Source organism: Nylanderia fulva, unplaced genomic scaffold (assembly GCF_048542155.1).
Source record: "Nylanderia fulva isolate GAGA-0341 unplaced genomic scaffold, ASM4854215v1 Scaffold144, whole genome shotgun sequence".
Classification (NCBI taxonomy): Eukaryota; Metazoa; Arthropoda; class Insecta; order Hymenoptera; family Formicidae; genus Nylanderia; species Nylanderia fulva.
This window is the reverse complement of record NW_028189666.1, coordinates 111,007-183,095: the sequence shown is the minus strand read 5'-3', so window position 1 is coordinate 183,095 and position 72,089 is coordinate 111,007. Positions and strand designations below refer to the sequence as shown.

Below are 72,089 nucleotides of genomic sequence, written 5' to 3'. Positions count from 1 at the left end.
TAATACACCGGCAAATATTGAATGCTTAGAAGATGTGTACGAAGAAGAGTCAGATGAAGAATCTTCAGAAGACGAAGAGTGGACAGCATCAGAACAATAAACATAATAATATTAAGAATAATATATGATATTTTAAATCGGCCAATAGACCCAAGCGCGAAAAATTAATTCTTCGGAACTGTATCTCTTGGTTTAAGATTACTAAGTTCCATATATAAATTAATCTCATCGTTATCATTAATATCATTCGAAATAATAATTCATATTATGTTGGATAAAAACAAAGATATTTTTGTTTATTACAGAAAATGCATTACTTTAGATTTAGATATAACATACATTTCAAAGCTTATGAGACTTTTTTACGTAAAAATAATTAGATAGAATTAAATGTAATAAAGATTTCAAAGTCACTGAATATAAGAACATGCAATTATCATGTTTCAGGCGATGGCAGATATCTTATTTCAGTATTTAATATTTAAAAACTATGTATTTTGCATAACTTATATAACTGTACTGTATTCTGTATTAGTTGGGAGATAATAAATACTTTTATAATATAATTTTATGTATAAAGGACTAACAATTTATTATAAGTTTATGCATTATTTAATGTTCGGAAAAATTAATTAATTAATTAAATTACTTATTAGTTCATTGAAATATTTGATTAAATTTTTATCATTTTTCATTATAGTAATTGAAATATAAAATATTTAATGATTTAATAACAGTTACATTATTTCATTAAACTAATTTGCTAATTTTGTATTCTATAATAAAATGTTCCAAAATGCTATAAGAAAAGATTTTAGAAGAACTTATGTATGTTTTGTGTATATGTGTGTGTGTGTGTGCAACCAACAGAGTTATTTATAAACTCAACTAAAGTATTTTATGCCCATTTATTTGAGAAAGTAAATAATTAATAAATTAAAAATACTTTTTTCAAATAAACAGATAAAATATACTTTATTTGTGTTTATAAATAAATCTGAGTCAAAACATATATAAAATTGTATAAAATCTTCTTGCATAGCAATTTGTAGAGTAAAATAGTTTTTACAAAATGATGTACCTAAATTAAGTATAGACTATTTTATATTGAAATCATATGGTAATATATGTACTATATAATAAAAAATTTTAAACCACAACCTACACTCCATTTCTCTCGACCAATAGAGCCAAACGCGATGTTATTGCTGTACTGTATCGATTACAGGGGATGTTAAGAGAAGGAACAAGGGGAATTTTTGAGATCCTAACCATAGGATTCAAATTCCTTAGTTTCCAAATTTTCTTTCTTTCTTAATTGTCGCAATAACATCACGTTTGGCTCTATTGGTCGAGAGAAATAAAGTGTAGGTTGTGGTCGTAAAATTAAGAAGCTGACTTAAAAATATTTTTATTATTAATAAAAAATTTGTTAATAGTTACAAAATTATTTTGTTAAGGGGATGCCGGAGGTCTACTATTATCGGCCGAACCGATTATATTTTCCAATACCAAGAAGTTTTTATTGCGTCAATAGAATAACAAATGCTTTTCCACGATTAAAGTTAATACAATAATAAACTGCGAAGCTGTCTCAATTTGTGATAAAAAGACAAAAAATTTTTAAATACGAGTTTTTTTTCTGGCTTCTCGCGTCACGTCATAACAATATTTGCTTGTATAAAAGTTTCACAATTTATACGTACAAAATAAGACCACTTCGCGGAAAAGATTGCATAAAGGAATATTAGTGAGCTTGCAGAAATAAGTTTAGAAGTCTAATAAAAAAGATCTTGGTTATTGGAATATTTCATTCACATGTGTATGTGCGAAATGGAATATTTCATTCACATGTGTATGTGCGAAATGACATTTGGGAATAATACAGAGCAGAAAATTAGTTGCGCGATGTCACGATAGATGGAGCTGCAATCGTGCAGTTAGACAAGGACAGACAGTCATATTATCTTCGTCTCTCTCATGCTGTCTTGTCTTCTGACCACGGTGTGTATACGACCGTGCTTCTGACACACTCTCTCTCTCTCTCTCTCTCTCTCTCTCTCTCTCTCTCTTTCAAATTGCTCGTTCATAATTGTATGCGAGTGATTTGAGAGAGAGAAAATATGCTTTCTAAAAATTAATGTAGATATAATATGCCAATATTATATATATGTGTATATATATATATATACATACATACATATATATATATATATATTTTCATCATATATTTTATATATATATTTTTTTATCAAATATTCCGATTTATTATGTACGTAAAAATGCGCGTCAGATCTTTCGTATTCGCGCGGTATCAGTAGTATGTATGTACCACAGTAATCCGCGCGTATTATACGTTGATATGATCTACTGTGTGACGCCTCACTCACGTCGCGCGGTGCTATACACGTTCATACGCGTAAAAAGCAGCGTATACTTGAGTTTGTGTGTTGTCCACACCATGGGACGAAAATATGACGCCAAACATTTGCCCCTTTCGAAACGTAGAGTTTCCTTCAAGAAGGGATGGTTGTACAGGTTAGTTTATTTATATACATTTTCTATATATGCATACATACACATACATACATATATATATATATATATATATATATATATATACACATATATATAATATATACACATACCTATTGATTTATTTAGCAATCTGTCTATCTATCGAACTATCTATCATCTATCGATCAACCTATCTATCTATCTATCTATCGATCTATCTGTCTCTTTTCTCTTTTCTACATTGCATTCTTTTATATATGCACACGTATATAATAATTTTTTTAAAATATTGTACATTACAAAAGTAAAAATAATTAAATTTATAATCTAAAAATATATAAAAATCTTTTATGAATATAATAATTACAAAGTTTTAGTAGATAATTTTTTGTAATAAATAAATGATTTATATAATTTATTCTTATCTAACTACTGCTCTGTTTTGATAATAATAGTATTATTATGTATTCAACCTCTAAAATACTTTTATATAAATCATTTATTACAAAGAATTATTTACTTTATAATCAATTATAATTATTATACATAGATAGGCCTGTTTATACACATACACATACGTATATATTGTGTGTAAGTGTGTGTATGTGTATAAACAGGCCTATCTATAATAATTATAATTGATTATAAAGTTTTAACTACCTGACGTGCCAATTGATCAGTGCAGGATGTGATATGCACATATATAAGAAAGAGAGTGTGTGTGTGAAAAGAATCGAGGCCTTTTAATGTTCGTATCCATTTAATTTTACGACTTTCAATCGGTACAGACTTTTCCTTCGGTCGCACGTCCGCACGCGATAACTGACGGGGGCCGAATCTCCCGAACCCGCGCTATCTATTCTCTTCCTGCCCGTTCCTACGACCTTCGAGAATCTTCTCGACTCATCCTTTTTAATTTCGCTTGTGTTATTGTTTTCGAGTCTCGATTATCGTCTTTGTCTCCCCGTCTTGTCCGTTGTGTCTTTTCACTTGTTTATTTTGTCTCGCGTCTCGCTTTTCCTTTCGTCCCGCGTAAGTTTCGCATATATGTAAACTGGGGAATATGTGACGATATAATCGCCACAAAGTAAATAATTCTTTGTAATAAATGATTTATATAAAAGTATTTTAGAGATTGAATACATAATAATGCTATTATTATCAAAACAGAGCAGTAGTTAGATAAGACTAAATCATATAAATAATTTATTTATTACAAAAAATTATCTACTAAATCTTTGTAATCATTATATTCATAAAAGATTTTTATATATTTTTAGATTATAAATTTAATTATTTGTACTTTTGTAATGTACAATATTTTAAAAAAATTATTATATACGTGTGCATATATAAAAGAATGCAATGTAGAAAAGAGAGAAGAGACAGATAGATCGATAGATAGATAGATAGATAGGTTAATCGATAGATGATAGATAGTTCGATAGATAGACAGATTGCTAAATAAATCAATAGGTATGTGTATATATATTATATATATATATATATATATCAGGAGACGCGGTAGTGTCTCCGGCCATGTTCAAACCCTAAAAGACCTTAAAAGACACTACAAGTCTCCTTATCCTGCACCATCAAAGTCCATTTTTTGGGGGTGTAGAACTACTAAAATATAAAAAATTTTGAATTGCACGTAATATAACCTGAAAGGCGGCATCGCCACGAGTAATTTGAGCCAAGAAAAAATAAAATCGGTCAAGCTGTTCTGGAGATACAAGCGGTCAAAAAGTGACGTTTTTCATGAAAAATGAAGTAACGTCGTCTTCTTCTTCTTCTTCTTCTTCTTCTTCTTCTTCTTCTTCTTCTTCTCTGTCCGCGTATAAATCTCTTCTCACCTTTCACTCACACCTCCCTCAACTTCCACCCACCCCTTTCCCTCCCACATCCCGCCCCCACCCCCACCCACCCCACCCCCACTCCCACCCCCACTCCCACCCCTCTTTTGCCTCTTTCACCCTCTTTCGTCCTCTCTCACCCTTTTTCGTCCTCTCTCACCCTCTTTCACCCTCTTTCGCCCTCTCTCACCCTCTTTCGTCCTCTTTCACTCTCTTTCATTCTCTCTTACCCTCTTTCACCCTCTTTCATTCCCTCTCACCCCCTTTCGTCCTCTTTCACCCTCTTTCGTCCTCTTTCACCCTCTTTCGTCCTACCTCACCCTCTTTCGTCCTCTCTCACCCTCTTTCACCCTCTTTCGTCCTCTTTCACCCTCTTTCATTCCCTCTCACCCTCTTTCGTCCTCTTTCACCCTCTTTCGTCCTCTTTCACCCTCTTTCATTCTCTCTCACCCTCTTTCGTCCTCTCCTCACCCTCTTTCATTCTCTCTCACCCTCTTTCACCCTGTTTTCGTCTTCTTTCACCCTCTTTCATTTCCTCTCACCCTCTTTCGTCCTCTTTCACCCTCTTTCGTCCTCTTTCACTCTCTTTCGTCCTCTCTCACCCTCTTTCATTCTTTCTCACCCTCTTTTACCCTCTTTCGTCCTCTTTCACCTTCTTTCACTCTCTTTCGTCCTCTCTCACCCTCTTTCATTCTTTCTCACCCTCTTTTGCCCTCTCTCATCCTCTTTCGTCCTCTTTCACCCTCTTTCGTTCTCTCTCACCCTCTTTCGACCTCTTTCGTCCTCTTTCACCCTCTTTCGTCCTCTCTCACCCTCTCTCACCTCTTTCACTCTCGTACGTCCTTTCTCACCCTCTTTCGTTCTCTTTCACTCTCTTTCGCCTATCTCGTCTTCTCTTACCCTCATTCGTCCTCTCTCACCCTATTTCCAAAAAATCATAAAAATGAAAAAGTCAAGCCATGTTCAAAAGAAGGTCCTCAAAAATTTAAACCTAGTCTGTACAATGAAAAATAATTACTCGTAATTCCAGAGTTCCAATTTGTTAATATCGAATAATGTATTTGTTTCAAGTAATGGCAGTAGAGTCAAATACATACGTACGTATATGCAGTTTTTGCTGTTAATTGTACTTGAACGAAAAAAATAATTAAATGATTTAAATAAAGCACATTTTAAATCAAGAAACTTATATAATCGAACTCTGTTTAGGAAAAGGTAGAACATTTTATTTGCCTCTGCCTTTACAAGAAACATTGGATAAGGTATGTCCTCCGGAAGATCCTATAAATTTGAATCACGAGTTGCACATTCTCGTTCGAGGTATACCCAAGAAATCTAAAGTGGTTTGGGAAAATTTGGTAGATATTAATAAAATGTATAAGGCTTTACAATAGTTGAAAGAAAATAATCCTCATTACTCAAAAATTTGTCTTCCAGCGTCATCTGATGATCTATTAAAGGATAAGTTGCAGGAAACAGAATATAGGATTGTCGATGAGGAAAGCGACAATGACGAAATAAATGAGGTGGTTGAGGAATTACCAGCATTGAATTTGTACAATGTACAGCAAAACAAAAATAATAATGATCAAACCGTTTTAAAACGTACGGCTTTTCTCACACAAATCACTGAACATTCGGATATTAACGATCAGTATACAATATACCCAATACACGCGAAAAGAATCGATAACGAATCTGCATTGAAGCTTTATCAAATGGTGAAAATTGAAGATTTTCCAATGGATAATCGTTATAAATATCTGGATGTCATGTGTTTCCCTGATTTATATCCTGATGGTGTCAATGGACAACGAGAAGATAGAAACTTTGCATTGCCGGAATATTTATTTATTAGAACACGATTGATGTCGAAACATAGTAGATTCAGGTTGAATCTGCAGTATCTGTTCTTCCTTCTCAATGATGCTAACTACCGACAGTTGAAAAGTGGTATCTATTATACGATGATGGTTACTAACCCACGAGAGAGATACACTGCTGGTAGATACTTGAACGAATTGAAAGGTTACCAATTAGAATCGAATTTAATGAGTATTTTCGCAAAATTGAGAAATACGGATCAATTTTGGCGACAACCGTCCAATAATGTAAAATGCATGACTTTGCATTACGGTCCAGCGACGTGGTTTTTGACTTTGAGTCCTAGTGAATGGAAATGGTCCGATTTGGGTGAATATTTACGAGATATGAATCCCGATAAAGAGAAGTTAGGCATCAGCGAACTAATCGCATACGATCCTGTAAGTACTTCTAGATTCATGTGCATAAAATTCAAAGCCATGATTGATTTTATTTGTTCGTCCGATAATCCAATAGGAAAGGTTATTCATTACTTCTGGCGACTGGAATATCAACGTAGAAGTATCCAGCACATGCATTGTATGATTTGGATAAAAGATGCTCCAGTATTAGGAAAATCGCCGGATGAAGAAGTTGCTACGTTTATTCAAAAATACGTAACGTGTGAAATTCCAGATGAAAATGTTTCGCCAACGTTGTACGATACGGTAATAAGTGATCAGAATCATAAACATAACTCGTATTGCATGCGTACGAAAAAAACGGAAACTAATATATACAGAAAGTGTCGGTTCGATTTTCCTCGGCCAGTTACTGAGAATTTCGTTTTAAGAGACGTTATCACTTCGATAGTCGGTAGAAAAAATTTACGCAGTAAGAGCAGATTGTACGATCTTCCTCGCAAGGAGTCGGAAAGGTTTATAAATGATTATAATCCGTCTATCAAATTAGCCTGGGAGGGAAATATGGACATACAATTTATTAGAGAAAAATCAGAGTTTTTAAACTCATATTTAACAAAATACACGACAAAGTCGGAAAAATGCAATACAGACTTTGAAGTGATATATTCGAATAAGTCCTTGGCATCGAAACTGTGGAATTTTGCAATGCGTTCATTAAATAACAGAGAATGCGGTGCTTTAGAAGCTGCGGATACACTATTAGGGAATCCCTTGTACGGTACGGATAATGATACCATGGTCAAATGGATCGATGTTAATGAGATGAGAAATAGAAAAGTTAAAACATTTAATGAAATTTAAGCTCTTGATGAAAATTCTACGAATATTTACTGTTCGTCACTCATCGATGATTACTATCCAAATAGACCTCAGGAATTAGAATCATTGAATTTGTACGATTTTGCCAGATTCTGGGAAATTACGAAACAGATGTCAAATAATGACGAAGTCAAGTGTTACAAACTGGCATCGGGTTTATTTTTAAAAAAACGAAAGAAGGTTATTTAATTAACCATTATCGATTTAATATAAAAACTGAGCCCGAAAAATACTTATACTCGCTGCTTCTTCTGTTCAAACCATGGAGAGATTTGAGTGAACTCAAAGGTACATTCGAGACTTACACGGATGCCTTTAAGAATTCAGAGTCTGTTTTAACGAAGGCAATGAAATATCACGAAAGGCTCGAAGAAATACAGAAAGCTTTTGAGAACGTCGCTGAATTAATCGAGAAGCGCGAAAATGATCTGAAAACAGCAGACAGAGACAAATCCGATGACGATGAACTGGATTGTAATCCGATAGAAGCTGACGACGCGATGAAAAATCTGGAAGATTTTGGTAAGATTGACGACCCGATTGATTTATCGCAAATGATGTCGCAATTGAACAAAGACCAGAAAAAAGTCTTTGATGGAGTATGCCAAGTTTTACAAGATAAGAATCAGATTCTGCGACTGTACGTAAGTGGCGAGGGTGGTACAGGGAAAAGTTTTCTAATTGAAACGATTAAACATTAGATCAGAATAAATTTGGAAAAAACGACTGCCATATCTGCTCCCACGGGTATCGCAGCATTCAATATCGATGGCTTGACAATCCATAAATGTTTCAACTACCGGTTAGTCATGAATCTACACCAAAATATACGCAATTGACAGACATGGTCTTGAAAACTTTGAGAGACAAATTAAAGAATGTCGAATTATTTATAATCGAAGGAATTACATGTAACAATGCAATGATGGATTTAGGAACGACTGTATTCAGTGATGGTCAAGCCTATGTAGGTTTGTCACGAGTAAGTAAATTGGAAGGCCTACATTTGATAAATTTCAATCCAGCATCAGTTAAAGCAAACTCGAGAGCCATTGTAGAATATAATCGACTGAGATCTATATTCAAATCTGAACTGCCACAAATCAATCCGTCCGAGAAAAAGGTTGTGAAAATGTACGATCGTCGATGGGATATCCCTAATATCATTGATGATATGCAGAATTATGATTGTGAGGAACCAGAAAGTATAGTTACGTGGAAAATATATGGCCTTTGCAATAACGATGCTGTTTCGTGTTACGCTAATGTAATATTACAATGTGCGTTTCATTGCGTACGTATTAGGCAACAAATACTGAAAAATAAAGCATCGAATGCATTGATTGATGCTATCTGCGCGTATGGTGAACGTAAATATTGCAACATTCAAGCGGTTAGAAGATCTGTCGGAAAACGCTTCGAAGAACGAACACAACAAGATGTTTCGGAATTTTTTACGGCTCTAATGTCGACGTATTCCGACATCAATGATGTATTAAAACTCGAATTAAAGCACGTAACATGTTGCTCGAATGTCAAATGTAATTACAATGTAACTAAGCTGGAAAGCAGTAGTTTGTTAATATTACCTATACATTCGACATTAAAAAGGAAAAAAGGTGTCACTCTACAAAGTTTGATTAATGTAGAATTTTCTAAATGGGAAACGATAAACGGCAATTGTAACAAATGTAAAGGCACCGTGTTGAAAAAGAAAACCGTAATCGAATCAACTTTATCCGTCGTAGTAATACAGCTCAATTTATATACTTTTGTAAACGGTGCTTCTAAAAAAATTATCAACAATCGGATTACCGCCGTGCCGACGAGTAATATCACGATTAATAAAAAAAAGTACAAGCTAATAAGCGCTATATTTCACGAAGGTGAAGAAATAAATCGTGGTCACTACACGTGTATGTTGAAAGCTGACACAAAATCGGAATGGTATTACTCTAATGATATGGAAGTGTTCAAGAAAAAATGGCCCAAAGGAACACAAGGGGCATACATATTGTTCTTAGAGCAGATTAAATAATGGCGCTGTATAAAGGCTGCCGTAAACGCTACATTAAAACATCAACTGTTCTAGCGCTGTATAAAAGTTGCCGTAAGCGCCAAAATAAAATATCGGCTGCTCTGGCGCTTTATAAAAGCTGCTGTAAGCGCTGCATTAAGACGAGTGCAATAAGTTTCTAATTTGACCTAGGCTTCATGACATTTCAAAAAGTATCATCAAGAAAAAAATTATCAGACAGAAATATGTATGTCGTGTTAAAATCGGAGAGACGAAGAAAAATATATGGTTGCGTTCTCACGAAAATGGGCAATGGAGGGGCCCATTCTTTATTTTCAATATTCATACAAGAATATAAATTCATTCTGTTGCAATTGAAATAAATGTGCAATGTATCGTTAAAAGTTATTACAATTATACAAACATTTACATATATGATTAAATAAAATATATATGTATACTATAATATAATTATATATTTTATATATGTACATATATACCATATATTTCAATTATTTTGAACTGTATTGCATAAATTGTTACTTATACAAAGTTATGTAATAAGAATCGAAAATACATATATTTGTGATACTTGAATTACTAGAAAGCTGCTCTATATATCTGTACTTTAAAAAGTAAGTAATATCCTAAAAAAATCATAAAAATGAAAAGGTCAGGCCATGTTCAAAAGAAGGTACTCAAAAATTTAAACGATCTAATAATAAATTATCACGAAAAGTAACTGATATGTTATTCAAGGTGCCAGTTCAAAGTGAACATACGTAAAGTGTATATTATCTAAATTTAGTAATAATATATTACCATGAAAGGTAACTGTGATATTTTATTCAAGGTGCAAGTTCACATTGAATATACATACATATAAGTAAAACTGATTACAATTTGATTCTAGAAAATAAGTGCGATATGTTATTCTTAGTGCACAAAATATAATAGTCGTTTATAGAGATTTGATTTGAAATTCATACTAGCCCGTACAATGAAAAATAATTACTCTTAATTCCAGAGTACCAATTTGTTAATGACTCAGAAAAATAACATGGCGGCCTGCTCTCAAAAAACTTTCGATGGGTAGAATAAATAATTGAAATAAGAGTTGTGAAAATTGTATAAATTAAGAACCTCCAATCTTTCTTTAGTAAAATTTCGAATTTTCGTATCAACTTCCGATTTGTGTTATACCGTATTTTCAGGGAGTAAGTTATTGATTAGAAAACTTTGCCTTGTTGCTCGAAACGGGTGTATATTAAGTAAAATTTATAAATGTACAGTTCTCAGGTCAACTACAATAAAGCTATACGCTTAAAAAGTTTACTGATTATTTGTCGTAATATACAATAAAAAATTACATATTAATTATTCAAGATACAAGTGAGAAATAAATATTAAAATATACAAAAAAAATTTATCAATTTTACTCTGAAAAGTAAGTGACATGGTTCTCAACGTGCAAGGTTTCATTTGACTTACAATTTTCTTCAGAAACACAGAAGAAAAAGGTATTTGTATATAGTTTTGTATATTTACTTCGTTGTGTGTGTAGAGCTTTTAAAAATACGTTGAATCCTTATTCTAATCTAATCTTCTTCTAATGTAATACTTTTCGTATTTCAAATGTTGTAGTAATTATTCTGTAAGAGCTTTGACATTATTTCTAAATGGACATCGAGAAACATCATAGTTTTTTGAGAGCAGGCCGCCATGTTATTTTTCTGAGTCATTAACAAATTGGTACTCTGGAATTACGAGCAATTATTTTTCATTGTACGGGCTAGTATGAATTTCAAATCAAATCTCTATAAACGACTATTATATTTTGTGCACTAAGAATAACATATCGCACTTATTTTCTAGAATCAAATTGTAATCAGTTTTACTTATATGTATGTATATTCAATGTGAACTTGCACCTTGAATAAAATATCACAGTTACTTTTCATGGTAATATATTATTACTAAATTTAGATAATATACACTTTACGTATGTTCACTTTGAACTGGCACCTTGAATAACATATCAGTTACTTTTCGTGATAATTTATTATTAGATCGTTTAAATTTTTGAGTACCTTCTTTTGAACATGGCCTGACCTTTTCATTTTTATGATTTTTTTAGGGTATATATATACTCGTATATACACAGAGTGTCCCAAAAAGAATCGGAACACTGAAAAATCTCGAAAAGTATACGTTTTACAGAAAAAAGTTTCAGACAAAAGTTATAAAAAATGTATTTATTGATCTTATCAGTTTGACCTTGGACGGCGTTACCAAGGTCAGAATAAGGACACTTTGAATTTTTTAGATGGAATCCTATAATTTTTATTACATATTCTTGTAGCTTATCTGGAGAGTTTTCCAAAACACTAATAAAATTATTTTTTATGAAGTACTCTTTGATTTATAAAGGCTAACAATTTTTTGACATAAAATGTAAAATATCTTTGTAAAATATTTCATTTTCGGTAATCATATCTTTTTTGCACGGAATAATGAGACCAATGAATTGGTGTAAAAAAACACATAGTTGCTTATAAAAAAAAGTATGCTGCTGCATATTGAATATTACATATTCAATTATCTGTTTTCTTTAATAAATTGATTTTTTATTATACTGTGCAAAAAAGTAGGTATGATTATCAAAAATGGAATATTTTATAAAGATATATTTTATGTCAAAAAATTGTTAGCTTCTAACCTTTATAACTGTTTAATAATAATTTGAGAACTGATGCGCCGGTTGTAAGCCGGCGCGTTCTCTACCCAACGTTTTTTATATTGCGAGATGATGTCCCAGCCGTGAGGCCGCTCCTCTGATTGCAGGATGCAACGAAGGATAGATAGACCCGTGTGGAATATCCACACGGAATAATTATTATGTTCCGTTCCTTGTAGTAAAGGATTTATTATAGCGGCGTCCAGGTATGCCGCTCGTCTGAGTACAAAAAGGTTGTTGTCGATACACGCGCAGGTTTATGTATATTTTCGCCGAGAAGTAAGTACAGATAAGTGTTGAGAAGTGAGTCGGAGAAGCGTTTGCTTCTCTATTTATATTTTGGGGCTATCCCCACGTATTTTTATCAGCGAATCGCGTAAGACCATATTTTCAACTAATACTTATATTTTACGATTGACTATCTTCTGATCGTCGTTGTAAGTACGAAACATCCTGCCCCCCTTGAAGGTCCTGTCTTCAAATTAAACGCCGTAACTAGTCGATTTATGAAATTCATGTCGTAATGATTTCGTTATGGAGCCTCGTTCAACAATTAATAATGGGAACGTGTCAAGCGGCGTGATATAAATTCAGATACGCAACAAGCACATGCAATGAAAGAAATGCTTGATTAAAAGAAAACGAAACGGCTTTACAATGACAAAAAACGCAACGCTAAACGATATAAAATAATAATAAAATAAATATAGCGCGCATTTTACAATAATAATAAAAAATAAAAAAAGTAAAGGAAAAGAAACGGAACGCAACGTTAAACGACATATAAATATATAAAAAAAAATAAATAAAAGGGCGCGCATCGTGTCACATGCATGACAAACACAATATAGAAGAACGCGCGTACAAAATAATTTAATTGATCGTAGGCTTGTCCGTGTCATTTATTGGCAATATCGCCAGTTTTGTCAGGGGCCTTGTAACCTGTCCTCGTGCCGTCTTTAGCGTGGCCGTTCGGACAACCCCATCAGCGCCCGGATGTACTCGTTCAACTCGGCCTAATAACCACTGCAATGGCCCCAGTCCTGGCTGCTGAATTAATACCAGCTGACCAATTTTTAGTTGCTGTCCTTGGCTGGCCTTCCATTTCCTCCGCTCGATGAGAGTGTGCAGATATTCGGTACTCCAGCGTTTCCAAAAATGCTGGCGCATTTGCTCCACGCGCTGCCAGCGCAACAGTCGTCCCGGATTCTCCTCTGCTAAATCTGTAACTAGGAAGCTATTAAGCGCTGCACCAATTAAAAAGTGACCCGGAGTTATACAATTGAGATCGTTTGGATCTTCGCTTAGCGCTGTTAATGGTCGCGAATTTAGTACGGCCTCTATCTCGCACAGGACCGTCTGCATTTCCTCGAAAGTGAGGTTCGCGTTTCCGACCACGCGATTTAGATGTATTTTCGCGGATTTCACCGCTGCTTCCCATAGCCCCCCGAAATGTGGGGCATGGGGCGGTATAAACTTCCAAACGAACTCATTCCGCCGCGCGAACTGACGCACGTTTTCCTGCCCTTCAGAGCTACTGATTACCTCGTATATTTCTCTAATTTGCCTATTGGCTCCGACAAATATCGTGCCATTGTCGGAGTACACGCACGCCGGCCTGCCTCTCCGCGACATAAATCTTTTAAACGCCCCCAAGAAGGCGTCCGCCGTGAGATCGCTTACGACCTCCAAATGTACAGCCTTGGTCGCGAAGCACACGAGAACGGCGATGTAAGCCTTTAGCATCCTGGCGTTGCGCCGCTTGGATTCTTTTATAAATATCGGGCCGGCATAGTCCACGCCCGTATGCGTGAATGGCCTTGATACGTTTACCCGTGGCCCAGACAAATCCGCCATCACCGCCTGAGATGCTGCCGGCCCACACCTAAAGCACGTTACGCATTCGCGTAACACCCTGCGAACCGCTGAACGCGCCGCCAAGGGCCAATAGCGCTGACGCACCGCGCATATCGTGGCCTGCAGTCCCGCGTGCAAGCTCCTAACGTGCTCTCCTCGAATAATTAGCGTTGTAAGAGCGTGGCTTTTCGGCAGCAGCATGGGGTGCACCGCATCCGGCGGCAACGCCGCCCTGCTTATTCTACCTCCAACGCGAATGACGCCACACTCGTCCATAAACGGTGACAATGATAATATGCGACTCCCGCCGCTGATGCTCCGGCCCTCGCCCAAACTGCGATATTCTCCCGGGAACGACCCGCGCTGCACACAACGCACCACGACTTGCATGGCCGCGGTCATCTCCCGATGAGATATCGATGACCCGATCTCCTCAGCCCGTCGCGCACGACCGAATCTCAAACAATATGATATTATTCGCAGTATTTTCTCCAGGCTCGAAAATCTCTCCAATAAACCCGAGACTATCGGTCGATCTCCGACCGCCACGGCAGCGATCACTCTTTTCTGCTCGGGCAGTTCTCCCGATATCTCGATGTTTCTAATCGGCCAATGTCCCTCGTTAAGTCGAAGGTATGCCGGTCCTTCCCACCATAGACCAGACACAGCCAGAGCCGCCAAGTCCGCGCCACGCGATAATATATCGGCCGGGTTGTCCGTGGACGGCACGTGCCGCCAATCTGCGCCCTCGGTCAAGCGCTGTATCTCCCCGACTCGATTCGCGACGAACGCGCTCCATTTTCGCGACGAAGACTGAATCCATTGCAATGTAATGGTGGAGTCCGACCACAGAACCACCCCCGCGGCGTGAAGTCCGACCGACTCTCGAACCTTTTCTATCAATTTTGCCAACAGTAGCGCCGCGCTCAGCTCTAAGCGCGGTAATGATATTGCCCTCATAGGCGCGACTCGCGATTTTGAGACCAACAACCGCACTCGGCATTCTCCGGAATTGTACGCTCTCACGTACACGCACGCACCATAGGCGCGCTTGCTCGCGTCGCAAAAACCGTGCAGCTGCACACCCCCGTCATCGATCACGCGGCCCACGAAACGCGGCACGCGTAACTCACCGAGATTCGTCAATTGCTGTTTTATTCCCAGCCAACGCGTATGTATGTCCTGCGGCAGCGACTCATCCCATCCGACCTGCGTCTGCCATGTGTCTTGCAGAATTAATTTTGCTACTACCGTCAATGGCCCCAATAGCCCCAACGGATCGAAAAGGCTCGCGATCTCTGATAAAATCGTTCGCTTGGTTATGCAATTGGCAGGCGATCCGGTCTCATAATCGAATTTAAAACTATCGTTAACGGGATCCCACGCAATTCCCAGGATCTTAGAGCTCGAGTCCCCGCCCAGAGACACGCTCGCATCCGTCGCGCCCTCCACGTCCTTCAATAATTCTCGGCAGTTTGATGCCCACCTGCCGAACTCGAACTTTCCGCGCTTCAGTAGCGCAACCGTTTCCCCGCGTACGCGCCTCACCTCCGACAGGGTGTTAGCGCCGGTGAGCAGGTCGTCGACGTAAAAATCCCGGAGCACGCATCTCGACCCGATCGCGAATTCGTCCGCATGTTTTTGTGCCAGGTGCTGAAGGCACCTGGTGGCCAGGAACGACGCCGAACTCGTACCGTACGTGACCGTCAGCAATTCGTATTCGCCGATCGGCGCTCCCGAGTCCTCTCGCCACACTATCCTGTGCAAATGCGTCTGCGATTCGTGCAGCCGTATCTGACGATACATTTTGATTATGTCCGCCACGAAGACATATACGAACGTTCGAAACCGCATTAATATTGTTATCAATTCTTGTTGAATCACCGGACCTATTCGTAAAGCCTCATTGAGCGAAACTCCCGTGCTGGTTTTGCACGAGGCATCGAAAACCACGCGCAACTTCGCGCATGGACCGGTCCCCTTTATTACTCCGTGATGCGGCAGATATACAGGTTTACCCCCGATCGACCTTGCAGGTGCGATTCTCATGTGCCCCAACGATTGATATTCGCGTAAGAAATTCGCGTAGGAGCGCTTCAAACCCGGGTCGCGGTTGAGCCGCTTCTCGAGCGCAAGAAAACGCTTTATCGCTGTTTCGCGCGATTCGCCGAGCCGTTGAAATATGTCCTCTTTTAGCGGCAATTTCACGATATATCGGCCTTCATCGTTCGTCGACACGTTCGTCATAAAGTGACTTTCGCAAGCCTGCTCGTCGCGGGTATAACCGTTAGAATCCGCTAATTCCTCGATCCTCCAAAATTGGTCAACTCGTTCGTGGAGCTGCGCGTTATTAATCGTCGCGTGTAACGCACGCAATTTGGCGCTCGATCGTGAGGTGCCCCCACCCGTACGCCCGGCCAAAACCCAGCCAAGACGTGTTTTTTGTAAAAGAGGGTGCTCGGATGTCGCATGAATTTGGCCCACGCACGCCAGCCGCCAAAATAAGTCGATCCCGATCAATAAATCGATGTCGGAAGATATGTTAAATTTCGGATCCGCTAGATCGATGCCGGGCGGCAGCCTGAAGGCCTGACGCCTCAGTGTGCTCGCCGGAACTCTATCCGCGATTCGGTCGGTGACAACGCAGTCCAGCTCGGCCTCGAACGAACTCAGTCGCGACCGGAGTCTGACTCGCGTCATCCGATTTAAGACGGACGTCGATCCGAATATGCCCGATATTGACAATTCCGTAGGCAATGTTTTTAATCTCAACTTCGCCACGAATTTATTTGAAATAAAATTCGCCTGTGCTCCTGCATCCAGCAAGTCACGGCATGACATCCGCGAACCGTCCGCGCCGTAAACGTAAACACCGCTGTTGACAGTAAGGGCTCCGCGCCGTCACCCCCGACCGCGCCGTGCGCGACCACGACGGTAGGGTCGCCCGCAATCAGAGTCGAACCGTCCGCCGCTGAGCCGGCGGCCCGCGAATTCTCAATTCCCCTTCCCTGGTTTGAGAGATGTAGCAGAGTGTTATGCTTCAACTTGCATGTCCTGCAGCCGCTCGACGAGCACTCGGCCGCCACGTGATCACGGCTACGCAAGCAATTTAGACAGAGTTTTCGACCGCGCACCTCACCTATGCGCCGATTTACCGGAAGCGCTAGGAATCCCTTGCAAAAGTATATTAAATACGCACCCCCGCAATAAGTGCATCTTCCCCCCTCGACCGTCGCATGCAGCGCGCGCCGTCCCGAAGTCGATCGCGCCCGCGAACGAATGTCGGAGCGCTCGAAAGCGCTTGATCCCCTCCCAGCCGACTCCTCTAAAATCTGACTGCGATGGGCGAGAAAATCAATTAATTCTTTAAATGCGGGCAACTCCGAGCCCCCCAGGGAGGAATGCCACTCCCTAGATGTTACGTGATCTAATTTGGACGTAATTATATGTATTAACAACGCGTCTCATTTGTCGGCGTTGCAGTCCAATGCAGTTAACGCGCGCACGTGTGCCGCCGCACCGTCCGCCAGCTGCCGAATGCCACTCGCGCTTTCTTTCGTAATCGCCATTAAATCGAATATCGCTTTTATGTGTGTCTGCACGATTACACGCTTATTATTATAACGCTCTTTTAAAATATTCCACGCAAGGTCGTAATTGTTATTTGATATCTCTAATGTTTTGACGATGTCGAGAGCTGTACCCGTCAACGACGCCCGTAAATATTGAAATTTTTGTATGTCAGATAATGTTTTGTTATTATGTATGACCGAAATAAAAGTGTCATGGAACGGGAACCATTCCTCGTACTTTCCGGAAAAAGACGGTAAATTTAATTTTGGTAAACGGACGTATGTTGCGGCTTCGCTCTCGGATCGCGCTGATACTGGCGTGGAGGCCCGCGGACTATTTTGACCGCTGTCATTTCGCAATAATCGCCGCATTCTCGCGCACAACGAATATACGTTGTCTTCAAACGCGACTCTGTCCTCTATTTCGGCCTCGTCTATTGCCTCTAATTGCGACTGCACCTTGCAGTAATCTTCCCATATTGGGTCTAAGCGCGCGCGCCTTACTTCCAATTGCGCTCGTGCATCGTCATCTACCGCGTTCACGCTATTCACGAACGTTTCTATCCGCGTGCACGAACCCTTTATTATTCTGCGCTTTCTTTTCAGCGCCGCTATCTCTGATGCCGTCACATTTGACGTCGACGCACTCGCGCTACTTGTACCCGGGCTACGGTCAATCGGCATTTTTCTTTTTTCGATTTACAAACAGTTTATAATGACCGACGCGAATCAAGTATTTGCAAATAAATAAATAAATAGGTCACTTACGCAGCGCAAAAAATAGAATTGGTGCAGGCTTAAGTACCGCTTACCCAGTTACGTGTCCTCTTCTCTGCCTGGCGCCACGCCGCCCCTCGAGGTGCCGCTCCGACGAATATCGTCTCTCCCTGCGTGCAGCTCGGCAGGCCCGGTCACCGTCCTCCAAACTGGCTGTCGTCCTGGTACGTAGCCGACACCCTCGCCGTGGATCCGCACTCAGACTTGAGTCGGTTTCGTCTCCTTCGAGACGTCCGACGCCTCCGGAAATTAATCCGGCTCGAAGGACCAAAATGTTTAATAATAATTTGAGAACTGATGCGCCGGTTGTAAGCCGGCGCGTTCTCTACCCAACGTTTTTTATATTGCGAGATGATGTCCCAGCCGTGAGGCCGCTCCTCTGATTGCAGGATGCAACGAAGGATAGATAGACCCGTGTGGAATATCCACACAGAATAATTATTATGTTCCGTTCCTTATAGTAAAGGATTTATTATAGCGGCGTCCAGGTATGCCGCTCGTCTGAGTACAAAAAGGTTGTTGTCGATACACGCGCAGGTTTATGTATATTTTCGCCGAAAAGTAAGTACAGATAAGTGTTGAGAAGTAAGTCGGAGAAGCGTTTGCTTCTCTATTTATATTTTGGGGCTATCCCCACGTATTTTTATCAGCGAATCGCGTAAGACCATATTTTCAACTAATACTTATATTTTACGATTGGCTATCTTCTGATCGTCGTTGTAAGTACGAAACAATAACTCAAAGAGCACTTTATGAAAAATAATTTTATTATAGTGTTTTGGAAAGCCCTCGAGATAAGCTACAAGAATATGTAATAAAAAATATAGGATTCCATCTAAGAAATTTAAGGTAACCTTATTTTGACCTTGGTAACACTGTCCAAGGTCAAACTGATCAGATCAATGAATAGATTTTTTATCATTTTTGTCTAAAACTTTTTTCTGTGTAAAACGTATACTTTTCGAGATTTTTCAGTGTTCCGATCTTTTTAGGATACCCTGTATATATATATATATATTTGTGTGTGTGTGTGTGTGTGCGCGCGCGCGTGTGTGTGTATATATATATATATATATATATATATATATATATATAAGAATAAAGGGGGTATCATTAGAATATCGCAAACAATTTATAGATAAAGAAAATCTTGCAAATTAAAATCATCTTTATTTTTTGAATGATCTCAAGAATACAAAGTTTCACTGTGGATATCACGTTGCAGGACATCCTGCGTATATATACACATACATACATACATACATACATACATTCATATACAGGGTGTCCCATAATTCGCGAACCACCGGGAATGGGCAGATAGAGCGTGTTAAACTGAATAGAAAAATCCTGTATCATTTTGCGATATTCGCAATAATTATTGAGTTATTAACTAAAATATCTAAACGAATGAGCGGGTAGAAAGCGGTAGGCCGGACTCGGTGTGCATGTCGGATGACTTATATGTTATATGCCGCTTAGTATCAAAAGTATCATCTTACTTTTCGGCGCCACTACATTGGTCGCCGCTTGCTGCATGACGCCGCCTCTCGATCAAATAATGCTTTCTACCTGCTTATTCGTTTAGATATTTTAATAAATAACTTAATAATTATTGCGAATATCGCAAAATGATACAGGACTTTTCTATTCAGTTCAACACGCTCTATCTGCCCATTCGCGGTGGTTCGCGAATTATATATATATGTATATATGAATGTATGTATGTATGTGTATATATACGCAGGATGTCCTGCAACGTGATATCCACAGTGAAACTTTGTATTCTTGAGATCATTCGAAAAATAAAGATGATTCTAAAATTTGCAAAATTTTCTCCATCTATAAAATTTTTGCGATATTTTAATGACACCTCCTTCATTCTTATTCAATATTTATGGGGTTCAATTGTTATAAATTTTTTTTACATAATATATATATACATATTTTCTAAAAGTAACAATTTCTGAAAAATAAAGCAGTCTCTTGCTTATTTTAAATAGTTGTTAGTAGTAGACATATTATAGTAATAATAAATAGTAGTTACAATAGTACAATAGTAATAATAATAGTTATAAAGTTGCAGTAGTAACAAAAAAAGATATTTCATGCCAAAGATGATCCATTCGTTTGCTAGTTGCTTTAAAAATTTCTTCCAGAACGATTTGCATGTGCGTTCTGGTTATTAAAAAAAGATATTTTATATCAGAGACGATTTATTCGTCTGTTAGTTGCTTCTAAAATATCTTCTCCCAGAACGATTTGCATGTGCGTTCTGGTTATTAAAAAAAGATATTTTATATCAGAGACGATTTATTCGTCTGTTAGTTGTTTCTAAAATATCTTCTTCCAGAACGATTTGCATGTGCGTTCTAGTTATTAAAAAAAGATATTTTATATCCTCATATAATTGAAGCAAGTTGTAACGACAAAAGCTTACAAATTATTGGAGAAAATTGCAGTAATCACTGGCGATGTATTTCTTTTGACGGCACCAAGCTTCGAGTGTACGACAATCTATCTGGCTGTACATACGAAACATTGAAGACTAAAGAAAAAAATTACATTCATCGCCGTTATCCACAAATAAATAAAAATAATATAATATTTAAAAACGTTCAAACACAACCTGATGGTATATGTTGTGGAATCTTTGCTGCCGCATTTGCTACAACTATAGCTTTAGGAGAAAATCCTTGTAATGAGACATATTCTGCTGATGTTAAACGTATGAGACAACATTTCTTAAAAATAATAGCAGAAAATAAACTGTCACCTTTTCCTAACTAATAAAATTTTATCATTATACTAGAAATGTGTAATTCTAATAAATATTGTTGCAAAAAAGTGTCTAATACAAATGTCTCATTTGCAAAAATCGGAGAGACGAAAAAAATACATATATTATGGTTGCGTTCTCACGGGAATGGGCGATGGAGGGGCTCATTTCATTTTATATATGCATAAAAATGTTTTGTATATTATATAATATTCTGTTATATTATATAAAAATATACAGCTAGTTATTTGAATATATTTGCTATTTTCTCAATTATTGATAAGTGAAGAAAAGCGAATTGTGCGTACTGCATACATTGTAATTTATAGAAAATTACAGGTAATATCAATATACGTACCATACACGTATGCTTATACCATACACGTATGTGTATACATGTTGTGTATATGTATTTGTATATGTATATGTATGCATTTATGCATGCATTTATATATGTAAGAAATATATACATATATATACATGTATATAGATGCATATATCCATGCATAAACATATATATAATATGTACATGGTGATTAAAAAATCTGGCAATGGCCAATTATCTCCGAAAATAGTGGTCTTATGAAAAAAATACTAAAGGTGTTGACTTCTACCTAGGTGTCAAATTTTGAGATCATTTATAGGTCAACTTTTTAAAATCCTTTATTTTTTATTAGATATTCTTGTAGCTTATCTCGACAGCTTTCCAAAGCATTATAATAAAACATTTTTTCATGAAGTACTTTTTGAATTATAAAGATTCGAAGCAATTGTTTGACATAAAATTATATCTTTGTAAAATATTCAGTTTTACGTTATCATACTTTTTATTTTTATGCACATAATAATGAGACCAATTTGGTGTAAAGAAAATGCACCCAGCAAACACAAAATATAACTGCTATGTTACATGTATATAATATTATATAACGTGCATGTTACATGTAACATATACGGTAATTTCTCACTCATAGATGTAACATTTGTAATATGACATATGTTATTTATATATTGTAATTACATCCCAGATAGCATCGATATTGTAGGATGCCGAAAGATAATCTTTCGCTAAGTCACTATCCTATCTAGGATATAATTACAATAAATAATAGAATCCATAAGTGGGAAATTACAACTAACGTGTATGTTACATGTTACATGCACGTTAATTACGTGTTATATAGCAATTATAATGTTGTTTGCTGGGCAGTTGCTTTTTGAAAATTACATACGTCTTTTGCAACTGTGTTTTCTTTGCACCTATTGATTGGTCTTATTATTCCGTGCATAAAAAGTATAAATGTATAATGAAAATTGAATGTTTTACAAGATATTGTCAATTTTATAAAAGAATTGTTCACTTCAAATCTTTATAACTCAATAAGTACATAAAAAAATATTTTATTAGTGTTTTGGAAAATTCTCGAGATAAGCTACAAGAATATGTAATAAAAATAGAGGGTTTTGTTTAATAAAAGTTGATCTTGAAATGACCTCTAAATTTGACCTCTACGTCAAAGTCAAGGTCACCATAAAATATCTTATTTTTCCTAGAAACAATTTTTATATATAACAATATAAAATTATATAGAAATATATAAAATTATACATATAATTGCAAAATTAAATATGAAATATGTCTATATATAATTAGATAAAAGAGCTTTTTATATACATATACTTATATAAATATAAATATATATATATATATATATATATATTGTATATATAATAAATAAGTATTCACATATATAAATATATATAATGTTTCATATATAACTTGACATGAGATTATACATGAACTTCATAATTTATATATAAATAAATTTAATTATATATAAAATGAACATATTTCACATATAATTATGTATAATTATATAATTATTTAGATATAATTATATATAAAAAATTTTTCCCGGGTTGAACCCTGCAATTTTTATATTTTATTCATAAGACCACTATTTCTTGGACATAATTGACCGTTGCCGGACTTTTGAACCACCTTGTATATATATATATATATATATGGTAGATTGTATATTTCCTTTGAAAAATACATGAAAATATGCATATATCATCAAAATATATAAAAGAGCAATATTGAAATTGTGTTCAACTATGTCATAAAGAGACACATTTATATATGTATGTTTTACTGTCATTGACGCTTAGATGCGTGTGCGAGATGATTCGACAGTAAAAATATATTATATTGTCTGATTTCAATATGTTGAACACACTAAAATAGCTTTTTGACATATATGGATTATTATCGATAATAGCGGAATTAAAATTATCGATAATTATCGACAATTTTAGTTCCACTCAAATGAGGGCGCTAACCCGTCGGAGTTCGGCCAACGCTCCGGCATCCCCTTAAGGTTATCTCTGATTTTATAATAAGCTTAAAAGCTTATAAGCTAAAAAGCTTATACAACGATTATCCTCTTTTTCCAATGTAAATTGTAGTCTATCGTTATAATTGTTGAATTCGTTCAAAACATATGTAATATTGTCAGCGGAAGTGCATAAAATAATGTCGTCTACATAACGGAAATAAGAAGTCAGTTCGTAATTTAAATTACTTACTAGACATAATGATCAAAGTAATAGATAATAAAATTTATTTAGATTGGTATCACAAAAAGACATTCTCAGGTAGATTACTTTCATTTTTTTCAAATCATCCGACTTGTCATAAAATAGGAACAATTTATAACTTGGTAGATAGAGCTATATTACTATCACATCCTCAATTTCACAAAAAAAACATAGAGAAAGCTATTAACATTTTGCTATCCAACGGTTATCCTCTTGATCTAATTTTCACAGAAATAAAACGCAGATTGAAAAATCTCTCAACTAAGAAATTCAACAAGTCTAATAACAACAATATAACAGATACTAATAATACTAATACTAATTATATGATTATACTTATCATACAATTTAATAATATTTATTAAATAATTTAATATTATTAATAAACAATATCTTTATATTTACTACGTTATTTTGTTAAAATTATCACACGTAGTTTGATAATATTTTCCAAACAATTTGATAATTATTAATAAACTATCAGTTTATACTTATCGAATTGTTTAATTTCATTTATCGTTATTTAATAACAATCATCAAACTTTGTTAATATTAACCAAGCCGTATCAAATTTTGCTAGAATTATTTATTAACGTGACACATATTATTTCGTCATAATTTATCTATACGTTAAAACTATTTCACCAAAGTAATTCGTAACTTTTATTAAGATTGGATTCTTACAACCAAGCCTATTTTTAATGTATATTTAATAAATAATATCGCGTACCAGATAATCATGATATATTAATTGAAGCAGTGCTGGGATTTATTTGCAACTTTCGGCCAAATTTCTTGACATACGCCTACTGTTTCCCTCTTACACCTCGCGCTTTAGTAACGCGTCGCCAGCCTCTCGTAATCAAGAAGCAACATATTTAGTTTCAGAAATGTGCATATAAAAAATATAATAATGCAATATTTAAATAGCAAAAATTTTCAAGTATCAACAAAGTATCGCGCTTCTTTTGTTAGTTACGAGAGTTGGCGACGCGTTGTTAAGATGTGAGAAGTATAAGAGGGGAACAGTAAGCGTATATCAAGAAATCTGGCCAAAAGTTGCAAATAAATTCCAATACTGAATTGAAGCAATCTTACGATTAAAACTCGTGAAACGATGAATTATCTTTTTACATCTTTACAGTTATGGATACTTTCTACTGTTCTAAGCTCAATAATGGCATATACAATATTTTATGCGTGCATGCGTGCGTAATCTCACTATTCTGTTGCGACGTGCATAATTGCAGGAAGATTTCGACAAGGTTTCTTTCCTTGATAATACCAACCTTGTCAAGAAAGCGAGGTTTCCACTCACTGTTCGAGCATTTTTTCGAGCCACTAGCACCGGTTATATTACACCCGATTTTCTTTCGTATTCACTTAGAAATGAAAGCACAATCGCGTTCTAGTTCGATGCACTATGCACTCGATACAGCAACCGACTGACACTGTTGATGATCAGTAAAACTCGCGGCGTCCTCCAGCCGCGCGACGCGCATCGTACGCTAGCGATCGCGTGACTGACCGAGTCGAGAAGGAAAGATTTCGTCTCTATCCTGATGGCCCGAACTTTTGGCTGACTTGCGCCCTTCGCACCTCGAAGCGCAACAAATGGTAAACTGATAAACCATAGGTAGGTAACCGACACACACGCGTTCCATGGTAAGTGAAAACATGAGCTAATCAATAAGTATGCACCCCACTCTCGAGACGCTGTACATCACTCCGACTAGTATTAGGGATTGCGAGCGAGCACAGGTACATCATCCCCTTTTTTATATATACCCGCTTGTACATATATCTAAAAAATCTGGTACAATTATTACGTGCTTGTATATCTAAAAAATCTGGTACAATTATTACTCGAACCGGAAATTTTTTATTTTTAGTTTTTTTGCCTCAAATAATTTTTTTAGGTTCGATCGTTACGCGTTTCTTCCTTTTATCCACGGATGGATGGATGGAGTAAACACGTGCGCGTATTATTGTGTAATACAGTGTATGTCTAATAACATTTACATATGCAAAATACTATCACTTTTAAACAAATAGAGATCATTTAGTTTGTACAATTGTATACGAGTTATTATTTTAATTATTTATTATAATGTTGTATATTTACTAATAATTACTAATCTCATAAATATTTCAGTTGCTGAGTTGATTTTTATAAATTGATTCATAAATATTTAATTTTAAATATTAAATATTAAATGTTAAATGTTAATTTATCTTTAAATACATGTTTTTTAAATATTGTTAATGAGAACAGACAAGATGAAAATTAATCTAATAATTGACAGGACCGAATTTAGGGGAGGCAACAGGGGCTGAAGCCGAGGGACCTCTACAAAAGAGAGGCCTCCACAAAGAGTGACCCTAAAAACAGCGGTTTTTAAGCCTGTTTTGCGGATCTCGAAATTCAAATCGAATTGTATGCCAAGCAATGTTATATGATGGGACATTAATCCCTGAAAAATTTGAAGTTGAGCATAGGGCTAGTTTTGGAGGTACGGGAGGTCAAAGTGGCCAAATTCTAATATTGTGTAAAAACAATTGTCGCAATAATTTTTTCATAGGGCTAACCGTTTAGCCGGAATAATCCGCATCTAAAGATAGTATAATAGAGAAAAGATGGGATGGGATCTCACAATTGATGAATTTTACTCTTCCACAATTTTTATACGCGATTAACACGTTGATGGAGTCGACTTGTTTTGTTTTTAATAAAAAGTTTTATGAACAAGTTTTTGGCCCTCCGATGGGTTCTCCTTTGTCTCCAATTCTTGCCGACAATATTATGGAGGATTTAGAGTCATTTTATTTAGGTCAGTTGGATTTTGAACCTCTATATTATTTCAGATATGTGGATGATATTTTTACTATTATTCTGAAAGACAAAGTCGAACATATGCTTAATATATAATAGTTTTTATTCACGTCTAAAATTTACGTATTTACTTGAGAAAAATAATTTATTGTGTTTTTTGGACACTAGCGTTTGCAGACTTAAGGGCAGATTGACCACTAATTGGTTCCGAAAACCTACTTTCTCAGGCCGTTACATCAATGTTTTATCTAGCCATCCAACTCGATACAAACTTAACGTGATTACAGGTCTTGTCGATAGGGCTATCTTATTGTCTGATCCTAAGTTCCACGATGAAAATATTGATTATTGTTAAAAAGATCTTATTAAATAATTGTTACCCTCCTTCTTTTGTTAATAGAAATGTCAAGAAAAGGATGAATTCTCTTATTTTTGACAGTAATCTTAACTCACAAGACCATAATTTGTTTGATCCTCGTTCTTGATCCTCGTTGTCTTACCGTACATAAAAGGTTTTAGTGAGAATATTGCACGGTGCATTAATAAAAACGGGTGTGATGTAATATACACGATCCCTAAAAAATTAGACACACTTATTAAAAGAGGCAAAGATGGGCTTGACATTCTAAAACGAACGGAAGTGGTCTATAAAATTGAATGTGCTGATTGTAATTCTATATACATTGGACAGAAGCGTTATTTAGAGACACGACTAAAAGAACATCGTAATAACATCAAAAAAGATAGTTCATCTTATTCTGTGGTCAGTCTGCATCATACTTCTAATGACCATGATTTTCGTTGGGATTCTCCGAAAATACTACATTATGAAAAACATACAAGAAAAAGAGAAATTGCAGAGATGTTTTACATCAAAAAGCATTTAAACATTATTAATTTACAAAAAGATACGGAGAATTTCAGTGGGATTTATGATCGTGTTCTTGACTCTATTTGATTGTATTTATTTATTTGACTTTGTTACTGTAATTTAACTTTGGTGTTTTTACTGTCAGTACTTAATTCGGTTTCGAGCAGTTAACATCGTTTTGATGCTCTATCTGTAGATTGGTGCTTTCTGCAATGTTCTATGAAACGATTGTTGAAATAAAGCCAGTCTGCAATAGTTTTAAATTATTCACGCCCGTCTTATGAATGTGATTCAAATTTCGTATCTCTTTTTGGTAACGCAATTTACTTTTATTAATTTATTCTTTGTTCTTATATGCGTTGTAATTATATTTTTTAATTTTAATTTTTATTGTGATTAATATTCGTAGATTTACTTGAGAAGGACCGCATTGATGGTCGAAACATCGTATGTAGATTAAACATTAAATAAATCATTGCCAGTCTGGTCGACTTCTTCAGTTATTATTTATAATTTATATTACATTATTTTAAAACAAACAATAAAATTTAAAATACAAGACTTCGGAACTGAGTCATTAGGCTAAAAAATGCAAACCGAAAGATATAAAATTTCTTGTTTTTTCGTGTCATCGTGTTATCTTACATAAATTATTGCAAATTTTCTGTCACAACTGTTAAAACTGTGTGAGTCCTGAATTAAAGGGATCATCTTTAATCCAATATTTTCTATATTTTAAGAATTCTTTAGTTTTGTCTTTACAAAAAAATATATTTTTAATAAATTTTATATGTTCCAACATATTAAAAAAGAAAAAATGTTGATATCGATAGATTTGAACCCGAGTTTTCACGATGACAGACTGAACACTTTTGCACTCAGCCATTATATATTTTTCTTTCATACTTATTTATAAAACAGATATTAATATCAATATAATTGAAAAGTAATTAATACATATATTTATTAGTCTATAAATTTACGACATGTTGTACAACAGACTAGAATTACTGACGAGGTGCTGTTACCTCGTCAGTGCTAGAATTGATAGTCGTTTTCTCCTTATTGTCTCTATCGCGCTGACAATATGTAAAGTTGCGATGAAAAAATATAAAGTAAAAAAAGCAATCAATTGCCAAGCCTAATAAGTGCCCGTGTCTTACATTCTGTACATTACTTTACTCTTCAAATTATTATTTTATTATTATTATGTATCACTGTACAATTTGGAAACATATATGTAATTTTTGATAATATTTGCTTATATATACACACATATGTGCATAAGCATATATACAATTTACAAAAAGTGGGTGCTTATTACCCTTGCTACGTTACTGCCTTCTGCTACGGAAAGCCAGAAAACATTTTCAGGCCGTATGACCGTTCTACAATACATCGTATGTCGCAGTCAGATGTCGGAACGTAAGCGATTGTCCTATGCGGAAATTTTGTTTTCGAAAAAGAAATTTCCTCATTGGACAATCGCTTACGTCCGACATCCGACTGCGATATACGACATATTGTAGAACTGGCTGTATCTCGCGTTAACCGGCACAATAGAGGAACAAGGATAACATGTGATTATCGGTCCTTGTTTCTCTACGGTGCGTCCGTGTGAGCAATGCAATGGTGTATGTACGTCTACAGACATGCGCCACTACATAAAACCCGAGAATTGGTTTCTCAGCGTTGGCAACACAGAAACCGGAGTTTCGCGTTGTCACCGCGTGAGGCCTCCGTCAATTCGGAGTTTGCCTGGGTCGCCTGCCGACCCTTAAATTCATCTCCAATTAATTGAAGATAATACAGAAAACATTCCAACAGGTATGGTGGCCCTCATTAATTCATTCCCTAAGATAATAGGGGTATAGATGAAACTTTCATATGTACCCCTCTACATATGTACTCTGCAAGAAAAGATACAATCCCAAAATGGTCTCATTACGAATCAATAAGTTTCCTCAATGACCATTGTCTTTCAAAAAGATAAATGAATCTAGAATATAAAACTGAATAATTTATTATATACTATATTTAGTATTTGTGTAAAATAAATCATAATTTATTAAATTTTATAGCAATGTGTTTGATATAAACATTGAAGACACTCGAGTTTTAAATGCATCTCCAATTAAGAGGATTAAGGGGAGCGTTGGCCGAACTCCGACGGGTTAGCGCCCTCATCTAAGCGGAACTAAAATTGTCGATAATTACTGATAATTTTAATTTTGCTATTATCGGCAGTTTCCATATATTAAAAATTTACATGCATGTCAAAAAAAAAAACAATTTTACTGTGTTCAACATATTATATTTTTTTAGACAACATAATATATACAATAAAATATTAAATTTCGTTCGCCAGGAATGAAATACTAAGGTAGTAGATATTAAACTGACTACACTGGCTGTCTATTAGATTTGTTAAACTATATTTATTGACGTTTCGACCATACGGGCTGTGGTCCTTTTCAAAATTACAATAGAAGCATTAATGAGTTACTGCATATCGTTATTAACATTTAAAAGTACGCTCCGGTGAGACTTAACTTAAGATCGGATGGTAAATTAACTGCGTTTCACTTGTGTCATCTTGCCACGACTGAGCACACTGTACTCTCGCAGTACAGTGTGCTCAGTCGTGGCAAGATGACACAAGTGAAACGCAGTTAATTTACCATCCGATCTTAAGTTAAGTCTCACCGGAGCGTACTTTTAAATGTCAATAACGATATGCAGTAACTCATTAATGCTTCTATTGTAATTTTGAAAAGGACCACAGCCCGTATGGTCGAAACGTCAATAAATATAGTTTAACAAATCTAATAGACAGCCAGTGTAGTCAGTTTAATATCTACTACCTTAACATAATATATTTTTAGTGTTGAATCATCTTGCACACGCGTTTTTATCTAAGCGTGTCAATGACAGTAAAACATACATAATTGTGTCTATCTTTATCACATAGTTTGAACACAATAATATTATATATATATATATATATATTTGTTTTTTTTGCTTATATATTTACATGCAATTCTTATATATATAATATATATATATATATATATATCATTTACATGTGTATGTATGAATATAATTACTTATCATTTACATATTATTTACTGAGCATTCACATGTGTGTGTATAAATATATTTACTGAGTGTTCTAAATAAAACGTTACAATTTTTTATTTCTAAAAGTATAATTTTTAGAAAATAATGCTGCAAATAAAAGTTCCAGTATTTCAACAGAGATATACATACTTTGATGTTACAGAAATGTTTGCAGAAGGCAATTTTCAATATCATTAGTCAACTTGATTATTTGATATTGATTAGTCTAATAATAAATATTTATGTAAATTGATTCCTTGTAACATATTCATACAGAGTAAAAATCAATAATTGAACGGTTTACGAGATATTTTACATAATCTAACATTATATCTCGTAAATCAAATTTTATTAGTGTTTTGGAAAGCTCTCTAGATAAGCTACAAGAATATGTAATAAAAAATATAGGATTCCATCTAAGAAATTTGTTTGGTGAATGGCGAATATATTTATGCGAAATATTCACGAGTCTAATGATTAAGTTTAATTTAATTTTTCCCGTTTGAAACAATGAATATTCGTTATTCTTAATATTTAGTTTATTGAGTTTCGTTCTGTACTAATATACGACGGTCAGTAATTAATGAGCGCATAGATAAAAAGCTCTCTCGGCCGCTAGTACGACAGCGCCAATCAAAAATTATCGCGCCACAGCGCGACAGTATGTGCGTCTTGTGCGTACAGGATTCATTCAAGAAGTAGCGTCCAACGTGTGCGCACGAAGTAGAGTCGTTCTTTCTTTGTGTAGCGATCATTGCGTGATCTGCTATTATACGTTTCTAATATACGTTTCTTATATATCAGTGCATAATTTGATATTATACGTTTCTTATATATCAGTGTATAATCTGATATTATACGTTTCTTATACGTTTCTTGTATACGTTTTTATATGTCATTGCGTGATCTGGTTTGTGCGTTTCTTGTATTATGCGTTAGTCGCTTGCAAAATTCCAGAGTGAATGCGTATTACAACGGATCGTGCAGGCCGATCTTTGTGCCGAGCACGAAAAACAAGCGACATCCTTATACGATACACGTACAATACATTTCAAAATAAAATGGGTTTTTTATGCCGTACAGGCTTTTTCCCATTAAAAGTGTAGTTTTATTTCTCTACAAACTTGAAATACCTAATCACGAAAACGAAAGACAAAACATCGGTAGGACTTTTGAACCGCAAGAATTTCTACCATACAAATTGGTGTCAGAAGAATCGGATGCAAAACCACGACCACATTGACAAGAAATCTCTGTCATCAGCCGTTCGTCGTCCTCGGACTCGCCACCCCCAGCCTCATCACATCGCTGCCGAAGGTCAACAAAACCGAAAAATAAGTATTCAATACATATTTTACATACGAACATTTTTGCAATGTTCCTTCAATACACGTACTTTCTTGCATGAATATTTGCATTGTTCATTTGCTATATGTTTCATGTAAAATATATTTTCTACGAATATATTACATATAGATTTGCTATTATCAGTCGCATTAGTGTGCGAGTTTATACGATACTTATAATAGGTATATTAAACTGTCTGAGCCAAATTATCAGAACAAAATGAATCTTATATGAAAATTATTTGCTATTTTTTGCTTCAAGAAATAATTTTTTTGCTCCAATTTTTAAAAATTACAGAGGGCTAGATAGCTTAAGATTAAACTATCTAAGCCATTGTAAAAAATAGCATTTATATAAATAAAAGTAAAAGATTAATAATACTAAAATTTTTTGCTATTTTTTTGCTATTTTTTGCTTCAGGAAATAATTTTTTTGCTCCAATTTTTTAAAAATTACAGAGGGCTAGATAGCTTAAGATTAAGCTATCTTAGCCATTGTAAAAAATAGCATTTACATAAATAAAAGCAAAAGATTAATAATACTAAAATTTTTTGCTATTTTTTACTTTAGAAAATAATTTTTTTGCTCCAACTTTTAAAAATAATCAAGAATAAAATAGGACGTTCAAGAATAAAGTGCCTTAAAGTAATTAATTGCTCGCATAATTATGGCAAAAATGTTTCTCGAATTATTTGCTCTCAAGATATTAGGGTTTCGAATTTTTTGCTCGCGAAATAAGTGTAGAAAACCGGATAAAAACGATCCGCGCGGTCCAAGTTACAAGAGTAAAGTGCCTCAAAGTAATTAGTTGCTCGTATAATAATGGCATCAGAATGTTTCCCGAATTATTTGCTTTCGAGATATCCGGGTTTCGATTTTGTGCTCGCGAAATAAGTATAAAAGTGTTGTGTACATAATATAGATAAATGTAATATTAATCTCTAAAATGATGCGTGTGTCTGTGTGTGTGATATATAAACTATAATTTATAAAATAGTATTGCTGGTGTTAGTTCTTCTGTTATTCGACGAATTTTTTTCTTTTTCGAAAGTCCATCAAATTCTTCCCAATTTCCGTTGGATCGCTGGCATATGGTCGTATAGTGTCCAATATTTGTGCCCACAGCACCTACGTATCTTATTATAGCACATAATTGCCTTTTTCCTTTTCTATATTGATAATATATTTAGGTATTTCTTTTATAGTATATTTGTCACAAGTGACAACGTCTATTATTACTAAATCATCTGTAACATTAAAAAAATACTAATTAATAATTGTACAAATAATTAATAAATTTTAATTATCCATATTCTATAATAATAAAAATAATTATATATATAATACATTAATTATTATATTCTCTTTATTGTTTTTGTAATTTTATTTATTTTTCTTACTTATTTTCCAAAATTCTCTGATTTTTGTCTCCTGGCAGGTATTGCATTTCCGCTTTTGCGAAAATGTTTCTACTTCATTTATGTCAATACTGTCTTTTCGTAGTTGCGTTTCTTTTATAAATAACGTCTGACATTGATGCTTTATCAATTCGCATTGGTTTTTACAGTAATCAACATATTTTACAGAGTAAAAGCTACTGCCAATTAATTTCAGAAACATTTCTCCTACATTACTCTCGCAGTCGACTATTATTTGTTCCAATCTTTTATTATAAGCAACGACTTTTCCATAACTAGCCATTAGTTGGGTTCTGCGTTTATAAGCTTCGTTATTAATACCGTGTTCGAAAAGATATCTTATCACATCAAAGAATTCATTTTCTTCAATTGTAGTAATCTACAAAAAAAGAGAATGACCTTAGAAAAATCTCTTATGGTTTGTTAACATTTTTTTTCTTACCATTTTCTTTAGGTTCTCATTGTCTATTCCAAGGACAAATAATGTTTGCACTAAACTATCAAATGAACATGAATTTAATAAACTGTAGGAAATGCCATTTATTTTGTGCGCTGTTAAATCAATATTTGACGAATGTTTAAATATGCCCACTTCAGTAGACTGCTTGCATTGTAATTTTTTAGAAATACGATCTTTCTGATGTCCTAAATAGAGAGGTAATTGTTTTTTTATACGTGCATTTGAAATATCTTTTAATATATTATTTTCGTTTTCATCGTTTTTAAAATATTCAGTTATCGACGTATTTATATCATATTTTTCTTCTTTAATATTTTCTTTATCACAGACATCTATAAAGTTATAATTACTAGTAACATCTATTTTTGGAGTCTTTTTTGTAATAATTTTTCCTTTCCAGTTTTCTTTCTCTTGAAGCTCCTGTGATTCTGTTACACAGATTTTATCTAATTTACATTGGTCTATTTTAGAATTAGCATCGACCAAGAGCATTTCACCAAATAAATGATCGATGTGTCTTTGGAGGAAAGTATCTACTCTTATTGTTTTATTTTTTACGTTTTTAAAAACTATATTTTTTATTTTATTTATTTCTCCTTCGCAACTTGCTGTCGATCCTCCCATGCTTCCGTAACCTATTTTGGTCTCTAATAACTTTGTCCATAATGGTAACAGCAAAATATCTTTTTTCAAAATTTTGGCAAATTGAATATTTCGATAGGCATTTGGTCTATCGGTTTCGTTCTTGGATTCTTTTTCTTTTATAATATTAAAAAGACGTAAATTAAAAGTATTTCCAAATATAGTTTAGCCAAATATATAGTATAGTTTACCTTTAAGATATCCTCCGTTTATGTTTTGCGGTATATAATGGTTGATATAATTTATTGCACAGGATTGCAATTGTCTTGTTTTCCAGAATAACTTTGCAAAAAATTCTTGATAAAGACCGGATCTAAATCTTAAATTTTTTCTGTAACTTGCTTTCTTATTTAGATTACGTCCGGTTCTTTTGTGCAAACGTTCTTCGATTATCGAATCAAACTCTTGTTTAGAAACAGAAATTTCAAACGTATCAGTTTCGTCATCTGTTATGAAACTTTCTGATCGAAATGACTCTAAACTCTTGTTAACTGATGATTCTGAGCTGTTATTAACTAAGGAGTCTAAACTCTTGTTAATTGATGTCAAATTTATTTCATTGTTTAGTAAAATATCCTTAATATTATAAATATTGTTGCAGGCATATGTATACAAAGAAAATGAACTTATTGTCTCGTTCATTTCTTTTGAAATTAAAAGCCAAATCATACTATCTCTTTTGGACATATTTGATTATTAACGACAATATCATTTTTATATTTTTCGAAACACTTTTTTAATAGTTCCACATTAACTTTAGGCGGCCTTCCTCTTTTTCTAATCATTTTAATTTGTTTAGCACTGGATTAATACGTGATTGATATAAGTTCACTTTATATTTTTGCTTAAACACTCAATCGAATTTCGGAGCTTTCTTCGGACTGCACCGCAGCTAAACTTGGTCCCGACTGAAAAATACTGTGCCACTCGCTAAAAACAATCAAATACCGCGAAAAAAGGACTGTCGCTCTTCTTTCGAAGAAGAAAAAAATTCGTCGAATAACAGAAGAACTAACACCAGCAATACTATTTTATAAATTATAGTTTATATATCACACACACAGACACACACAGACACAGACACACGCATCATTTTAGAGATTAATATTACATTTATCTATATTATGTACACAACACACACATACATACAAAATTATAGAAATATAAAAAATAAAAAAGTTATATTATTCACAAATAGACTTATATAATAAATAAAATATATACATTTTTTATACTTATTTCGCGAGCACAAAATCGAAACCCGGATATCTCGAAAGCAAATAATTCGGGAAACATTCTGATGCCATTATTATGCGAGCAACTAATTACTTTGAGGCACTTTACTCTTGTACCGCGCGGATCGTTTTTATCCGGTTTTCTACACTTATTTCGTGAGCAAAAAATTCGAAACCCTAATATCTTGAGAGCAAATAATTCGAGAAACATTTTTATGTCATAATTATGCGAGCAATTAATTACTTTAAGGCACTTTATTCTTGAACGTCCTATTTTATTCTTGATTATTTTTAAAAGTTGGAGCAAAAAAATTATTTTCTAAAGTAAAAAATAGCAAAAAATTTTATTATTAATCTTTTGCTTTTATTTATGTAAATGCTATTTTTTACAATGGCTAAGATAGTTTAATCTTAAGCTATCTAGCCCTCTGTAATTTTTAAAAATTGGAGCAAAAAAATTATTTCTTGAAACAAAAAATAGCAAATAATTAGCAAATAATTTTCATATAAGATTCATTTTGTTCTGATAATTTGGCTCAGACAGTTTAATATACCTACTTATAATCAAGAGGCGTTCTGTGTTTGTCTCGCGAACAGCGACAAAGAACACCGCGCCCGTAAGTCGATACGGGTTCGGGCGTGTTTACCATAACAGCAATATAAACATCGAAGCGACGTAGCGGCTATTATTCTTTGTTCTCGCGCGTTCTTTGTAACGAGTCATCAAGATGACGGAACGCGTGAAGATAATAAATCGAAAACGTATTACGTTAAAAACGCAGATAACCAAACTGGAAAAAATTTTTGCGGAAGCAAAATTTGAACCCACAAATATAAAGGCGCGTTTCTCCCGCATAAAGAAATTGTTTACCGCATACGAGGATTTGCATGATGAGCTCGCGCTATTAATTGAGTCAGATAATGATGCTCTTTTAGAATTCGACGACATATAAGATCGGTATTACGCGCTTGTCGCGAAATTTGAGTCGCTTTATCCGTCGACAAATACGCAACGCGCAAATGAATTAAATACTACATCAGTAATAATCGATCAAGGGACGCGTCGAATCAAACTTCCGCATGCCGATTTACCTAAATTCGATGGCGATTTTAGCAAATGATTATCTTTTAAAAATACATTCGTCGCGATGATTGATTCATGTATTGATATGAACGATTTACAGAAATTAGCTTATCTCAAGGGCTGTTTACAGGGTGACGCGTTAAATAAAATTTTTATTTGCGACATAAGCGAAGAAAATTATAAAACAGCTTGGAAATTAATGCTCAATTCGTACGACAAACCACGCATTCTAATCGTTAACCATCTCGATTCGATTTTAGATTTGCCGGTACAAACGAAGGCCACACATAAGAGTCTTTCGAAACTCATCGACGACATGCGTCAACATGTAAACATGCTCGCAACATTAAATATAGAACTCGGCGAACATTTATTAGTTCGAATATTGGAACGGGCATTACCGAATCACATTCGCGCGAAATGGGAAGAAACGCTTGATTCAAATTTAACACCGACACTCGATCAAATTTACAAATTTATTTCGGAAACTGTATATCGTTTGTATTCATTTGAACAAGATAAATCGCACGTTAAATCGGAAGAAAACAAGAGACCATTTGGCGGGAAAGATTTTAAAGCATTAAAAATGCAAAGGACAAATCAAGGCGCGCGTACCTTAATAACTAAAACGTCAACAAACAATGCGAATTGTCCGCTGTGCAAAAGAAAGATGCATTACGTATACAAGTGTCTCGAATTCATAAAAATGACGATACGACAACGTCAAGATTTCGTGAAAAGGACATCGTTGTGCAGAAATTGTCTGCGTACACATCAAGGCAGATAGTTATTTTCACATTGCAGAAAATGTGCGAAATTTCATAATACCCTTTTACACGAAGAATCCGCCAAGTCGGAAACGACATCGACCAAATTTAAGAAAGACGTCTGATAACATTGCGAAGACAAAAACCGAATCAGCATGACGAGACGTAATCGCTCATAGCTTTACGGCACAGATTTTACAATCGGAATTAATATTAAGCGCACAAATGCGAAATAAAGATTTAAGCGGTAATTTCGTAACATGCCGTGCATTATTAGACACGTGCTCCACGGCACATTTTATTACGACAGATCTTGCAGCAAGATTGAAATTACCGATACGTTCATGCGTTCTTCCTGTAGGCGCGATCGACAACATGAATACTTTTGCTAGAGGCATTGTCAAGTGCACATTCTATTCACGGTTTAACGACCTTAACAAAACTCTTGAGTTTTTAGTGATTCCTAAAATTTCCGATAGGACTCCAAACGAAATGTTTCCGCGCAAATCAATTAACATACCGCGAAATATAAATTTGGCTGATCCACAATTTTATCTGCTACAAAAAATCGACATGCTTATCGGCTCGAGAGCCACAATGTCGTTATTATCAATCAGACGAATTGATTTATCACGCGACGGTCTTGATCTGTTTCTACAGAAAACACAGCTTGGATGGACAATCGCTGGCGGAACGACAAAAGCCATAAATGGCAATCAAGGGTTTTGTCAATTAACTGAATTAAGAAGACAAATTGAAAAATTTTGGCTACTCGACGACGCGAACGCTTGTCAAATCAAAACGATAGAAAATAACGAATGCGAAATGCACTTCGTGAAAAATGTTACACGCGATAGTTCAGGACGCTACACGGTTCGTCTGCCATTTCGTATACAAAATCCCGAAATTGGAAATTCTCGATCAATAGCGTTGCGACGTTTCGTCGAAATACAAAGAAGACTCGATTCTGATCCAGAACTCAAACGCGATTATTATCGAGTCATGAACGAATACATCAAATTAGGTCATATATCGCAAGTTACCGACGAGTCTCTCAGCGGTTATTATCTTCCGCATCATGCAGTCATAAAGGCCACAAGCGCAACTACAAAAACGCGAGTAGTTTTCGACGCCTCCGCGAAATCGAGTAAAGGTATTTCCTTAAACGATACTTTGATGGTCGGTCCGACCATTCAATTAAAATTATTCAAACATCTCGTGCGTTTTCGTACGTTCAAATACGTATTGACGGCCGATATAGCTAAGATGTATCAACAAGTTTGAATACATCCGGACGATAGTAGATATCAACGAATTTTTTGGCTTCACGTGGACAAAATTCAAGTTTTTCAATTAAATGCGGTAACATTCGGTGTATCATCGGCGCCGTTTTTAGCTATTCGGACAATACAAAAACTCGCCAGCGATGAAAGCTCAAATTTTCCGATAGGAGCAAAGATCTTGCACAATGATTTTTACGTAGATGATTTACTATCAGGCGCAAAATTCGCTTGAAGAGCTTATTCACTTTCGCGATGAAGTCATTGAAATATTGAAATGCGGTGGTTTTGATATACGCCAATGGGCATCAAATCATCCGCGAGCTTTAGAAAATCTACCGGAAAGACTTAACGATCTAGAATTACTTACTGATGAAAATCCGATTCGAAAAACGTTAGGCATCTCCTGGAATGCGCAGCGCGATGAATTATTTTATACGGTCAAAACTATTGAGCGTCCCGAGAGGATTACTAAACGATTCATTTTATCCGAAATTGCTAAGATTTTTGACCCTCTCGGCCTACTTGGTCCGGTCATGCTCATTTCTAAAATCCTTCTGCAACAATGCTGGAAGGCAAAAACAGATTGAGACGAATCCGTCCCCCATGCATTACAAAATGCTTGGCAGTCCTTCTCGGAACAGCTCGCATTAATTGATAATTTAGAAATAAATCGACACGTACTGATAAGCGATCCGATCGATATTCAACTTCACGGATTTTCCGATGCCAGCAAGGCCGGTTACGGAGGTTGCATATACGTACGTTCAAGTAATAAAGATAACGAAATTCTCGTGCGGCTTTTGTGTTCTAAGAGTCGCGTCGCACCGCCCGCGGGACAGACCATGCCTCGTCTAGAATTATGTGGAGCGTTAATGCTCGCTCAACTTTACAACGAAATACATGCGATACTCACGTTTAAACCTAATAAGATCATATTTTGGTCGGATTCCACGATAGCGTTATCATGGTTAAACAAGCATCCTAGCGAATTAAAACAATTCGAAGCAAATCGAGTACGAGAAATTCAGAAAGTTAGCAAAGGAATCGAGTGGCGACATGTTCGCACGGAACACAACCCAGCGGACGCGTTATCAAGGGGTCAACTACCTCAAGAATTTTTAAACAACGAAACGTGGTTTCAAGGTCCATCGTGGCTCTCGCAATCGGAAGCCGAATGGCCGCACTCCATCGTAACACATACAGACGACTTGCTCGGAATAAAGAAGATAACATGTCTAACAGTACAAATTCATTCCGAAGAGATATTAGAAAAATTTTCGTCGTATACTAAATTAATACGAGTAGTCGCCTATTGCTTACGATTCTTGCGTTCTAACAAAAACACCGGCGTTTTATCAATCAACGAGATAGAGGAAGCCGAACGACGTATTGTAAAGCTCATACAGCAGACTCATTTTCAAGACGAAATAAATCGTTCATTAACGTGCGGAAAAGTAAAATGCACAAAGCTTGGATTGTTAAACCCGATAATTAACAAACACGGTTTGTTGAGCGTCGGAGGACGAATTCATAAGGCCAACATATCGTCTGATCAGAAACACCCAATTCTTTTACCGTCTTGCAACTACGTCACGAATCTCTACATTCGGTACATTCATGAAAAATTTTATCATACCGAAATACAATCGACACTGTATAACGTTCGACAACGTTTCTAGATAATCGACGGTCGCAATCAAGTACGTAGAGTCATTCGTCGTTGCGTCAGATGTGCACGTTTTCGTTCCGAGAACGCGAAATACAAAATGGCAGATTTGCCAAAGGCAAGACTCGATAACGTAGCTCCGTTTTATCACACGGGCATCGATTATTTTGGCCCAATTCTTGTCAAGGAGAAAAAGCATCGTAATCGCAGTAGCATCAAAGTCTACGGGTGTATATTCATATGCATGTCAACCAAGGCTATTCATATCGAAATCGTAACCGATTTATCAACAGATGCTTTTATAGCATTTCTGAAAAGATTCGTCAGGTGTTCCGGCGCATATTTACTCGGACAATGGAACCAATTTCGTAGGCGCGAAAAATCAATTTCGCGAACTTTACGCCCTAATGGGATCCGAGGAATTTTGTACTCAATTGCATGAGTTTACCTTAGAAAACAAGATCGAATGGCATTTTAATCCACCGAATTCGCCACATTTTGACGGCCTCTGGGAGGCCGCTGTGAAGTCGAGCAAGCACCATTTAAAACGGGTAATGCGCGATCTCTTGTTTACATACGAAGAATTGAACACTCTAGCGGTAGGAATCGAAGCAATTTTGAATTCGAGACCTTTATGTCCTCTTCTTACCGATCCAAACGATCCAATCGCATTAACGCCTGCACATTTGCTTATTGGCAGACCTTTCACAATGCTGCCGGAAAATGATTTCTCTTGTATTGCAGATAATCGCTTATCATCATGGCAATTAATTACAAAGATTCGACAAGAATTTTGGCGACGATGGCAATTAGAATATTTAACGGAATTGCAGAAACGACAAAAATGGATTAAAAAGGATGTTAATCTGAAACTAAACTCTATTATCTTACTAATTGACAAAAATCAACCCTGTATGCAGTGGAGACTGGGACGGGTGGTCGAGTTACATCCGGGGGGCGACGGCATGGTCAGAGTGGTCACGATTAAAACCTCACATGGAACATTCAAAAGAAATGCGACTTCTCTCTGTCCGTTACCTACGGACGCCTAAGACTTTAATTTCATTTATTATGTAATCAAGAAGATGTAATTTTTATTTTTGCTTTCAACGATTTAAATTATTTAATATTTAAACGACAATGCGTAACAACAAGCGATTGCTTTGCAAAACAGTCGTCTTGTTGTTTGAAATTTATGCGACAACTATAACAAACGTTATTGTTAAGAATCGAACGTCCGCTGCATGCACAGACGCACACCTAGACGAATTCGTTTTGCTCGTTGCATTCCCAACGGGGGGAGGATGTTTGGTGAATGGCGAATATATTTATGCGAAATATTCACGAGTCTAATGATTAAGTTTAATTTAATTTTTCCCGTTTGAAACAATGAATATTCGTTATTCTTAATATTTAGTTTATTGAGTTTCGTTCTATACTAATATACGACGGTCGGTAATTAATGAGCGCATAGATAAAAAGCTCTCTCGGCCGCTAGTACGACAGCGCCAATCAAAAAATATCGCGCTACAGCGCGACAGTGTGTGCGTCTTGTGCGTGCAGGATTCATTCGAGAAGTAGCGTCCAACGTGTGCACACGTGCGAGTCGTTCTTTCTTTGTGTTTCTTACTGAACGTATCGGAAAGGAATAGCGGAGTAAGGTAGCGAGCCAATTATTCTTAGTTTTGAACTGTGTCTTTATTTTCACTGATTCTCTCTCGAGATCCGCTCCCGTACTGGCACTAGAATTGGGCTGGTATCGATGAACCATCGATTTAGGTCCGCGATGATTGGATATTCGCAGGTCGCGCGACATTTCGACCAATCCGACGAACGTGATTTTGAATAGAGAGAGGTCGTGGAATGTGGGTTTTTGCATGTTTTCGCGGATAAGATTTGAACCGTATGTGGCAAATAATATCATAAAACATTCACGTGCCGGAACATACCGCCCGCCTCGTATTGACCGATACGAAAGCAGATCTCTACGATTAAATATAATGAGATCGTAGCATTCGGTACAAAAGTATCTGTTCGCAAATTTATGTGAACATTAATCTGAAATGTAAAGCAATAGGAATGAACAATTTTCAAATGAGACGACTACATTACTTAAGAATATAGTTTACAGCGTTATGGCTTACTTATGAGATACGGAGAAGAAGAAAAGAAAAGAAAAACACTTATTTAATAGATGCTGCGTTACGATCAAACGGTACAGGCAGGCGACAAATCTGCACTATTGGACGTTTATATACTGCATTGGTAGTTCTGAGTGTGACTACTCTTACGCGATCGTCGGAACCCGGATGTATTTCTTGTACACGAGCCAGAGCTCACTTAGATGGGGGTAGTAACGGATTTTTTAAAAGTACTAACTCGTTGACAGCGATATCCTTTCGTGGCTCTGCCCACTTTTTTCTCGCCTGTAATGATAACAAATAATCGTGCGTCCAGGAACGCCAGATCTGTTCCTGCATCGACCTCACGAATTGCCATCGAGACAATCTGTTGTTTTCAATATCTAATACGGATTCCTCCGGCACTGAAACAATAGGTCTACCTATAAGAAAATGACCGGGGATCAGGTACGCAAAATCATTTGGATCGTCACTCAAGGCCGCGATTGGACGTGAATTCAAACAAGCTTCAATTGAGCAGAGAAGTGTTGAGAATTCTGCTTTAGACAGGGTACGCGATCCGGCTACGCGGCGGAAATGTCTTTTAAAGCTTTTTACTCCGGCTTCCCAGAGACCTCCGAAGTGAGGTGCTGAAGCGGGAATAAAGTGCCACGTGATGCCATCGTTTGTCAAAACATTCTTTAATTTTGGATCAGAAGTTAAAACCGAAAAGCTTTTCGAGAGTTCGCGGTCGGCGCCTTGAAAATTTGTACCGTTGTCACTGAACATATGCGATGGAAGGTCGCGACGACTGGAAAAACGGCGGAAAGCTGCTAGAAAGCTCTCGGTAGAATAATCATCTACATTGAAAACAAAGTGATAAATATAAGGCCAACTTATCGAGCTGAATATTCGAGATGTTCAGTCAACTACCATTTATTACATGTATAAATTACATGTATAAATTATAAAACTACAGTCATTATATTAAAACTAACGCAAATTACAATCATTCTATAAACGTTTCGACCGCACGCGGTCTTCTTCAGTATAATTATTGAAATATAAATTCATACAAATTCACATAATGTCGAAATTTAATTATAGTTATTCAGAATCGAGAGTTTTTGAGCAATTAACGCGTGTTCTAATCCGTCCTGTCCAACAATGTTCGCCTCGATATGATCTCTGATTTTGTTCAGATCTCGGATAGTTTCATCGTTAATATGCGAGAAATTAACCCGTTCCGTAAGCGCTGCGATTAATAAAAAATTACCGATCAACGTATGTCCAAATTATAATATATATCCCCTACAATTGGTAGTATGCTTACCTATCATCGTCCTTCTTGACAATTTTGCCACTTATTAACAGTTATTAAGGATGACACATAACAAACCAACAATACAGAAAGACAGCTCATTTTAAACTCTACTTGATCGGAGAGCGTGCGTGTTTATATATGATCTAATATCTATGTTTGACTCGTTAATGTCCTATTTGTCCTATTATTATTTATTGTTCGCTAATATATCCAAAATATCAAAATACGACTCGCTAAGTAACTCAGTATCTTTGTTTAAATTTAGTCCATTTTTTTGTTCCTTGATATGTAGCATCTCAGAAATGAGTCTTTTATAATAATTATTTTCGTTGTCTATGATCTTAACATTGTCCCAATTAAAAGTATGATGTTCATTTCTTATGTGTTCAGAAATTACTGAATGTTTCGTTGAGTCCAACCTAATATTATTTTATGTTCTTTTATTCGCGTCTGCAATTGCCTCTTTGTTTGGCCTACATAAGATGCATTACAATTATTGCAACTGATCTTATAAACCACATTCGAATTGCATGGATGTTTAGTTTTATCTTTCTGTGCTTTAATAATATTATCCAGTTTGTTGAGACATCTATACCCTACCATACAATTTTTATTTTTTACCGAGGAAACAATCATTTCTGAGATCCTATCTATATACGGAATGACAAAGAATTTTTTATTAACCGAGTCATTTCCTATACTTTTTGTTCTTTTTATGTTGGCCTGTCTCTCTATAATGCTCCCCTTAGATATGATGTGTTCTATCCGATGATTAATTTTATTAAAAATCAGATCAAGAGGGTAACCATTGCTTCTGAGTATATTAATAATTAACTCCAAATTTTTATTGAAAAATAGTGGATGTGATAGCAATAGACATCTGTCTATAAGGTTATATATTATTCCAATTTTGTGGCATAATGGGTGGTTTGAATAAAATGATAACGTCCTTCCTGAGAAGGTTTCTTTTTGATACCAGTCTATGTATATTTTGTTATTAATAATTTTAAGTGATAAATCTAAGAAATTCAAGCTATGATTAACCTCTTGTTCGACCGTGAATTTAAGTCTTTCATAATAGTTGTTAAAATTATTCACAATCTGAGTCATATTAGTCATAGAGGTGGCCACTATTATGTCATCCACATAACGAAAATAAAACAAACATTCCAAATTCAACGCTTTGAGAACTGTATCCTCAAGATCTTGCATAACCAGGTCTGCAATAATTGGTGATAACGGTGACCCCATAGGGGTCTGTTTATAAATTATGTCATTAAATGTAAAATATGTAGAAGTCAATATGAATTTTATACCCCCCAAAAATTCGTTTTTCGGTATTCTAGTATTTATTCCAATGTGATCCCATCTATCGTTAATACCGTCAATCGCAAGATCCAGAGGAACGTTCGTAAACAAAGACACCACATCCAAGGAAAACATCCTATCATTCTCATCAATCTTTTTACCAGACAATATGTTGTACAAATCAAAACTATTATTAATATGACTTTTCGCTTTGGGTAGGCTAGTTCGTAAGGTGTTTTGTAAAAACGAAGCCAGCGAGTATAGAGCTGTATCAACCGATGAAACTATGATTCTAACTGGATAGTTTTCCTTATGGATTTTAGGTAATCCATACGCTTTTGGAAGGAGAGAATCACTGCAACGTAATTTATAATATTCATTTTTTGAAATATAATCTTCCTTAAGCCATCTCTTCAACAAATCATTCAAATCGTTCTCTATTTTTTTGCACGGATTTTTTTTAACAATAGTGTAAGTGTTGACATCTTTTAAAACATTTTCCATTTTATTAATATAATAAGATCTTTCCATTGCAACCGTAGCATTACCCTTGTCCGCGCGTGTGAATAGAACATTCGGATTGTCTTTACAAAATTTTATTAAATCTCTGTGTGCACCAAGTAATTTTTGTTGACTTACGTCATTTTTATCCTTAGTGTTGAGAAGTTGTGCAAATTTCGGAACCGCGATATTTCTGATTGTTGTGAGATTATTAATATTATTTCGTTTGTTATTACTCTCTATGTCCTTGATAAATTCATGTATCGCTGTTTTTTTATTAATATTCGGAAGACAGAATTTATCACCCATTTGCAACAGATTAGAAACGTTAGGCGGAATATCTGTGTTGGACAGATTAACAAACCATTTTTTATTAGTATTTTCCAAAGAATTAATTGTATCATTGAGAAATTTGTTGGCTTCTATGTGTATATTGATCTCCTTGGCATCATTAGTGATTGCCCTGAGAGAATTTTGTGATATTTTTGTCGGTTGTGAAGTTTCAACAATAAATAATAATAGGACAAATAGGACATTAACGAGTCAAACATAGATATTAGATCATATATAAACACGCACGCTCTCCGATCAAGTAGAGTTTAAAATGAGCTGTCTTTCTGTATTGTTGGTTTGTTATGTGTCATCCTTAATAACTGTTAATAAGTGGCAAAATTGTCAAGAAGGACGATGATAGGTAAGCATACTACCAATTGTAGGGGATATATATTATAATTTGGACATACGCTGATCGGTAATTTTTTATTAATCGCAGCGCTTACGGAACGAGTTAATTTCTCGCATATTAACGATGAAACTATCCGAGATCTGAACAAAATCAGAGATCATATCGAGGCGAACATTGTTGGACAGGACGGATTAGAACACGCGTTAATTGCTCAAAAACTCTCGATTCTGAATAACTATAATTAAATTTCGACATTATGTGAATTTGTATGAATTTATATTTCAATAATTATACTGAAGAAGACCGCGTGCGGTCGAAACGTTTATAGAATGATTGTAATTTGCGTTAGTTTTAATATAATGACTGTAGTTTTATAATTTATACATGTAATTTATACATGTAATAAATGGTAGTTGACTGAACATCTCGAATATTCAGCTCGATAAGTTGGCCTTATATTTATCACTTTGTTTTCAATATACGAGCAACAATTTGTATTAATTTATCATCTACATTTTCTAAGTGGATAGCTTTTGTAGCTAAACACACGAACAAGGCTACATAAGATTTCGTGGTTTTTTGTCCTCGTCCCACATGTGGCGTGACTAGGAACGGTCCAGCGTAGTCTACGCCGGTGTTCGTGAACGGAGAGGAGCGTGTTACGCGAGCAAGCGGGAGATCACCCATGAGCTGGGTGGGAGAGAGAGCGGCATAACGTGCACAAATGACGCATTGTCGGATGTGAGCTTTATCAAATTACGTGCACCGATTATCCAGTATCTTTGTCTGAGGACGCGCAAGGTTACTTGCGTGCCTCCGTGGAGGGTAGCTTTGTGGGCTTGATCGATGAGTAAATTCGTAATGTAATGTTTAGGAAGCAAGACAGGGTGCTGTTCGTTATAACTCAGCGCGGCGTTTTTTAACCGCCCGCCGAGGCGGATTAGTTGGTCTTCCCCTATGAATGGAACGAGCATATATAGGACGGAAGAGTGTTTGACTGAGGAACCGTTAGACAGAGCATGCCATTCGGCGGAAAAATGCGATTGTTGAACTCGGCGTAACCAAAACGTAGTCGTATCTTGGAGTTCAGCTACCGTTAAGAGAGAGGAGAGAACAGGAGCGCGTGAACAAATTTTTTCTCTTAAATTTTTGACAAAACGTCGTACGTAAGCTGTGACTCTTATCAACTTTGTCCAACTGGAGCAACTAGTAGGAAGCGTCCATTCTGGATCACATTCAATGTGATAGACGGTCGTAGGGCGCGCCTCAGTTTGCATCTGATTCATAGCAAATTGATCTAGAGGAGTTGACTCATGTATGGGCCAGACAGTCGAAGGCTTTTGCAACCATAAAGGGCCTGACCACCAGAGTTTGTGAGCCACTAATTCTGATGCAGAGATACCCCGGGAGGCGCAATCAGCCGGATTATGTTTAGATGACACGTGATTCCAACGAATAGTAGGAAGAGTCGTTTGAACTTCGGAGACTCGATTTGCGACATAGGTTTGCCATTTTGACGGGTGTTGTTTGAGCCACGCCAGAGCGATTGTGGAGTCTGTCCATCCATAAAGTGGAATGTGAAGCAGATTTAACGAATTTATTATCCATTTCATCAAGCGACAAAGAAGCACGATCGCGTTAAGTTCGAGTCGCGGAATACTTACAGATTTGATCGGAGCGACTTTGGTCTTTGCCGCGAGCAAACTTATTTGAAAACTGTCAAGCAAATGAAGAACTCGTAAATATACTACTGCCGCGTAGGCGCGATTGGACGCATCGGCAAATCCGTGTACTTCCATTCCGAGATTATTCTTTGAACACCCAGTTCATCTGGGAATGCGAGCAGATTTTAACTGAGGTAAATCGGAATAATAATCGAGCCATCGTTGTTTTAAATTTGGGGGAACTGGATCATCCCAATCACTCTTGAGCAGCCAAAGTTCTTGCAAGAGGATTTTGGTCGTAATAATGATAGGAGATGCCCAACCGAGAGGGTCGTATAATTTAGCGACAATTGAGAGTATAGAGCGTTTAGTTAAGTCTCTTTGCGGAGAGGGAGAGATCACGAAGTAAAATGAATCTTCTTTGGACGACCATGATAAACCGAGAACTTTAAGATTATCGTCTTTTATCAACAAATTGTCAATTGAATCTTGTTGTACGGTAGAAAGGTCTTTCAAGAGTTCGGTGGAATTCGCAGTCCATTTACTAAGCCGAAATCCTCCGCGTCGCAATAATTCTATTAACTGATCACGTGCTTCACGTAGTCCTTGCATGTCGTCATCGCCGAACAGCATGTCATCAACATAAAGCGAATTTTTTAATATTGAAACAGCTTTGGGGAACGAACAGCCTTCATCTTTAGCGAGTTGTAGGAGCACGCGTAAAGCTAAATATGGCGAGGAGGCGAGACCGTATGTTACGGTAAGCAGTCGGAACGATTTTATCGGCGAATCAATGTTAGGTCGCCATAGAATGCGTTGGAAGTCAGTATCAATCGGATCGACTAGAATTTGACGGAACATTTTTTGTATATCGGTCATATAGACATAACACCATTGACGCCATCGTAAAATTAATGCCGCGGGATCCGCCTGTAATTTCGGACCGATCAACAAATGATCATTCAAAGATGTACCGTCTCGCGTTTTACACGATGCATTAAATACAACGCGCAATTTTGTCGTAAGGCTGGATTTGCGTAATATAGCGTGATGCAGAATATACACGGGATTTGCTATGTTTTTCTCTTTATCGTCGACCTGCTTCATGTGCCCAAGGAACTCGTATTCTCGCAAGAAATCATTATATTGTGTACTTACATCTCGCTTGTTTTGTGATTGTTTTTCATTACGATTATACAATGAACGAGCTATTGACAAAGATTCGCCAATGTTTATCGGAGGCTTCTCCTTGAAAGGTAGACGAACGACATATCTACCGTCGGGAGTGCGTGTATGCGTGTTTTTAAAATGTTCTTCACATTTTGTTTCTTCGGCGGTAAGAGGAATATTATGAGGGACTTCCTCATCCTGCCAAAACTTGAGAAGAATAAGATTGGTATTAAGCGACGATTCGCAATGTAATACGGAAGCGTTTTCCGGTGAGCGTTCAGTACTTGTTGTGGGCCCTGATAATACCCATCCGAGAACTGTATTCTGAGCAGTCGGGGTACCTAACGGACCTTGCCTTAAATCATTTAATAATAACGAGCCGTAGAGGTCTGCTCCTATTAACAAGTGAATGGGATCTTTGCTTGACGGGTTTGGATCCGTAAGCGTTAGATCTCCTAAGTGAGACCAATTTTTGAGAGGTTGAATCTGAGAAGCGGAGTATGACGTAATTTTCTGGTATACGTACGCGACTAGCGGAAAGAGGGGAGTCTTGAGCGAACAAGGTGACATATTTAGCGTGACGCGTGATCTCGATTTACCCGTATATTTTTCTCCGAAGCAACGTATTTGTAGATCAGCTTGATGTCGTTTAGTACGCATATTTTGACATAAAGACTCTGAAATAAAACTGTACGTAGACCCTTGATCTAGTAACGCGCGAACTCTAAATCTACGACCCTCGTTAGTATGAAGGTCAACCCAAGCTGTTGCTAGGAGGATGTGCGGGGGCGTTGAAATTTGAGTCGTCTGTACCGTTTGAACATTCGCGACGGCATGTGTTTCCGTGACGGTGTGTTCGCCGTGCGGTATTTGAGCACCGGCGGAAGAAACTGACTTTTGCAAATCAGAATCGAGGGGAGCTTCACGCGTTTTGCCATGTAATAATGAATGATGCATGCGACTACAGTGTTCGCATCGCGTCGTACTTAAACATTTCGAAGTAAAATGCCCGGATTTCAAACATTTAAAACATAATTTATGCTGTCTTGCGAGGCTATTTCGTTCGCTAATAGATTTTGAACGAAATTCTTTACATTGATGTATATAATGATTAGCAGCGCAATGTTCGCATTTTACTACGGATATGCTGTTAACTGAGGATTTATGTTTATATTGATTACGTGAATTGGCCACGCTATTATTTATATCCGATAAATCAGTCAAGCCTCGTATACGTAATGTCATAAAGTTGTTAATATCTTTGTACGTCGGAAGCTCAGAAGACATGCTACGTCTCAAATTCCATTCATTTCTTGTGCGAGGACTGAATTTCTGAACGATGAGGAATACGAGCAAGTCATCCCATTGCTCAACGGGACGATTTTGATTTTTTAAAGCCGCGATCGATGAGGACACTGTATCGCGTAGTCTTTTCAAATCGGTAACATTTTCCGTTTTCATGTTCGGCAAACTAATGAACGAATGAAGGTGAGCACACACTAATGTTTGTTTATCGTCGTATTCTGCTAATAATAATTGCCACGCAGGTTCGTAATTCGTTTCAGAAATTCTCAGATTTGCTATCAACTGAGCAGCGTCTCCCGCAACACTTGATTTTAAATAGTGAAACTTTTGCGTGTTTGTGAGTGAATCTTGATTTGCTACAAGCGATTCAAATGTATTTCGAAAACGTTCCCATTCTACTTGGATACCTGAGAATTTCGGAAGCGAAATACGCGGAAGTTGTAACGCAAAACTGTGAGGCGCATCGCGGAAAGAGATTTCGGTACTATTAAGACCCTGAGGGGGCTCTACTTTTACAAATCTACTTATCGCATCGTTGAAATAATCAGCTGCCTCGTAGTAGTTTTCTTCAGCATCATCGTACTCGTTGTTGATAAAGTAGGGTAGACTTTCCATTTTCTCCTTGGTGGCGGCAAGCGAAATTCTGGTATGAAGGAGTTGAACCTTTTCCCAGTACCCCTTCAAGTCAGCCAATCGACCTTTGATTTTTGGAAGTGTAACGTTGGTCTTGGAAAGTTTCTTAAAATTAATCAAGATCGTTTTGATTCGAACGAGCTGTTTAGATTGGTCCACTAGGAGCGAACGTAGATCATCTAACATCGTGACCAAGGAAATAACACACCGTTATAAGTGATAGAAAAAAAAAAGAAAAAAAAAATTTTTTTTTTTTATTTATGCGCGACAGAACAGGCGCACAAATGTCGGAGCGGATAGCTGTCCAACTGAACGAATGAAGCTATGAAGCAAAACCACTATTTTCACTTCGTTTGTTTAAGTCGATTAGCAGTAATGACTCATCGGTTTATTCATAAATAACACCGTAACATTTGTCAAGAGCGAGGAACGAATGGCGCGGCACTGTCGCCGTCGTCCGACGGAACGCTCGCCGACGCGAACGCGTGATTAAGTGCGAATGAGACAGCACACTTTTCAAATGTTTGATATAGTGATTGCGAGCAATATTCACTCGCTTTGCACTAATTCTCGTAACAGTTCTGTGAGAAAATTAGAAAGAGAACACGAGTACGAGCGCGATTTGGCTGGCGATATGTCGCCGTCTCGAGAGAGTGAACAAGCTTGCGCGGTAACAATTTGCTTCAGTGATCGAGTGAGAGATCTGATGCTCCGAAACGCTGCGGCCACAGATTGCACAGATAACACCCTCACTTTTCTGTCTTACACATTTCACCTCAGTGGGCCCTTTTAAGATCGAGCCCCTCCTTTTTTTACTCACTTACTCCGCGACGTAGCACTAGTTTTAACAATCCGGCTCGAAGGACCATTGTTTCTTACTGAACGTATCGGAAAGGAATAGCGGAGTAAGGTAGCGAGCCAATTATTTTTAGTTTTGAACTGTGTCTTTATTTTCACTGATTCTCTCTCGAGATCCGCTCCCGTACTGGCGCTAGAATTGGGCTGGTATCGATGAACCATCGATTTAGGTCCGCGATGATTGGATATTCGCAGGTCGCGCGACATTTCGACCAATCCGACGAACGTGATTTTGAATAGAGAGAGGTCGTGGAATGTGGGTTTTTGCATGTTTTCGCGGATAAGATTTGAACCGTATGTGGCAAATAATATCATGAAACATTCACGTGCCGGAACACTTTGTGTAGCGATCATTGCGTGATCTGCTATTATACGTTTCTAATATACGTTTCTTATATATCAGTGCATAATCTGATATTATACGTTTCTTATATATTAGTGTATAATCTGATATTATACGTTTCTTATATACATTTCTTATACGTTTTTATATGTCATTGCGTGATCTGTTTCTAGTGCTACGTCGCGGAGTAAGTGAGTAAAAAAAGGAGGGGCTCGACCTTAAAAGGGCCCACTGAGGTGAAATGTGTAAGACAGAAAAGTGAGGGTGTTATCTGTGCAATCTGTGGCCGCAGCGTTTCGGAGCATCAGATCTCTCACTCGATCACTGAAGCAAATTGTGCGTTTGTGCGTTTCTTGTATTATGCGTTAGTCGCTCGCAAAATTCCAGAGTGTATGCGTGTATTACAACGGATCGTGCAGGCCGATCTTCGTGCCGAGCACGAAAAAGCAAGCGACATCCTTATACGATACACATACAATACATTTCAAAATAAAATGGGTTTTTTATGCCGTACAGGCTTTTTCCCATTAAAAGTGTAGTTTTATTTTTCTACAAACTTGAAATACCTAATGACGAAAACGAAAGACAAAACATCGGTAGAACTTTTGAACCGCAAGAGTTTCTACCATACAAAATTCAAGGTGACCTTATTCTGACCTTAGTAACGCAATCCAAGGTCAAACTAATAAGATCAATTAATAGATTTTTTACAACTTTTGTCTGAAACTTTTTTTCTGTAAAACGTTATACTTTTCGAGATTTTTCAGTGTTCCGATCTTTTTGGGACACCCTGTATATGTATATATATACATACATATATATCGATTTATTTAGCAATTTGTCTTCTATCTATCGAAATATCTATCAATTTACCTATCTATCTATCTATCTATATATCTGTCTATCTATCTATTTATCTATAATATCTATCGATCTATCTGTCTCTATCTCTCTGTCTATTTTTTCTCTTCTATATTGCATTATTTCATACATGCACACGTATATAATAATTTTTTTTAAATAATCTACATTGCCAAAATAAAAATAATTAAATTTATAATCTAAAAATATATAAAATTCTTTTATGAATATGATTGATTATAAAGTTTTAGTGTATAATTTTTTGTAAGAAATAAATAATTTATATGATTTATTCTCATCTAACTACTGCTCTGTTTTAATAATAATAGTGTTACTATCTATTCAATCTCAAAAATACTCTTCAATCTCTAAAAATAAAATTTCATATAAATCATTTATTTATTACAAAGAATTATTTACTTTATAATCATAAAGAATTATTTACTTTATAATTATAAAAGATAGGCCTGTTTCTACACATACACACACACACACACACATACACATATAACTTGTTAGCTAGAATGTGGACAAAAAAAATTTTTACACACTAATCTACATACATACTATAACCGTATCGCGCGGAATTCGCAGCGAATATCCATTCGTCGCGGAAGGAGAAAAGTCTCCTGCGGAATATCGGTTACCTTCGGCGCGATCTCTCTGTTCGATCACAAAAAAAATTTGCAACAAAAAAAAATAATAAAGAGAAAACTAAAATCTCAATTTAGTTGGGCGCCAGGTGCGGCAGCCGCACCGTCTCTCAATTAATAAATTCGCGGGACGCTAAGTCTTAATTTCCTCGGACTTCTTGTCCAAGCCCTTTCGCGGGCGTCAATCACGGGAGAGAGAGAGATCGCGACGGCAACTTTCCCGCTCGGCTAGCCTCTGTGCGGGTAAGGGTTCGGGTGCGTGGCGGCGAGAAATCACCCTAGGAATTAAAGTTAATAAAACATATATTTAAATCTTGTTCATAAGACACATGAGTATATAATATACAGAAATAAGCGGCATGCACAGACGCACGATTGAGAGTTCGGTGAGGCACTACGCCCGGTGGTTCACCGTGCCGAGTTATGAATAATCTTTAACAAATTCGCGGCAACGGGGTAGTGTCCCCAATAACAAAAAAAAAGGATTAATTAAATCGGCGACGCGCCACCGGGTATATTGTTTCACGCCGCGGGCGCGTGATCCGCGCGGTATGCGCGACAACAAAGGGGCCGGCGTAAGGGCGCACCGCGTGCGCCGTACATAAATTCCACACACAAAATCAAACGTAATCACGCCTTTTCGTTTAAGCCTTTACAACTTCAATACTTTACAACATTAATACTTTACATTATCAATACTTTAAGGAGCCCGAAAGCGTTTATGAGCTCTTTGATTTTTCGCTTCGAACAATAATCGGCAACGCGTAAATCGCGGTAATTTTCGCGCGACAATGTTACGCGCGAAGACTGTCCACGCGGGAGAGAGAATATGCGGAAACGCGAGAGAGTGGATGGGTCGTAATTTCTCCCAATAGGGTCTCGTTACGTTACTAACGCGACTCGACAATAAACGAATCTCTCGCAAATTTTAAAACGGCCGGCAACTAAGTCCAGCGTAATCTATTAATGATAAATGATTCGGAACCCATCCACCCTGCTACCTTAATTCGGCGACAGCAGGATGACCACGTCGTCTCACCAGTCCTATGACGCTCCTTAGCGTCCTCTCCTTTCTCGCTCTCTCTGAGTTGCGCTTCCGTTCGGGACTTCTGCTCTCCTCGGGCGCTCGCTAGACAGTGCCGAACCGGGGGCCCTCAGGAGACACGTCGGTGACCCAATTACTTAGATAGGCCACTCGCGGCGCTATCAGGTCGGCCGCGCGCGCGGCCTCGGTGATCCTTGCGGCCGCGCGCGTAATTATCCTTACCCGCGGAGTCCTGATCCGCGGGTTGCCCCTCGTAGGCGGTCGTCGCGGCAGCGCACGGCAGGGCCGCTCCTTGCTCTCCTTCGGGATTCCGGATGTCCCGGGGGCGGCAGCTCTCCTGCCGGCACTCCGTATGCGGGGACTCGGGTGCTTGTTGCACCCGAGTGGCCATCCCCTGCTCGCTCCTGGAAGGTACAAATTTTGAGGCAGTGGCACCTACTCCGTTGTCGGATATTCGGTGAAGAAATTTTTGATCTTGGGCTTACCGAGCGTGTCCCTGACGAAGGGGGTCCCCGTCGTCCTGCTTCCCATGCTTTCCTATCTTTCCTCCAGGGTTTCTCTCTCGGCTGAGACTCGTCGCACATCCTGTCTGCCGCCGAAATAATCCTAACTCTCAAAACAAACTCCTAACAACAAAAAATATACGAAAACGCGTAGCAGCGGGATCGCGTCCGGTCCCGCGCTTTTCGCACGCACGCTCTCTCTCTCTCTCTCGCTATCTCGGGAGAGCAGAGGTCCCGTGCCCTCCCCCGATCGGGCCATTCAGCCCTTGTGACGGACAATTTCAATTTGTCACGTCACAATACATACATATATATACATATATATATATACATATGTTAGTGTGACAAAAATTTTTTTGTCCACATTCTAGCTAACAAGTTATATGTGAGTGTGTGTGTGCGTGTGTGTGTATGTCTATAACAGGCCTATCTATAATAATTTCAATTGATTATAAAGTAAATAATCCTTTGTAATAAATAAATAATTTATATAAAAGTGTTTTAGAGATTGAATATAATAATATTATTATTATCAAAACAGAGCAGTAGTTAGATACAAATAAATCATATAAATCATTTATATATTACAAAAAATTATCCACTAAAACTTTATAATCAATTATATTCGTAAAAGATTTTTATATATTTTTAGATTATAAATTTAATTATTTTTATTTATGTAATGCAGATTATTTTTAAAAAATTATATATACGTGTGCATGTATGAAAAAATGCAATGTAGAAAAGAGAGAAGAGACAGAGAGACAGATAGATCGATAGATAGATAGATAGATAGATAGGTTGATCAATAGATAGATCGATAGATAGTTCTGATAGATAGACAGGCAGATAGCTAAATAAATCGATAGGTATGTGTATATATATATATTTTTTTATAAACATTTTTTACGCATACATACGCATACATACATACATACATACATACATACATACATGCATATAAAGAAATATACTAACCTTTTTATCCAGTCTTTCTTGAAGGAAACTCTAGGTTTGTTCGCGTCGCATGCGCTCCTCGAATTGGACCAATACGAGCGCATTGAAGTAAAAAGGAGCAAGTTGGGGCATGCTACGCGAACAAACCTTCTATGTTGAGAAAAAGGCAGACGTTTTGCGTTATATTATTCTATGTATGAGAGAGACGAAGATAATATGACTGTCTATCCTTGTCTAACTGCACAGATAGATAATTCAGTTTATTGGCCAACCTTTCAGTATACAGCCATTTTACATTGCTTAGCCTTAATCAGTCTTTGTAGATGACGCTTTGGTACATTATCATTTGGCTTCCGTATTATAGCTTAATTATTGGTATGGTCTTAGTATCGAACGAGAGCTAAATCTAACGCATTTATAAACTAATGAGTAAACAACTAATATAGTTTGTGTTTATCTTAATATTATACTTATACATTAATGCCTAGGAACTTTTACCGAGTAGTAAAATTTTTTTTTTTTTTTTTTTTTTTTCCCTTAAATGTCTATATTACAACTGAAAATAAACTCTGTAATAATTTCAATTTCTTCCCTTTTCAGTCTTTTTAATACTTCCCTAATGTCTATCGGAGGTCTTAGTCTTAATTTTTTAAATTTTTTAACCATGGTTTTTCTTTCCTCTTCAAACTTTTTACATTCCCAGAAGACATGATTAATATCCTCAGGGCTCCCACACGAGCACAAATCGCTGTTTATTATATTAAATCTCGCTAGACTACTTTTGAGAGAATTATGATCACAACGAATTCTATTCACAGATACGATAGCTCTTCTGCTTAATTTCATTTTAAAAAACCATGGTTTGCTATTTGGCGCAAAATATTGCTCAAAATAGAATGCACCTTTACCCTGTGTTCGTGCCCTATTTATTACATCACAATCGTTTTCCTTTTTACATTTAAGTTTGAAAACGTTAGCTATGTCTGAGTAAGGAAGTTCTTGGTTTAAAAAAGGGCCTTCTTGAGCTGCATTCTTAGCTAAAACGTCAGCGTTTTCATTACCTTCAATATTACTATGAGACGGAATCCATATCAGTTCTATGTCTTTATTTCGTTCTTTATTAACGGATAATAAATGCTTGATTTCTTGGATTATATGATTTTGGTTTCTTAATTTTCTACGGTTAGACAAAGCTTTGAGAACACTCATGGAATCTGAGAAGATGATAAAGCTACTTAATTCTGACTCGTTAATTGTTTTCAATGCCTTTAAAATGGCCATGGCTTCCGCAGAGAAAATTGAGGCATGATCAAAAAGCTTGAAGCTTGCTGTGAACTGATCATTGGAACACCAGTTTGCCATGCCCACATATGACTTATCGCCTATTACTGATCTAGAGCCATCCGTGAAAATTGCAATCTTATTACTAATTTTTTCTTGAAAAATTTTTGTGAATAGTCCTTCTGCATCGTTAGATTCTTTTAATTCTTCACCACTGGAGATGTCTATATTAGTTAGTTCAAATTGATTTTTAAAATCTAGTTGATAATATGTGGGGATTTCTGACTTATATATTATGTTCGTATAAAGGAGAGTTTCTTCAAATTTACTTATGAGAGATGATTTCTCGAAGTTATTTTCATATATAAAGTTTTCTGACATTTCATTTATCTCCTCTATAATTTCCAATAGGGCTGTATTATTACTGGCCATATTTTTGTTTAAGATCTTGTAACAGGAGGTATAAAATCTACGAGCCAAAGACAAGATTTTCGACTCACTTAGTATTATATTTGTCGGAGTGGACTTTCTGTAACCCATAGCCAGCCTCAAGCATTTATATTGTACTTTTTCAATTTTCTCGAGTAACTCAGGTTTACACGGTGATATCAGAAATCCGCCGTATTCGATTCTAGACCTAATAAGTGAATTATATAGGGTCAGCATAGTAACCGGATCTGCTCCCCACCAAGTTCCTCTGATGCAACTGAGGATTCTTATCGGAATATCGCATTTTTTTATAATGTGGGAGATATGGAGATTCCAATTTAGTCGTTTATCTAAAATTATACCGAGAAATTTTGCGTAAGGTGAAGGTTCAATGATAGTGTTATTAATATTAATATGAAAGTTATTGGTGTTTAAGTTTAATCTATTGAATATGACTAATTTGCATTTTTCTGGTGCCAAGTACAAATTTTTTGCAGCTAGATAATTCGAAATGATACCGACTTGCTGCTCAAGGTGGCTAAGGCTATTACTTATTTGTGGGTCAGATGTGTATAAGGCCAAGTCATCCGCGAATTTTAAAATTTTAACTCCCGGGAGTATTAAGTTATCTATATTATTTATATATATATTAAACAGGACCGGGCTCAAAATACTTCCCTGTGGAAGACCTTTGAATGAAGGACGGGTTATATTACCTGGACAATTAATAAAATGTATAAATCTAACTGAGATTAAGTTATATATGAACTTAATAACATTTCTCGGAATTTTCAATTCGATTAGATCTTTAATTAAAATTGCGGGGTCCACATTATCGTAGGCCCCCTTGATATCTAAAAATACAGCTGCTAAATGGTTTTTTTTATAGAATTGTTTTCCTGTTTCTGAGATGATCATTGCTAAACTATCTATACACGATTTATTTTTCCTGAACCCAAATTGAGATTTATTAATTAGATTATTATGTTCGAGCCACCACATTAATCTCTCATTTATCATTTTCTCTAACAATTTTAATAAACAAGAAGACATGCTGATTGGTCTGACTTTTTTACTATTTGGTTTAGGGATAAAGTAACATAAATAATTTCTCCATTCTTCTGGAAAGATACCGGTATAAAGTACGTCATTATAGATATCCAAGAGTGCTCTCTTTACCGCTTCTGGTAATTTATTAATTATGTTATAATTAATTTTGTCATATCCCGGAGCTGATTTACGGTTAACATTTTCTAGAGATATTGTAAGTTCCTCGTAATCAAAAGGCATATCGAGGAAATGGTTATCTTGATATAAATTTTCCATTATAGGCAGAGTACACTGTGAGCCTAGTGCACATATTTCTTCAATGCTTTCTTTCATGGATGTAATTATTTCTGTATTACCTTCATATGATTTTGGTTTAGTGAATTTGTTATTAAATCTTTTAATCTTATTAAAAACGTACCCACTCTTACTATGTCTATTTAAAGATTCACAAAATTTTTGAAAAGCTTCTTTTTTTTCCTTTCTTAGGGTAACTTTAGTTTGAGCTTCTATTTTTTTATATTCAAAAAATTCCTCTCTTGAAAATTTATATTGTAAAGATAGCCACTTCGCCTTTTTTATTCTAATCGCCCTATCACAGTTTTCATTCCACCATACCGTTGGTGGATTCTTATTTTTTGGCTTAGTTCGATTAGTATTAGTTATTTTATTTACTTTCTTTCTAGGCAAGGAACATTCAACCGCTTTTGTTATTTGACTAAGCATGAATGAGTATCTTTCATTTACTGTCGAGTTTATATATTGAATTGAGTTAAGATTATTATTAAACTCCCAGAACTCATAGAATTTAGACCAATTAATTTTATTTTCGTTAAACTTGTATTGAGGTTTCGGTAAGTAATCACTTTCTATATCTAGATTAATTGAGATGGGGTAGTGATCACTTCTCCAATTATCATTGCTTACAGACCACTCACTGCTCAAAGTTAGGGAAGGAGAAACAATTGTTAAGTCAATGTTTGATTTTTTAAAGTTAGGTCCTGATATGTGCGTATGATTACCATTATTTAGAATTATAAAATCCTCTGGGTCTGTGAAATTGTATACAATATTACCATTGTAGCAGTTGTGATCATTCCCCCATGACTTGTGGTGGGCATTCAAATCCCCTCCTATACAAAATGTATCATTATATTTTTTTACTGCCTCTAAAAATTTCTTCCATTCATGTTAGATAAATTGTTACCTTCTTTTGGAGATCTATAGCAGTTTACTACTAATAAATTACCCGTTGTAGTAGTTATCAATATACATCCTATTTCCAGAGTTTTGGGATTAAAATCTAATTCAACAGTTTTGAAAATCATATTTTTTTTAATTAAAAAAGCTAGACCGCCTCCGTTATTGTGTAGTCTATCAAATCTAACCGTTTCAAAACCATTTATATGAAAATCAGGTTGCTCTGGTTTCAGAAAAGTTTCGTTAAACATAAGGATATCCCATTCATGCGAAAATCTATCTAATTCATAAATTTTACCTCTTAATCCTCTACAATTCCATTGTAGTATTTTTAAGTTAACGCGATTATTCATACTCACTTATATATTAATACTTATTTCGAATTGTTATTCAGTTCTGTTACTTTTGCTGATTTTTGGTAGGTTCTTATCGTCTTTAGGAAATTATTTGGAGGTGTAACCTTAACTTGCACTTCTTTCTTCATCATCGTGTATTCTGGTTTATTTGATAAGTCCTTGAGGATGACTCGCTGGCCACGGACATTTTGTATGAGTTGTAAATGGTCTTCCGTTTTTGCTGACTTATTTGTCTTGTTTGATTGATCTTTGTTCGTTTGGATAGTCTTCTTACCGCTGCTACCTTGACCCATCGCTACTCCATTTGCTGAGTTGATGGATTCTCGGCTTCCAATAAAATTTTCACAATTTTCCATTTGGGCTTTATAAAAGTTGTTTGGTTTTTCCTGGGGTTTCCTGGGTACTGTAGGTAAAGACCTTCTATCTTTAACTACTTCACTGTATGTTGTATATGCTGTGCTTAGGAGATTTGGAAATTCCTCAGGTCCAGGTTTAAGCCTTTTCTTTGGGGGGGGATGAAAAACTAGTTTCCTAGCATCTCCCATGGCTAAATTTTCGTACGCCATCAGTCTTTTGACTTCATATTCCATCCGGTATATTGGACAATTTCTGTCAGTGGCGATATGTTCCCCCTTGCAGTTAGAGCATTTAGGGCAACTTGTTCCGCAACTCTCTTGGTGTTTATTTTCACCACACATGCTGCATTTTGTCTCATTTCTGCAATTCAAACTTGTATGACCTAGCTTGAAGCAGTTGTAGCAGACAATGGGTAATGTCATATAAGGATCTACCTCAATCTTAATTTTATATAGCCGTACTTCACTGGGCAAGTTTTGGCCTGAGAATGTAATTATTACTGATTTACTTGGTACCCATTTCGGGTCGTTTTCCTGTCTGTTAGGATCTCGGTTTCTCCTATTTAGTCTTCTTATTCCCAGTATACGCTGATGTGACTCCATTTCCTCCAGCATCTCCTCTTCTGAAATATCCTCGTCTACGCCTTTAATGATGCCTCTTCTTATTAATCTAAAGCTCGGGATGAAAGCTTTCAATTTATTTGCTTCTAATAATGGGTCGTCTAATAATTGATTTGCCTCGTGTATGTTTTTGAAGTTAATTTCTACCCGAGATCTAGTTTTGTTACAGACATAATCTATGCTATTGAATTTTTTGCAAAACAGTTTACCTACTTTATATTGGCTTACTTGTGGATAGTATGTTTTCTCATTGCTCTCAATTGCCTTAGATTGAATCCATACTGTGAATGGGCCTTTATTGTCTTCTTGAAAATTTTTGATAATTTGGGACGTGGTTTTTTTTACTTTTATTGGTTCCGCTGAATTAGTTACCTTATGATGTACTTCTGAAACTTCCTTTCCCGATTTCTTATAGTTTTTAATCTCTTCATTATCCGAACTTTTCCTTTTATTCTTTACCATCTTCGACCAATCCATGTTTTCCTCTTGTGACACAGTTTCAAATCGGTTCATTGTTGTAAATGCCTCTGCGCCTCCCCCGCTGTTACGGGGGAAGGCTGCGTCCACGTGGGTGTCTTTATTCACTTTTAGGTTAGGCTCTTATTTGCGTTGGTAATCCTCCGCCCGGCTGGATTAGCCGAGAATTAATATTAATAACTATATTCGGCTTTCGGTTTTTAAAGTTTTTCAACTTAAGATGCACTTCTCTCCAGAGTTATTTACTCGATCCGCGAAAATTTTCTCTCCACGTACTTTTTCGTAATTCCAATCCGTAATCGAGCCTCGTCTAACTGCACAAGGTCTAACTTGCTTGCAGCTCCCTCTATCGCAACATCGCGTAACTAATTTTCTGCTCTGTATTATTCCTAAATGTCATTTCGCACATACACATGTGAATGAAATATTCCACAATCGAGATCCTTTTTATTAGACTTCTAAACTTATTTCTGCAAGGTCACTAATATTCCTTTATGAAATCTTTTGGAGGAAGCGGTCTTATTTTGTACGTATAAATTGTGAAACTTTTATATAAGCAAATATTGTTATGACGTGACGCGAGAAGCCAAAAAAAACTCGTATTTAAAAATTTTTTGTCTTTTTATCACAAATTCAAACCGCTCTCTCCTTTATTATTGTATTAACTTTAATCGTGGAAAAGCATTTGTTATTCTATTAACGCAATAAAAACTTCTCGATAGTGGCAAAATATAATCGGTTCGGTCGGTAAAAGTAGACCTCCGGTATCCCCTTAAAAGTTAAAAAGGAACTTTTCTTGAGTGTGCCACGCTTGAGAGAGATGGTATCTAATCAACATGATATTAAATTATCAACATCAACTATAAAAAGAAGATTATGTTATACAAAACTCAATGGTCGTGTTGCGGAAGTGATCGACGCTTCGAACATAGAATGAATTAAGCGCTGAAATTATCTATAGCCCGCGGACATACGTCTATGACAATACTTTTCTTTATGTTTACGGCTTCCTTCCCTGTCTTTCGCTTTCGCGTATGAACAGACGTGCGTTTCCTTCCTTTGCCAAGTCAGAGTTTTGTGTACAAACGAGGGCAGTTACTTTTTTTCAGATAATACATCTAAGAATTTCCTTGCCATTGCCATACGATTAGGGCAGCTACGTATTCAGGACAGCTACAAATTCAGAGCAGCTACGTATTCAGGACAGCTACGAATTCAGGGCAGCTACGAATTTAAAAGAGCAGCTACGAAAATTGAACAGCTTCGATACCCAGAGAGTAATCATACGTGGTCCGCAGTTCATTGCCATATCTGCCATTTTTGTCAGTACTCAATGAGAGACGATATACATTTAGTGCCACCGCTAATTAATTATTTTCAACAGAACGAAGGTAAGACGAGAGAACTTCGTCTTCTTCAAATCAAATTCTTATACTGGTCTTTTTATATGAATTTTATATCATTGATTGATTTAAATCTTTCTTATACTGGCCTATTCATGTAAATTCTGTATTGCAGAGTTAATCTTTCTAGTGGTTTAAACATTTTCAAGTCATCTTATTATTAATTTTCCTAAAATTCCCATGATATTTTTTATATTAGTAAATTCCAATATTTCTCTGTGCATTCATATTATTCTTTATATAATTAGTTTATATATTATATATATTGTCTTTCTTTCATTTTCATGATTTTCAATGTTTATAAATCTTATATCATTCTTCTTATTATTATTTAAAGCATATACATTTATGATGATGTATTATGACATATTATATGATTATTCATAATGTTATAATATTATTTGATTATTCTTAATGTTAAATGTTTGATATATCTCAATATTATTATCTGAATTATTCCCAAATGATTTAAAGTTTTCTGATTATATTCTAAACATCTTCAAAGATATTACGTTATGTACAATTTTCAATATAGAATTTTCCTAGTTTAATTTTGTATAGATAATAATTAAAGCCTTTAATACTTAGTAATGTATAAACATATTTAAATATTTGCCATATAAACATTATTATTCAGAAATCATTATATCTTTAATATATGGTTTTCATTAATCTTAATTGTGTTGTTAAATATTATAAAGGTTTAATATGATAGAATAAATCAATGTCCAATCTTTTGTAAATCATAATCTTTTTTCTTTATCGTCAATAATAAATTAATTTCAGATAATTTTCTCAATTGGTTAATCTTCCCATACAGGTCGCATTACTAAGAAAAAACCACATGTATCTAAACAAAATATTGCAAAATAATTAACTTTTTCTGAAAGCCACAGAGAAAAAAACGATGATAGCGTAATATGCTGTGGTTCGACGAATCAAAGTTTCTTCGGATGCAAAAGTGTATATGCGGCCACCGAATCAAGAAAACAATCCCAAGTACACTTTGAAAACTGTGAAGCACGGTGGCGGCAGTTATTGTCTGGGCAGTTATATTTCTCCTGGTATGGCGTTGGCCCATTATTTCGAATCAATGGTATTATGAATGTAGAAATGTACAAATGCATTCCTAAAGATGTTATGTTACCGTATGCCAGACGTGAGATGCCCTTGTTATGGAAAATGCACAACAATCCAAAACATACCGCTAAAGTTATAAAAAGATTTATTGAGAAAGAAAAAATTCTCATTTTGGAATGGCCACCACAGAGTCCGGACTTATCCAATAAAAAATTTATGGAATACAATGACATACATTGACAAAAGAATCAATCGAAAACTACAAATCTTGGTAAACTCTGAGAAGAAATTCAAAAAGCTTGGTACTCAATTTCTGAAGAAGAGTGTAGATCCTTAGTAGGCTCTATGGACAGATACCGAACTGTTTTGAAAAACAAAGAGTTCTCTACAAAGTATTAGAGCATTCAAATGGAAAAATATGTTAATTCAGTTATACAAGTTAAACTTAATAAATAGGTAAACTTATTAAATGTGGCTCTATTATTTTGACCCAATTACTAACCTTCAAATTATGTTCAACCGTTTCACACTAAACAACACTATTCCACGACAACAAACTAACATCAATGTTTTCGCTTTACACTCGTCTGATGGTAACAAATTGCTGCGCCTCGTGTGTAATTAAAATTAACTAATAACAATATGATTTATTTTGTCTCCGCTAAAAGTGGCTCTATTTTTTAAGCGCCACTATGTCCACACATGTAAAAAAATTTAGCTTATGTTGTGGCGTGTGTCAACGAGTAAAATATTTAACAGTCCCGATAGAAGAAGAACATAACTTTGTGGCGATTACATCGTCACATGCTTCCCTGAAATAAACAAGCGATAAACACGTATACGCATTCGGTCACTGAGACATAAATAAATAGAAATAAATATAACAGACGAGACGAAAGACGAGTAGTACAGAAACAAAGCAAGTAAAACATATAGAAAATTTGCGAAGCCTCTCGAAACCTAGCGAAGGGCGTTTTGAGGCAAGAGATAGGTAAAACATTGTGACATGAGGAGATTCCGTTCTTGACAGTCGCCGCGTACGGACGCACATTATAAATCCGAACGATCGTATATGCATGTATCGACATTTAAAGTTGTGTTCAAGAATATACTTTGAATTATACGCGATTACTGTCTCATCATTCTTTAATTCCCGACTCGTATCGTACCTCCTAAGTAATCGCGCCGCGAAACACGAAAGTAACGCGATATATCACCAAAGTGGTGACGTCCCGACGTGATCGCGAACGAGCGAGAATTCGCGATTTTTTTTGTGATCACATTGCACATTATCAAGTGCAATGGTGTGCAATGGTGGTGACACGAGACGAAGAAACGAGCGCTCCGCTGACGGAGCTGGAAGCACGAGTGCTGGAGCAGCCGCGACTCCACGGGATGCCGATGAATCTGCTCGGAATGCAACCGGCGAGATTCGAACAGCCGCCAGGGTATTTTTTACCCGCCCCTGAGGTGAGCGGCGTGGGCATGCAGATGCCAGAGTTCACGCCGTCAGACCCTGAACTCTGGTTCAATATCGTCGACCGGAGTTTCCAAGCCGCCGGAATCACGGTCGACGCGACGAAATTCGGTTACGCGCTGACGGCCATCGGACCGCGCTATACGGTCGAGGTGCGCGACGTTATTATGAATCCGCCCGCGGAACGCGCATACGAGACTTTAAAATCAGAACTGATCAAACGGCTCAGCTTGTCGCAGGAGCATAAAACCCGAAGACTCCTCGAACATAAAGAAATCGGGGATCGTAAGCCGTCGCAGTTCTTGCGGCACCTGCGCGGCCTCGCCGGAAGTGTCGTGGGCGACCAGGTCTTACGAACGATCTGGCTGAGTCGGCTGCCGGCGTACATTCAGCCGCATTTAGTGACGCGAACGGAGGACACGCCAGAACAGTTGGCGGATATCGCGGACGCGATAATCGAGGCGACCCGGGCGCCGGTGTTTCAAGGAGCGGAGGCGGCAAGAGCCGTGGCGCCTCAGGGACAAAGCGCGAGTGATCCCCCGTCTCTAGAAGCAAAATTCGAGATGCGGCTGACGATGCAGCAGGAGATCGCGGAGTAGATGGCGGCAATTCGGAAATCAATTGAGGCGATCGGCAGTGAGCGCTACCGAGGAGGTCGCGATGACGACCGACGTCGTCCGCGTTCGCGTTCGCGTTCGCGCCCGCGCGCGCGATCAGGAGGTCGCGATTTGCCGGCCAGTGGTATGTGCTGGTATCACTGGCAATTCGGGGCGGATGCCAGACAATGCAGAGCACCCTGCTCGATGCAGCAGGGAAACGCAGGGGCCGGTCGCTAGTGGCCGCGAGCGACTCAGGCCACGGTACGCGACGTCTATTTGTGACCGACGCAAGCTCTAAAGTGACTTTTTTAATCGACACGGGTGCGGATCTCTGCGTGTATCCTTGAAAGATGGTTCGAGGCCCACGACAGAGATCCACCTACAAACTTTCGGTACACCAATTTTTACGTATGGAACGGAGACTTTACAATTAAATTTCGGATTACGACGGGCGTTTTCGTGGCGGTTCGTGGTCGCGGACGTCTCGAGACTGATAATCGGCACCGATTTTCTCGCGCATTACGGGCTGCTGGTGGACTTACGCGGATCGCGTTTGATTGATCAACTGACAAGTCTAACCACGCGTGAACGTTGCATCCAGTGTGATGCACCCAGCGTGAAGACAATTACGGGAGAGACTCAGTACCACCGATTGCTGGAGCAGTACGCAGACATCGCGAGGCCGGACGGGCGTCCGGGAGGCGCGATCCATGCCACGCGGCATTATATAGAAACGACACCGGGACCACCCGTCGCGTGCAGACCGCGGAGACTCGCTCCGGACCGATTGGCGGCGGCAAAACGAGAATTTCGAAAAATGGTGGAAGCCGGGGTCGCGCGACCTTTGAATAGTTGCTGGTCGGCTCCCCTGCACATGGTACCAAAGAAGAAAGGCGAGGAATGGCGGGCCTGCGGAGACTACAGGGCGTTAAACGCGCGAACGATCCCTGATCGCTACCCGGTGCGACACATACAGGATTTCGCGCAGGCTCTCGCCGGTAAGACAGTCTTTACAACGTTGGATTTGGTGCGCGCGTATCACCAGATTCCGGTTGCTGAAAGAGACGTGCCGAAAACGGCGATCACCACGCCGTTCGACATGTACGAATTTCCGTACATGTCGTTCGGATTACGCAACGCGGCGCAGACATTCCAGCGCTTCATAGACGAGGTTCTGCGCGATTTCGATTTTTGTTACGCATACATCGATGACATCCTCGTCGCGTCATTATTGGAGGAAGAACATCGCGAACACCTGCGAATGTTGTTCGAGCGCCTACGAGAATACGGGGTCATCATCAACCCCGCGAAGTGTAAATTCGGCCAGAGTAGCGTGGAATTCCTCGGATACGATGTTTCCGAAGGAGGAACTCGCCCGTTGCCGGCGCGGGTGGAGGCGATACTGGCGATGCAGTCGCCGAGGACGGCGAAAGAACTCCGGAGATATTTGGACATGGTAAACTTCTATAGGAGGTTCATGCCCAAGGCCGCCGAAATATTGACGCCCCTGAACGACCTTCTACAGGGAAATATTAAAGAAAAGACGACGATATCGTGGACGGCGCGGGCTCAACAGGCATTCGAGGCATCGAAGACAAATCTAGCCCAAGCTGCACTGTTGAGACACCCCAGGGTAAACACGGAGCTCGCTTTGTTTACCGACGCGTCCGAACAAAGCATCGGCGCGTCGTTACAACAACGAGGCAATGACGGCTGGGAACCATTGGCGTTTTTCTCGAAAAGGCTAAGCCCAGCCGAAACGAAATACAGCGCGTTCAACCGAGAGCTGTTGGCAGTTTACCTGGCGGTGAAGAACTTTCGGCACATGGTGGAGGCCCGCACGTTCACGATATACACGGACCACAAACCAATAATCTACGCATTCCGCCAGAAGCCCGAGAAGAGCACGCCGCGACAGTTCCGCTACCTGGACTACATCGAGCAATTCACCACCGACATTCGACACGTGGCGGGCGTGGAAAACGTCGTGGCCGACGCGCTGTCGAGGATCGGGGAGCTCAATTCTCCCCTGGATTACGCCGCGTTGGCGGAATCGCAGGAGAAGGACGAGGAGATTGAAAAATACCTGCGGCGAGAGTCCGGGCTGAAACTCAGCAGGGTAGAGATTCTCGGAAGCGGGAGAGAAATTTATTGCGACACGGCAACAACAACACCACGACCATTTTTGACAAGGCCTTTTCGCCGGGCCGCATTTGACCTAGTACACAATTTGGCGCACCCAGGGATAAAGGCGACGGGCAAGCTCGTGGCACAACGCTACGTTTGGCCGTCTATGAACGCCGACTGCCGTGTCTGGGCTCGAGCATGTATGCCTTGCCAACAATCAAAGGTATCACGACACGTGTCAGCACCGCTCGGCACAATTGCTGCGCCATCCAGCAGGTTCAAGCATATTCACCTGGACATCATCTTGATGCCGGTCTCGGAGGGCAAACGATATTGCCTGACGTGCGTGGATCGTTTCGCACGATGGCCGGAGGCGTTCCCGTTACGAGACCAGGAAGCAGAGACGGTCGCGAGAGCCTTCTACGAAGGGTGGATCTGCCGGTTTGGAGCGCCTCTACGGATCACGACGGACCAGGGCCGTCAATTCGAGTCCAGGCTTTTCCGGCGGTTGAGCGAGCTCACGGGAGCACGCCTAAGGACGACGGCATACCATCCGCAGGCGAACGGGATGGTCGAGCGATTTCATCGACAGCTCAAAGCAGCGATCAGATGCCAGCAGAACGACCGCTGGACCGAGGTGCTGCCGACGGTGTTGCTCGGGATCCGGGCAGCCTGGAAGGACGACATGCGAGCGACCGCGGCCGAGATGATATTTGGCCAAACATTGAGGATTCCGGGGCAGTTCCTGAATCGGCGACCGACGGAGAACGAGGACGATACCGCCGACTTTGTTGGAAAGCTGCGAGAGCAGTTCGAGAAGCTGCGACCAGTGGATGGGACCCGGCACGGAGAACGACGACCATTCATCTACAAAGACCTGGCGACGGCCGAGCACGTGTTCGTGCGACACGACGGGCCGAGGACAATGCTACAGGCGCCGTACGAGGGACCATACGCGGTCATCAGCCGCAGCGAAAAAATCTTTGTCGTGCGCATGCACGGCAAGGAGAAAACGGTCTCGATAGACCGTCTTAAACCTGCTTATATTTTGCAGCCCGAAGCAGGAGACAGCAGCTCGGCAGAGGCGGCGACACGGAGCCGAGAGGGTGCGGTCGACGGACGGACGGCACGAGACTAGGACACCGAGATCGAGCGGCGAGGCGCGCGAGAGGACGCGAGGCCGCTACCCCGAGAGAGCGAAAGAACGACGAGAGCGGGAAGAAAGGTCCGATTCCCGAGTCGATTCCAGGCGGGCCTGTAACACCGGGGAACCAGGATGTGCAGTGCGAAGCCGTGAGAAATCGCCGCAAAAAATAAAAAAAATTAAAAAAAAAAGAACATATATTTCTCGCGATTTCAATTTTTTGTCTGATTTTGTTCTCGCGAAAAGTTTTTTTAGTACGATCGACACGAACCGCGGAACGCGAAAAGAAAAATTCGACGCGCATCAGAAGCCTATATTTATATTCAGCTTTTTATTTTTTAAATATAAATTGATGAGTCTCAGACCGAGAGCGACGTGCGTAGAATAGCGATAAATACATCGAAATTCGTTTATGTATAGGTACTAGGTTGTCGATATTATTTATTATTACATCATTGTTATTTATTATTATTTATTATTATTTTATTGTCACGTCATATTTATTCTCACTTTGCGCTTCGAATTCATAACGGCGAGCAAAATTTTAGAATTCGTCTCGGTCTGCCATCGGAAAAAACTATCGCGGAAACAGTGCAATATTCGGGCGATATCGTGCTATCGGTATAGCACTGGCAGGGGAGTACTGTAACGATTACATCGTCACATGCTTCCCTGAAATAAACGAGCGATAAACACGTATACAAATACGGTCACCGAGACATAAATAAATAAAAATAAATATAACAGACGAGACGAAAGACGAGTAGTACAGAAACAAAGCAAGTAAAACATATAGAAAATTCGCGAAGTCTCTCGAAGCCTAGCGAAGGGTGTTTTGAGGCAAGAGATAGGTAAAACATTGTGACATGAGGAGATTCCGTTCTTCACAGTCGCCGCGTACGGACGCACATTATAAATCCGAACGATCGTATATGCATGTATCGACATTTAAAGTTGTGTTCAAGAATATACTTTAAATTATATGCAATTACTGTCTCATCATTCTTTAATTCCCGACTCGTATCGTACCTCCTAAGTAATCGCGCCGCGAAACACGAAAGTAACGCGCGAGTTAACCAAAACTTTATCGAATCAAGCGGACCAAACAATCTAGTTACTGTCGATTTTTATCCGATAGCCAGAAGAGGAATGCAATATAATTGTTATGTTAGAAGCTTTTATAAAATACGTGAATTTATATCCAATGAGAAAGGCAAACGATTCGTATGTGTTTGAAAAAATTAATTGATGTACTCATTCTAAAATTTGGAAAGCCTAAGCGTATTTTTTTTGATCATGGTAGCCAGTTCACTTCCGCATTATGAAAAACACGACTTGAAGCTAAGGGTATAAAATTTTATATAGTTCCATTAGAGATCCTCAGTCAAATCCTACTGTACGAGTGATGCGAGGGTTGGGTCGATTATTTAAAACTTTGTGTGCGGAAAAACACACAAAAATGGGTTAATTTTGTACCAAAAATTGAAGAAATATTAAACGTAACAATTCACCAAAGTACGGAAATAGTACCTTATGAATTGCAAAATAACAAGTCTGTTCATGATGAAATCCAAAAGCTCGTCCAATTTTCTAACAGTAAGAAACCTTCGCATGAATACCTAATCACATTGGCTAAAGAAAATTTAAGAAAGAATTTAAATATCAAAAGAAATAAGAACAAAGAGGTAAATCGAAAGTCGAATTATTAATCGGGGACTTAGTCCTTGTAAGAGTAAAATATCTTAAATGCTTTGGATAAGGCTGTCGGAAAGTTTTTATTTGAAGGCCCCAATAAAATAATTCGATGTGTAGGCGAGAACGCATTAGTTGGTCCTCAAAATGAACAAACAGAAAAAAGATCTATATTAGCGTCTAAATCTTCGAAAATATTATAGTCAAAAGCAAAAAGATCACAAAAAGTAGATGTATGAAGTGGTCTGTTCAAGTTCTCTCGAATGTATATTATTTTATGTTGAGTCTAAGTATCCATGTAGGAATGCCAGTCTTTACAATAGT

General features: G+C 37.3%; 4 protein-coding genes, 1 long non-coding RNA gene and 1 pseudogene across 5 annotated transcripts in view; 4 read left to right on the top strand and 2 right to left on the bottom strand.

The window, feature by feature from the left end:
- The window catches only part of LOC146724193 (uncharacterized), a 29,558-nt gene extending 4,235 nt beyond the window's left edge, over window positions 1-25,323 (bottom strand). Inside the window, exon 1 of the long non-coding RNA XR_014924177.1 lies at window positions 25,110-25,323. This is a non-coding gene — a long non-coding RNA (uncharacterized LOC146724193). The remainder of the gene's footprint in view (window positions 1-25,109) is intronic.
- Window positions 25,324-38,194: 12,871 nt separating this feature from the next.
- Window positions 38,195-38,881, top strand: LOC114939201 (uncharacterized). Its single transcript, XM_029313444.1, has one exon. The coding sequence runs from the start codon at window positions 38,195-38,197 to the stop codon at window positions 38,879-38,881; it is 687 nt and encodes a 228-aa protein (XP_029169277.1).
- A 199-nt stretch (window positions 38,882-39,080) lies between these two features.
- On the top strand, window positions 39,081-39,467 carry LOC146724192 (uncharacterized). The gene has a single exon (XM_085480346.1). The coding sequence runs from the start codon at window positions 39,081-39,083 to the stop codon at window positions 39,465-39,467; it is 387 nt and encodes a 128-aa protein (XP_085336472.1).
- Window positions 39,468-39,722: 255 nt separating this feature from the next.
- Window positions 39,723-41,598, top strand: LOC146724191 (uncharacterized). The gene is made up of 3 exons (XM_085480345.1): window positions 39,723-40,334; window positions 40,560-40,776; window positions 40,865-41,598. Exons 1-3 carry the CDS (start codon window positions 39,723-39,725, stop codon window positions 41,596-41,598), a joined length of 1,563 nt encoding a protein of 520 aa, XP_085336471.1.
- Window positions 41,599-48,310: 6,712 nt separating this feature from the next.
- LOC114939193 (uncharacterized) lies at window positions 48,311-51,442 on the bottom strand. The gene has a single exon (XM_029313432.1). It carries the CDS (start codon window positions 51,440-51,442, stop codon window positions 48,311-48,313), a length of 3,132 nt encoding a protein of 1,043 aa, XP_029169265.1.
- Window positions 51,443-66,037: 14,595 nt separating this feature from the next.
- LOC146724190 (uncharacterized) lies at window positions 66,038-67,039 on the top strand (annotated as a pseudogene).
- The last annotated feature ends 5,050 nt before the right edge of the window (window positions 67,040-72,089 follow it).

Excerpts from the sequence above, each read along its gene's own strand:
- LOC114939201 (XM_029313444.1), top strand. The coding sequence starts at position 38,195 with ATGTCGTTATTATCAATCAGACGAATTGATTTATCACGCGACGGTCTT.
- LOC146724192 (XM_085480346.1), top strand. The coding sequence starts at position 39,081 with ATGATTTACTATCAGGCGCAAAATTCGCTTGAAGAGCTTATTCACTTT.
- LOC146724191 (XM_085480345.1), top strand. The coding sequence starts at position 39,723 with ATGCCTCGTCTAGAATTATGTGGAGCGTTAATGCTCGCTCAACTTTAC. Across the intron at positions 40,335-40,559 it reads GTTCATTAACGTGCGGAAAA|ATAATCGACGGTCGCAATCA; the intron begins GTAAAATGCACA and ends CAACGTTTCTAG. Across the intron at positions 40,777-40,864 it reads TAGCATCAAAGTCTACGGGT|ATTCGTCAGGTGTTCCGGCG; the intron begins GTATATTCATAT and ends ATTTCTGAAAAG.
- LOC114939193 (XM_029313432.1), bottom strand. The coding sequence starts at position 51,442 with ATGTTAGATGATCTACGTTCGCTCCTAGTGGACCAATCTAAACAGCTC.